General features: G+C 35.4%; 1 protein-coding gene across 1 annotated transcript; it reads right to left on the reverse strand.

The window, feature by feature from the left end:
• Positions 1 to 18,072: 18,072 nt before the first annotated feature.
• On the reverse strand, positions 18,073 to 50,898 carry LOC129237132 (innexin inx2). The gene is made up of 2 exons (XM_054871609.1): positions 48,849 to 50,898; positions 18,073 to 19,865 (listed from the first exon to the last, which is right to left on the reverse strand). The coding sequence occupies exon 1, from the start codon at positions 49,958 to 49,960 to the stop codon at positions 48,863 to 48,865; it is 1,098 nt and encodes a 365-aa protein (XP_054727584.1). The 5' UTR covers positions 49,961 to 50,898; the 3' UTR covers positions 18,073 to 19,865; positions 48,849 to 48,862.
• Between the last annotated feature and the right edge of the window lie 21,191 nt (positions 50,899 to 72,089).

Consider the following 72,089-nt stretch of genomic DNA (forward strand, 5'->3'; position numbering starts at 1 on the left):
ACTTCGACTCCAACCAACTGAGAAATATGTAATGGAACCAAAGCAAGCTTACTTCTTAACAAGGATTGAATGCGAAACCCTGTCAAAAGTCTTAGAAAAATCCGCATATACAACATCAACCAGAAAAGCTTTCTGAACCTTTCATTTTAATAAAGTGTAGATTTTCAAATTTATAAATTATAAAATAAGAAAAATATATAATATATTAATATTTAAATTTTTTACTTCGCTTAAAATTCGAATATGGGGGCTATTGAATGGTACGCCAATACTATACCGGGTAAAATCTACACTATTGACTGTTGGGACGCGAGCAAGTACACAGTTTTGCTTCCTAGGCATGCATAATGTTTGAGCTCTGCTCGATTGTCGCAAAAATTGCATGTCTAAGCAACAACACAGTTATCAAGCAAAATTATGGCGAACATATTTTAAAGGTGTGGTTAAGCTCAGCCGTTAACCGGCTCTCAGCAAATTGAAAGAATCAGCTGATTGGCTGACGTCTCATGGGTCATGACACCGGTTTGTTAACGAACAAAGCTGAGATTGCGTTAGTGACATACGAAAAAAAAACAACACAGCCAAAACTCGTGTTACTTCATTGCCGTCTGAACAACAACTATCATAATTGGACGAGAGAGAGAATACATGCGAAATGAGCGGCCAGAACTCTGCTGCCGAGGCTCATGTGAACTGCTAGCTGCAGTTACTCTCACAATTCAGTTTTTGCCTATAGCTGATGGCCAAACTTTGTAATCTATCATCCTTGGAGCAAGCGAGTATGGTTACACCTCATAAAGCTGGTTTATCTCACTCCATTCAATGCTGCTAATTCTCTTTTCTAATATTAGGCAAGACTCATTAGACTGTGTACAGACACGGCAATTTTCTTTTTTTTTGGTAACTTGTAACAAATAATTTTTATGCAAAATTATGAAGAAAATGCGCCGTAAATTTTTTATAATGAAAGTTGTTGTTGCAAGTTAAGCGGTAATTAGTGTTTTTAGTCGCAACACAGGATATTACAGGGTTTGCTTGAAAAGTAATGAGCCTTATTTTTTTAAGCTGTTTTATTAACCCTTTTGGCTTATACAACTAATATTCTTCAAAATAGGACACTTGAGCGTCAATACACCACTGGTAGCGGTCCTTCCACTGCAGGAAACATCTTTTAAAATCCTTCGCCGGTATCTCGTTCAATTCGGCTGTCACAGTTTTCTGGATCGCCTCGATGGAATCGAAACGTCTTCCCTTCAGCTTTCTTTTCAGGCGCGGGAACAAGAAGAAGTCCGGAGAGGACAGGTGATACAATTGTCTAAAGTATTATCCTGTTCGTCACTTTTCAATCTTCACGACTCTTTTCCACACGCAATTGCTTTTGTTCATCAGTCAAAACCTTTGGAACCAATTTGGCACACACTTTGCGCATTTCAAGTTTTCCGGTCACGATTTCCCGCACATTGTCATAAGTTAAATTTAACTCTTCACTGATCTCACGTAGACTAGCACGACGGTCAATGTTCAAAAATTCCCGAAACCGGTTCACGTCTTCGTCTGTTTGCGTCATCGAAGGCCTTCCAGATCGCTCTTCGTATTCGACGTCCTCCCGGCCTTCCTTGAACTACTTGTGCCACCCTTTTACCTGGGCACTGGATAGAGATTGGTCCCCGTAAGCCTCCTTGAGTAGCCCAATGGTTTCGGTACTCGTTTTGTTTAGCTTTGTGCAAAATTTGATCGAGTGAGGTTGCTCTAACGATCGCTGCATTTTCGCCACTGCAAAATCCTAACACATTTTTAAAACAGCTTTCACGCGCGGAGCGATGTTAACTGCACCGCTGTTGCCAGCGAACTGGGACCGGTTTCTAGTGGAAGGGGAAGGCCCAATTATCATTTTCCCCCACCAGCCGATTTGGTTGATCGCTTGGCAGACGCTCCGCTCGGGAAGGCTCATTACTTTTCAATCAAACCCTGTATTTACCATAATTAATTCCTATTGCTTCTGAAAAAGCAATGCCGTGGTGGCACTTACGCTTCCTATGAAATTTGCAAGTAAAAATTTAAAGAAAAATTGGTTCTATATTGACTAGAAGCCAACCAGTTGGGTACTACTCGATTTTCCTGCAGGGCATACAGAAACAAACAAACATAGCCACATACATACGTAGTATTTATGAGTACAAATACTTAGCAGCCAGTGTAGTTCATGGGGCATTCAGCGCCAACCAACCGTTTTGTGCAAATCGTCGTATTCGTATATCCGTCAAAATTAAGGCAATAAAATCGTCACTTTAATGGTTGAAATTGTTCCGTTGTTGGGTTCAGTTTAGCAGATTAGTTGATCAGAGGCAGTGGCTACGTGTGTTTGATTGCTAAAAAAGCACATATCCACATATCGTCGCTATGAATGCTGCCATTAATGTATTTTTTGTTTTTCTTTTTTTGCTTTGTTGCTTTGTTGCTGTTTGTGCCATTTGAATTTTTCTTAATGAATTTGTACTTTCGTTCGTTCGTACGCTGGAAATATTGAAAGGTGAATGGCGGTGTCATATATAAGTACATAAATACGAATTTAATAGACAGCTGCCAACATAACTGAAAGGTTTTTGGCGAGGCCATATCAGTAGTACGAAAATAAAATTTACGTGCATTTAGTTTTTGCAAACCAGTGGTTTCAATGTCATAGTCAACCCTTGGCGCAATAGAGGAGGTGGTAAGCAGCGCTCAAAGCAGACGCCACTACCCGCACCGCATGACCGTCCTGGCAACGCTTGATGTGCGAAACGCCTTTAACAGCCTACGATGGATAGACATTATAAAGGCACTAAGAGAAAGGTTTCGAATACCTGCATACCTGCTAAGGATTCTCCAGAGCTACCTGAGTGAGCGTGAACTGCTGTACGACACACCAGATGGCCAGAAAGCAAAAGCGATAACGTCTGGCGCAGCTCAAACATCTATTCTCTGCCCTAATCTCTGGAATCTGAGGTACGATGAGATATTGAGCATAGGAATGCCAGAAGATACATATCTAGTGGGATACGCCGACGATATAGCGGCGGTCATACCAGCTCGGGACACTGAGGACGCTAGAAAGAAGCTGAACGAAGTCATGATAAAGACGCAAATATGGCTTGAGGACCACGGCCTGGAACTCGCCAAACATAAAACGGAAGTCATCCTTATGACAAGAGGTCACATGCCACTCGAGATCAGCATGCGAATAAGCGACACGTCCTTAGTGACCCAAAAAGTAGTGAAATACTTAGGTATTCAACTTGACTACAGGCTTACTTTCTGGGCCCAGATACGGCATGCGGCTACCAAAGCAACAAAGTCACGGGTATGCTAAGTAGATTAATGGCAAACATCGGTGGGCCACCGCAGAGTAAAAGAAAGCTAATTCTGGCGACCACAAGCTCAATTCTCCTATACGGCAGCGAAGTATGGGGAATTGTGCTAAACTGCAAAGCGAGGCGCAAAGTACTGGAGGCTGTGCAATGAACAGCTGGTCTTAGAGTTGCTTCAGCCTACTGCACTGTCTCAGGCGCAGCAATTTTCGTGATCAGCGGGCAGATACCCGTCGACCGTCCAAAGGAACTTCTGGGAAGTGAACTACTTCTTAACTTAGTTGTTCTCGGGCCACGTATACTTCCGAAATAACCTATACCGCATGGGCACGGTAACCGATTCCAAGTGCATATACTGCGAAGCGCTGTGCGTTGACGCTGAATACAAATTTTTTAGTTGTAATAGATCGCTCGCGGAAAGAAATGTTCTGAGGGAGCAGATTGGCGACATCGCACCCAGCAACATAATCAGCAAAATGCTCGAACGCGAGGACAACTGGAACGCGGTAAAAAAATACATCGAGAACGTACTACGGGAAAAAAAGATCGACCTCGACACAGTGCTACAAAGTAAAGCCGCACAGATAGAGACACAAGAAGACGAGCCTATAGCATGAAAGCTGGCTACAAATATGGTGGACTCAGTCGTGGTTGAATAGAACTGGTCCTTTATGGATGCCGTTCTGGACCCTCCCGAAGTAATATAGAAGGCAGTTCCGGGAAGGGTGTCTCCCCAGAAGGAGAGGAGGCATCGTTTTCGTGGCCACACCACACGACGCAGTAGACGACGGTCGCTATAAGTGCGAAGGCACCCACCAAAAAAAAAATCAAAAAAAAAATGTCATAATCAGCTGATCACTTTCCACGGATTCCAGGAGATCCACGAATTTTCCATAAATACCACGAATTTCAATCAGGATGTAAGCAAAATAGATCACTTTGACACTTGAACTATCAAAGCGAAAAAAAATGCTAACATATCAGCTGCTCTAGTGACATCTAACTTCACATGAATGCGCCTTGGTTTCAAGTCTAAGTTTCTCTTCTGATTTGTCAAAACGAACATTCAAAAGTAGGTGGTTTTGCCATCTTCATGGCTCACATTTGGCACGTAATTTCCTCCAAATGGTATACAGAATCAGAATTTCGCAAATTATCGAAGTACAAAAATAGTCAAATTTTTTAAATTTTTAATAATTCCGCCTAGGCGAATTTGTAGCAGGTGATATTAATGCTACAAATGCATACAAAAATTTGTAATTTGTAATTTTCTTGCTAGAAATGCTCTAACTTTGACAATCAGCCACCACCTTGTATAGGCTCGCTTTGAGTTCCGTTAGAATGAGTACTTTAAATATCAGTAAAATTTGACGGAAACCAACGAAGCCGATAGAAAAATTAAAACATAGATTGAATTACTTAAGAATGAGGTAATTCGTCTATGACTTTAATTTGTATTCAATAAACTCAAAGGTTTTCTAAAAATTATAAAAAGGTTTCAAATGTTAAGAAGAGTTGAGAGAAGTAGAATCAATATTTGTGCATAACCTCAAAAGGAGCAAAACATGAAATTTGCACTTTCAAGGCATCAACTTTTATAAGAATCAACAAATTTTCAATTGCACTAAAATCGTCTCAGAGTGGCCTTTTTAGCCTTTTTTTAATTACACAATATTTTTTTTAACTTACGATTTTGGGAGCTTCAAATTGAAAAGGGAACAAAACACCAAACCCAAAAAATTTCTCATTTTGGGTATAAAAAGCAGTAAATTTATTGCGAAGAGCGAAGGGTTGACAACTACTTTTTTAGGTTAATGCAAACAAGGAAGGTAAAAGAAAGTTAAAAGTTGTTTGTAAACTCAAAAATGTGAACGAACCACTGCATCTGGATGTTTTTGCTCAAATGGAGTGACCTACAGTTTTATTTCTCCTCCGAACGGCGGATGGTTTTTATGAAAAGCCTTTTTGATGACAGAAAAACACACGAAAATTTGCCATTGCCTGCCGAGAGGCGACCACTATTAGAAAAATATATTTCTATCATTTGGTGTTTCATCCCAGTATGTAGAACACGGCTCTCCCGATCGGCTCTCTTTCACCGGTAATGTTATGTACAGGGTTCCTGGTAGCATAATTAGGATTTAAAGATAAACAAAAAAATAATAGGTAATGGTACTGGTTGTACGGGTTAGGCTATGGCCTTCATACACTGCGACCAGATTAATCTATTGTGCGACCCTAATTACTTAATTGTAATAATTTAGTATACCGAAGAAACGAACCAACTCCTTAGGAGGGAGCAATTGTAGTCATCATTAATCGTTTAACGCCTAAACAACGCTTGCGAAATGCAGAAATTTTCTTAATTTTCTTTTCTATGTGCCGTTTACACGCTGGTGTCATCATCAGTCCTTATTTCTTTTGAAGTTCACACAAAAACCCTGTAACTCAAAGATTCCAACTTTGTATTAATTTGCAAAAAAATCTACATTTCCTTAAAAATTGTAAACTTTTTTGTCAAAGGTTTTAACAAAAATTCTGGGCTTGTAGTTTATTAGCCCATCCAATTTAGTGCAAAATCGTGCCGCTTTAAAGTAGCTCAAACTTCACGTTGATTTTTGATAATTTTTTTTGTTGACTAGCATTTTCTTCAAAATAACGAATGCTCCACATTTTTTTATATGGATAAAATGCAACAGACGGAAAGCAATAGAAAAATTGTTAAAAATCATTTTTCTGCTAATTCGAGCTTGAATTTTATTATTCGAAAATTTAATGGGCTGCAACTCTGCTTGCTTGAAATTTTTCCAAAAATTCTGATGAAAAAATTTTAAATTCAAAATTTTTTTTTGTGTAAAGTTGTATTGTATGTATTGTAAAATTTTGACTATTTATTTATTTATATAATTTTTTTTTTACTTTTTATATTTATATTTTAATTTTTTTTTCTTTTTGTTTTTATTTTAGAAAAATATAGTTTATACTACAAAAACCATACAACTTAAAATTTTAAATTCTGCAGAAAATTAAAAAAATTCAGAAAATTCAAACACAAATTTTGAATTTAAAATATAAATTTTTTAAATTAGAAGATTTTGAATTTTAATCCGAATTTTACGATTTTTTTAAATTTTCTGTAAAATTTTTTTTTTTTGAATTTAAAATTTAAATTTTTTAAATTATTTTTTTAAATTAAAAGTTTTTGAATTTTAATCCGTATTTTATGAATTTTTTTAATTTTCTACAGACAATTTTTTTGTGAATTTAAAATTAAAATTTTTAAATTAATTTTTTAATTTAAAAAATTTTGAATTTTAACCGAATTTTATGAATTTTTTAAATTTTCAGCAGAATTTTTTTTTCATTTTAAAATTTAAATTTTTAAAATAATTCTTTAAACATCGAAAAAACATTAAATTAAAAAATTTGAATTTTGATCAGAATTTTATGAATTTTTTTAATTTTCAGCAGAATTTTAAATTTTAAGCTATATAATTTTTGTTGTTGTATAAATAGATATTATTTTTATAAAAAAAAAAATTAAATAAGATTAAAATATAAATAAAAAAAGTAAAAAAAAATATAAAAACAAATAAATAGTCAACACCTTACAATACATCGCGCTACTATTATTGCGAACACAAGTGTATGTTGTATGTCTACCTTCCTTTTCTGCTCCACCGCATACTTATTTATGCCAACATTACGTGACTTTTTCACTGCACGAAAAATTAGTTTTAAACCACTCCTTAACTTAAAAACTACTCCGTCCACGTCACAATAAATTCCTCCTAATATTTGTACAATTTTAAATTATACACAACTTTTATAAATAAACTCCAAGATTTGATTACCCGTTCTTGGAAATATTCTTCTTTTATCTTTGTGTACATTTTTGTAAAAAAAAAAATCTGTGCATGCGCATTCTCCTACAACTCAATCAAGCGACAGCCTATTAGACAATTTAAAGGGAAAGTTGAATGATAAATAAACAAATGATGGGATTTACAAAGTTCAACACACTTTACCGAAAAAAATATGAAATTATTTCTCTGTTTATGCTTTAGGGATGTACTCACATAAGATTGCAAGTATATTTGAAATTTTACTATCGGCTTTCTACTTCTAAAACTAGGAAGGAACTGCTAAAGGATCCTACGGTTTTTAAAGGGGCAAATTTCAAGATTATTATCGAAAAAGAAGTAGAAGAAATGGTGTAAGGGCTTCAGTTTTGACTATTTGCTTATTTATTTTGTAAGCTCCTATTTTTTTTTTTTTTAATTAAAATATGATTCATTCTAATAATAAATACCATAACAATCCGAGTTACAAACTTTGTACAAGATTTATAGAAAGTAGACAAATTTCTATCAAAACCTCAGTTTTTTCTTTTTTGCCCTTTTAGTTTTTTAGTTCATTAAATTTAATATAACAAAGTCCAATTTTTAAGTCATTTAAAATTTTCTTTGATTTTTCATCATGTTTTCCATTGAAGATGATTGCTCGACATTTCTTTTTTATAGGAATTTCGAGGAGTATGTTTTCTTTTCAAAGATCGATTTCGATACGTCAAGTCAATGTTACATTCCTAGTTATAAATGTTATGAAGATGCCCTTAATACCCATTTAACATTAAATATTAAATATTTACTTACACATTTGTTGATAATAATAAAAAAATAAATCACGATGTCGATGTGTTCACAAGCCAAAAAAAACATTCAGGTGAAGATAAGAATAAAGAGGATCAAAACTTCAACTTGTAAATGAACAAAAAGCATATTGTAATGAGCCAAATGCAGTTTTTTTACAACATCAGCGCACTGGAGCGTACATACATACATACATACATGTGTGTATGTGTAAACTCGTACATACTCGCGTGCACCTAACAGCAATGCGGAAAATGCCTGTGCAAATGCTTACGAGTTTTCGGTCACTAGGCGAGTCGAGTTTATGCCACGGACTGCGTTATGAATTTCGATATGGATTACGTGCCGCAGTCAGAAAGATGAAACGCCAAGTCAACGGACCCACAGACAAATAAATATTATAGTGATATGTAAATATGCGGCAATATGTACTTTAAACGAACACACGGAGATATGAACACGTAAAGTAGTATATGTGAATACTATGAGCGTCAAAAGTAAGTCGACGGCTTTGAAGTTTTTGTAAGTAAAAATCATAAAAATATAATAAAAATACTCAGCCGTTCAAATAATATAGACATTTTTTTCGTTTTTTGTATGCAAACCAAAATTGTTTCAACATTTTATTTATCTTCTGGATTGGTTTGAAAATACGTTAATTTGCGTTTTCCACAATAATGTCGATCTTCCATAAAAACACCAGCTGGGTATTCACGACAAAGCCGATGTATTTTTGCATTCCCATTGACCTTATAATAATTTAGAACCACCAATTTATCCGTCTTTCTCTTATGTTTTGTCTTCTTTGGGGTTGAGTAGTTCTTCTTTTTGCGTTTTTTCGCACCACCTCTAAGCGGAAGTACTGATTTTTTAAGAGCTATAGGAAAGTTTTTCAAAAAAACACACGTAAACTTCAGAAGAATGCATGAAATTTTTATTTAAATCGATAGTACAGTCCATATAATTTAATGCTTGAAGATTATTTCATGCAAATGTTGACCGCGACTGCGCTTCAAATCCACTTAATCCAATCCATCCGCTTAGTCCAATTTTGGCATACTCTTTCCAATGTTTCGACCGGTATCTCACATATAAATCCTTTAATGTTGTCTTCCAATGCGTTAATTGAAGCAGGCTTGTCTGAATAGACATGAGCCTTAACATAGCTCCACAAAAAATAATCTAAAGGCGTTATAACGAACGACCGAGAAAGCTTTACCAGGTGCTTAGTGAGATTGGAATTATCCACTTTGAGTTGCCATTTACTGAATTCTGACACTTGCGGTTAACCAGATTAAAACAGGTGATCAAATGAAAACAGCCAGTATTGGCGAATAAGAAGGGTGTGTGTTTCATCAAGGCCATCAATCAGGCCACTCACATCCTTAACGCCGCGCTAAAGTCTCTACAGTTTTTTCATTGAAAAAATAGGCTCGGAGATTTGCAATTGCCATCCGAGGAGCGAGCTGTATTAAAAACAAAAGTTTTCAATGAGTTTCGCAATCAATTCTACCGTATTGTTGTTGTTTTTGTTGTTATTATTGAAGTGGTTTCGTAATTCCATTTGTGGAACAACATCAAAACGCACTCCACAAATAGGAGGAGGAGCTCGGCCAAACACCTAACAGAAGTGTACGCGCCAATTATTTATTTATTTATTATTTTCGTAATTCCGTCCTAATTAGCGAATAGTGCCGTTTTACTGTCACTGTTCTCGTGTGAGGCGTTTGTTTTTGTTTGTTTGGTTTGTTTTTTTTTGAGTCAGATCCATTTCGTGCGATCCAAGTATAGCAGCAACCATTTTACATCTACGTCTGAGATTTCATTAATTTTCTGTAGGAAAGGCTTGGCGAAAAAGCGAAGTCCTACTGTAGGTAGACCTGGACATCCGCATAAATAGTGGAAAAGACCTTCTATCACCCCCTCCGCCTGATAGCTTCTGCAGATGGGATTGAAAGAAAGGTTAGGTCTGGCTTCATGATCCGCTATCTTACAGTGACCTGTAAGGGTTGCAGTGATATGTGCGGTGCTTGGACGAGAGCATCCTAATAGGTACTCTCTCTCTGCATGTTGGACGACGGCCTTGCTTTTCTTGTTGTGGTGCATGTAATTAATTTCTTACACCTTCTTTCAGCTAAAGCATAGTGTGAAGCAAAGGAATTTTTTTATTGTGTTGGTTGGGGTAGCACCGGCCACCGCCTGTTTTAAGTTTAGCCGAACCTTTTCTTGCTAGCTCATCTGCCATTTCATGACCCTCTATATTCCTATGATCTGGAACCCATATCAGAATAATTTGAAGCCAATAACAAAATAATTATAGTTCCTCTCTACACTGTAAGACTACTTTAAATGAAATAAAGGGTTTTCGAATGAGAGGTGTTATTTTGATATTCAATACTATGCAAATGCTATTTTTATGATATTTAAATGATCGGATGTTTATTTCATTATAAAGAGGAATAATAATAATAAAAGTGCCGTTAATAGTGCAAAATAAAATCAGGCAAATGACCACCACGACCACGCTTACAGGACAATATCCTTTTCATAAAATTTTCCATAACCGAATTGCAAAGTGGCTGCCCTATGTCCTCGATAGCCTCAGGAATTCCATCTTTGAGGTCTTGAATCGACCCTGAGCTGTTGGCGTAGACCTCCTCTTTCACGTGGCCCCAAAGAATAAAGTCACAAGGTGTTGTTAAATCACAAGATCTCGGTGGCCAATTGCAACCACCTCTTCGAGAGAAAACACGGTCCGGAGATTTTTCCCGTAAAAGATCAATGGTTTTGTTGCTTTTGTGGCACTTAGCGCCGTCTTGTTGAAAATAAACGTCAGATCAACACCATCCAATTTCGGCCATAAAAATCGTTAATCATCTCTCAACAGCGCAATCCATTCACCTGTAACACCTGTTATTGGAAAATCCTTTATATACGACAAAACTAATTTTGACCAAAAAAATAAAGGAATAATAAAATATTTTTCAATAATATTTTCTTTAATTTTTTTAAGTTAAAGAAATAATAAAATTTTTTTAATAAAATTTTCTTTAATTTTTTTAATTTTCATAAATTTTTCATAAAATATAAATCAGTCTACAACAAATATCACGCAAATCAAAGTTTTAAGCTTTGTACCAAATTTATCAGAATATCACAAAAACTCATGAAAATTTAACATTTTAACCAGAATTTACACACAAAAAAAAGTATTAGAGTCCACTAAATTTTTGTATCACAAAGTGTAAGGTTGAAAAGGCTCATAATTTTAGTTCAGTTTTGATAATTTGTTTCCCTACGCAAGCTCACACTGTGCGGAACAGAGTGGATAAGCTAGAAACAACACCAGAGAAAAACGCCCCCACAAGGAATTTGGAGGAACGAGAAAGTGGATATACTAGCCGAAGCAGACTGAAATCTTCCTGTAGCTTGCACGGCCGGTATACAACCACCTCTCCGCAAAAAACGACTAAATATAGATGCAGCAATGATTCAAGAGGCGAACTCAAGATGGGAAAGAACCAGCTCATGCTGGATCGCGAAAATTATGCTCTAAAGTCTACAAACTATGCATATTTTATCTCTTCCCCGGAAAGAGTGTAAACCTGTGGTGTGGGGAAAGTGACGGGACACTGTCTCACTCCATCGTAGCAGAATATGAAGCCAACGCGAGAGGAACTCTGGGGCAAATATTTTGCCGTTGCATTTGACAAAACACGAATAAACTGCTTAGGTTCTGCATCGTTTTCAGGCTTAGAAAGCGTGGCAGGTTAAAAAATTAGCAAACCTACTTAAATCATTCAAGCTGTGTGCTAAAGACAAAATATAAAGTTCTTGAACTTTCTCCATACAAACACTTCGCATCACTATGGATCAATTTCTAGTCTATGTGCGATCTACAGGATCAGCCAAGTCTGGCCTAACTTGAACTTCTCCATATAAAAAAAGTCGTGAGTTCCTTCATTCTCATAGCATTTCCGAAACACTTTACAGGTGTAGTCCAACTTCTGACGCTCATCGTCTGTATGTAAGTATGTAAGTGTACACTTGATAAGTGATATCAATGTTTTTAGCTCTTCTTTTTCCTACTATTGGTCTCATCTACACACTTTTGGGCTCATTCGTAAATATCAGATATCGCATTGTGCTGTTTGCGGTACGTTTTGGCAAGATAAAATCATGCGTTTGTATTTCAAATACTTTACTTGAGCCGCCTGAATGAATACCTTTTTGTGATTTTTCTTGTTTAGTCTGAATGGGTGACGGCGCATGCTTGCCGCCAATGGTGCACGATTTGTATTTGTTTTTGCTTTGAATGCGCATGAAGTTGTGTATGCATGAATTTATTGCAGTGCGTCTTCAGGCACAAGCCGTACAAATATAAACAAAATATTTAATTTCACTAAGCTCAGGCGCGAAGGGAACAAATAAGTATCCATCTATCGGTAAAAGTACACTTTAGGCTCAAATTAAACTTTTTGAAATCTGAAATGAACACGAAAAATTAAGATAAGCACAAAATTGTTAGTGGAGTAGCAGAAATGCTGCTAAATTTATAAAAAAATATGCACCTTAATGGAGGCAATTAAATGAAGTTTTAAATTGAGTTATCGACTTTGATGTTCACACTCGATTAAATTTACTCCATTAGCATTTGACAGCATTTGATGATATTTTCATTTTGTTTTTAAGTAAATGGTGGAAAATTTAACCTTAAAATAAACTTTGTATTCTTCCAGGTGACCTCGACCATTTCTGCGTAGATGTGCATATTTTCCATTGGCCGTGGAGATCCTCAACTTCTTCCTACTTCTTGATTGGCGCGATAAACACTTTAACAACCCGTGCCAGTTGTTTCTTTCTCATGTTAACTTGCGCCAGTTGGAAACCCCAAATGAAGACAATTCCTTCTCCACCTGATCTTTCCAACGCAGAGGAGGCCTTCCTCTTTCTCTGCTACTACCAGCTGGTCCCGCATCGAATACTTTCACAGCCGGAGCGTTTTGTATCCATTCGGCTGCCATGACCCGGCCAACGAAGCCGCTGGATCTTTCTTCGCTGCGCCATGTCTATGTCGTCGTAAAGCTCATTGTTCCATCGCTTGCAATGTTCGCCGTCACCAATGCTCAAAGGTACATACAAAACTCTTCCGCAAAATCTTTCTCTCGAACACTCCAAGCGTCGCTTCATCGGATGTTGTCATCGTCCAAGCTTCTGCGCCATACGTTAGGACGGGCATGATGAGAGTCTTGTAGAGTGTTAGTTTTGTTCGTCGAGAGAGGACTTTACTGCTCAATTGCCTACTTAGTCCAAAGTAGCACTTGTTGGCAAGTGAGATTCTACGTTGGATTTCAAGACTGACATTGTTATCGGTGTTAATTCTGGTTCCTAAATAAACGAAGTCTCTTACAACCTCGATATCACTACCGTCAACACGTGACGTGGGTGCCGATACGCGAGTGCGCCGACTGTTTGTTTTATGACTATATTTTTAAGATATTAAACTGTATGAAAATGCAAAAACAAAATATTTTTTTTTAATTCTGACTCCTAACCCCTTAAATAAACAGGAAACATAAAACAAAATGAAGTTTTGAAATGTGTGCAGTATTTGTAAGCCCTGCCGAGTGTCCTATGTGAGCGGAAAAGTAAATTTATAAAAAAAAATAAGTAAAAATCTGTAAAGTAGAAAAATGTTTTTTTTTACCCATTCGATCCAAGTACTCGTATGAGCACAAATCTACCAAGCACATTATTGGCTTAAGAATACATTTTTTCTCTTCTGTCGCTCAATATTTCGTTTCGCATTATTTAATTCCTCACTTCCAGCGACAATTCCTCCTCCCCAGCTTAATAAAAATCAGCTTGGTACTTATACCAGTTCTACCAGGTTCGCAGAAATGCCCTGGAAGCGACAGCAGAAACATTTTACCCCTATTTTAGCATCTTGCGCCTGAGCATAGGCTACATCTCCGTGGCAAAATTGTTCACATCAGGTACGCAGAAATGCACTGAAAGTTACAGCGGAAAAAAATTTCGGAGTAGGTTTGCACCCTGCGCCTGAGCATAGCACCCAATGAAGAAATTTTTTACGCATCCTCAGCTCAACAAAAATTGATTTCGGCCATTCGGCCAGTTCTATCAGGATAGCAGAGATGCTTTGAAAGTGACAGCGGAAAATGTTTCCCCAATATTTTTGCATCCTGCATCCTGACCATTGAACCAGATGTATCAGGTTCGCAGAAATGACCTGAAAGTAATAGCGGAAACATTTTCCCCTATTTTAGCATCTTGCGCCTGAGCATAGGCTACATCTCCATGATAAAATTTTTCACATCAGTTTCCCAATATTTTTGCATCCTGCGCCTGTGTATAGGTTACACTCCCAATGAAGACATTTTTCATATCCGACGACATTCTTTTCCTCAGCTCAAACAAAATTGATTTCGGTAGTCAACTTCGGCCAGTTCTACCAGGATAGCAGAAATACCCTGAATGTAACCGCGTACAATTTTTCACAATGTTTTACTTATCCTGCGCCTGAACATAGGCTACAGGGAATTTTTTTCACATCGCAAAAATGAATTTCAGTAGTAAACTTAGACCAGTTCTACGAGGCGCACAGAGATGTACAGTAGGGGGTGAGAAAAGTATTTCCTTCAATATTTTACAACAAATAAACAGACGTTATATTTCGTTCATATTTCAAGTATTTCCTCTGAGGATGGGCTATATTACCATGGATACACATTTTGCGTGGAGTAGTTCGCGGATCCGATAAAATTCGATTATTCAATTGAATTTTGGTTCCAACTGTTCCACCTTAGACAAATTTAAGAGGCTTGCAGAAATGGAACACTCAGGCACTGGTGGAAATAGTTTTTTCTATATATTCGAGTGGGCTTGACTTGAGCTTTCACTAAAATTTTGTGTTTTAGAACATCATCTGCAGCAGCTCAGCGGTTTGCCAACAATCGATTTTTGTACTCACCGCACATTCCTGCATGCACTTCCTGCTTTCGTTTGATATCCGTCTAACAGGCGGTTTGCCGAGATTTCCTATTATTTTTTCTGTTTCTATTATCACTATTTTTTGCTTACCAAATAAGATCCATAAGAAAAAAACACGTCATTTTTTTAGTACTGAAATTCAGTTGTTCTTCTTTATTCAAATGTTCGACTTTCATAATAATTAACTTAATAGTATTTAATTATAAATGTGTGTGTGTGTATATTTAAAATGTATTTACTCATTACTGCCATAAGTTCTGTTACAAGATTTCCAAAGCAATAGGCTCATTTTTAATTGAACGTTCACGTCATTCCATTCTTTGACACAAATTTTGCAAATAAATGTTAAAAAAACATCAATTCAGCTCAGTTTAAAAATTCTATGGCTGTAAAAATATGCTCTTTACCTTGGAAGGGGTCAAAAAATGGCAAAGTCTATGCAACAGTAAGGCATGAGGTTGTCATCCAGGATAGGCCATCGTATGTACGTCGTGGTTTGGTGGTTAGTATCCCATAAAGGCGTCACTTACTCAACTACATTTTTGAGAAAAGAAAATAAAAACTGCAGCAAAAGTGTACCCAGAAGATACCCTGAAAGGTGTGGTGCAGCATTTAACAGGAACCCTGCCATAATTGATAATTTTAGGTATTTCAGCAAACATCTAATCAAGCTAAAACATTCAAAGAACGGTTACAGCAGAGTATTTCAGCTGTCATTTCTGAGGAATTTTGGCCCTGGAAAATTTTGGACTTAAATTATCAGAACTACAAATTTCTGAGGAATATTCGCCCGGAATCATGGTGTATGGCCTGCCAATTTTGTCGCTGAAATTTGGAAAGGCTCAAGCGAGCACTAATAGCAACAACAGCGGCATGCTCGAACCCAGAACCAACGTTCCCGGATTTATATCCATCTAAGGACTGTCACTCCATCAGCGTTCCCCGTGCATGTATGCATCTATGCTACAACAACAACAACCCTTTAACTCTCCGTTGGACACAACAACCCTTTAACTCTCCGTTGGACACCTTTTTTAAAACCTTAGGTTGGGCACCTGGGTATGGCCCTTTTCGTCGTGCTCGAGGAACCTTTTTAAAAGGTTATATCCCTAAATCGATCGTTCCCACGGCTGTCGGTTCTACATTATTTCTGATACAAAAACAACAAAAACAACTATTTAAGTGCCTCTGCAAACGCCGTGTTCATACAGGAAAACTTTTATTGCTTCAACTTTGCGAATTCCCTCTTGGTGTTGTCCGTGCCGTTCACACGGGGCAACTCCATGGCTTGCAGTTGTTTTAGTTTTTCATCTACAGCCAACAGCAATGTTGAGAAAAATGAAAGCACAAAGCACAAGCACCTCAGTGCACCTCACCTTCCTTTATCTTCCCCTCCCCCACAGATTACGAGTTGCTTCAACAAAATTTGCCCTATGTGATTACGGTCTAAGGCAAAAGGTGAACATTTTGAATGATTTTGAATAATTTTTTATGGTGTCGCATTTTACATTGCATTGCCAAATTTTCATGTTCTTTTCTCAAGCCTTTCTTTTCTTATGTTCTTTTCTCAATCTGTTGCATTGTTTGGTCAGACGAATATGTAGCTTTGTCTAGCCTCTACAAAAGTGAGGTTGCGTCTGGTCCAGCTGAATTTAGGTTAGATTATGGTGGTAGTCGGTCTGTACGATCAACTCACTTAAACTTTACAGGTCCGTTGTGATGCCAGTGTCCGCCATGGGGCCCTCATTTATTTTGATTTATTTTTCTTTATTTTTTTATTCTTTACTTATTTTTTATTTGTTATTTACTTTTTATTTGCTATATATTTTTTCTTTTTACTTATTTTTTTTTTATTATTTTTTTAATTTTTTTGTTATTATTCTTTTATTTATTTTTTATTTATTTTTTCCTTTATTTTTTATTTATATTTGTTATTTTATTATTATTTTTTCTTTATTTTACATTTTTTTATTTGTTATTTATTTTTTCTTTTTCTTTTTATTTATATTTATTTTTTTATTATTATTTTTTTTATTTTCTTTTTTATTCTTTTTTTATTTTTATTTATTTTTTATTTGTTGTTATTTTTTCTTTTTACTTTTTTTATTATAATTTTTTTAATTTTTGTTTATTATGTTTTTATTTATTTTTTGTTTGTTATTTATTTTTTTCTTTTTACTTTTTTATTTATATTTATATTTATTATTATTATTTTTATTTTTTTTATTATTCTTTTTTTATTTTTTTTTTTTATTTCTTTTTTTTATTTATTTTTTTTTTTCCTTTTTTATTTATATTTATTTTTGTATCACTATATTTTTCTTTTTATTTTTTTTTTTATTATAATTTTTTATTTTTTTATTGATATTATTTCATTCTGGGTTGGTGTCTACTGGTTGGTATTACACTTTGATACGACGCGTGCCGAGCTTCAGCAACCTGGCTGGGTACCCAGATTTAAAAAAACGTCCAGCCGCACACGGAGTGCACCGGCCACCTGACCTCCTCCTATACTATCTACCCTTACTTGTACACACGAACCAGCTAAATTGAAGTTCATGAAAATAATTGTGCGTAAATTTCAATACTAACAAACAAATAAAAAATGAATGCAAGTCGTTCTAAGAGCGAACGCTCCTTAAATTTGAAAAATCGGTCCACTTCAATTTGCTGTGTTGTAACAAAACTTATGGCACTTCTAAGTATCTACCCTCCTTTTAACAACAAAATAGCAGATCTCATTTTCACGCACTCTGCCGTGAGTTCCCGACAGACAACCCATTTTTTTTTTCTTGTTATCTCCACGCTTTCCACTAAATTTAACTGTATTGCTTGCTTTTGAGTCTTCATTTTTATATATTTATTTGTATGTCAAATAATTAAAATTATAACTAGAAAAGTAAAATAAAAATTTAATTATAGTAAATATAATATTTAAAAAGCGCTTATAAACTATAGCGAAAAAACTTGTGCTTACATAGTATACAGTAAAGAATACATTGTAAATTTCTATAAAAAAATTAGTCGAATTCCTCGTTTCGTATTAACATTCTAGTACCGAATTGTTTTTTTGCATTGAAAAAAAAAAAATCAAAAAATTGTGCTAAAATTAAATATGTAACTAATTTTTTATTATTAAATTATCAAAAAAGGTATGCTAAATGAAATCGCTTACATTTACGAGCAAAAAAAATGTTTTTTTTTTTTTTCAAAACAAAAAATGCATTAAATTAAATTAAAAGTATAATTTTCGTGTAGTATACGCACTTTTGCATAAGCAGTATTTTTGTTTTTGTAGAAGCAGTATTCGTTTCTCTGTCAAAGTGTGTTTAAACGTTATTTGCGCTATTTAACCGTTATTGGCGCTGCTTGTTTAGATTTATTGTTGTTATTATTATTATTGTTTATTTTTCACTATCCTCTCTCAATGTCTTTAAAGTTTACGCTCTATACTTGAACTTCCCCTCATCAACATTCTTCCCGCCTGTGCGCCCGTCTGACATGCATTTTTGCATGCACCCATAAATTGCTAGCAGTATCAATTAAATTCATAAATTTCTTAAACAATGATCACAACTCTTATTAAATATTTGTATAAAAAAATTGAATTCTCATTTATGATAGTGCTTTCAACTTCTCGTTTGTTTGTTTGTTTGTTGTCTGTTTGATTTAAGTGTTTGTGTGTATATGAAAATATGTGTGGCTTTCTCTCACAAACAGTATACATATGTATGTGTTTTTACCTATGTATGTATTGTTGTTTCTACATTTTTACAAAAATACATTTTGTCATCACTTTTGTATTTATTTTCCGGTTTTTATCTTCATTAGCAAAAAACTAACAGATTCATAAGATTCTTTTCCTTTTACTCCTATAATTAATTTCTATTTATTATTATTATTATTTTGTTTTTTTGTGTAAAAATCTTTTCTTTTTTTGATAAAATTTTTTCATTGTAAAAATGCTTGAACTATTTGTATGATTTGTCTCTTTTACTTTAGAATGTTAACTTTACAATTTTTCGATTTGTAGGCAATTTGAATGGAGTGTTGTTGTTACATATTCATAGTCGATATTTTGTAGACTTTGCTGTTTCGTCTTTTTTTTTTTGCTTTTGTATAGAATTAAAATTATATAATTACTTCTTATTGCTTAAAATATTTATTTGTATACAAAAAGACAAATATCAGAAATTCGCAATTTCACAAAATTTAAACAAGAATTGGCGTGTCACAAAATCCGTTTCGTCTTCACTTCGTGCATAGCACTTAAAATGCATATTACTCAAATAAGACAACAAGTGTTTGCCAATAGCGGTCCTCTCTCAGCAGACAATGGCAAGCTGTTGAGAGTATTTGAGAGTGAGAGAAATCCTCACAAACAGAATGAACTGTTATTCGGAGGGGACATAAAACTGTTAGCCGCTCCACTTGTGCAAAACATCATTAGGCACACCACAAATAGGAGAAGGCTCTAAGCGCCAATTATACACCTACATATATATACATACATATATCATAAGGCGAAAAAAAAATTCGCAGATTTCTGTGACACGCCAATTTTTGTCTGGTTTGCGGTCCAGGAATCTCATTGTGCTTGTGTGTATACAAAAAACTCGAAATTGTTTGTGTGTCTGTATAGGCTATTTATTATTTTAAGTGTGCGCTTGTATATTTGTGTATCGTTTGTTGTTGTTGTTTTTTTCTTCTTTTTTTCTTGTTGTTGTAGATATGTATGTAGTTTGTATGTGGCATTCATGTATGTTTGTATGTATGTATAAGTGCTGGAGGATGCTGAAACATCTTAGTTTAGTATTCAGTGGCACTGACGTTGCGATTCGCAAGAGAAAAGTGGCTGTAATGAGAAGAAGGTAAATTGCAATTAGCTACGGAATTGAACAGTTACATATGAAGGATGCTTTGAAAAATAGTGTTTGTTTTCTTAATAATGTAATACTAATAATAATAATGTAATGGAAGAACATGAAACGTACAAATATCTTGGTCTCAAACAAAGTACAAAAATAGACCATTCCTCTTGTTGCGAAAGGTCACTTTGGCAACCCATTTCGCATTTTCTTATCTCTCCGTTTTTCTCTCATTCATCAATAAGCACCTGTCAAATAGTAGCAAATTTAGTTCCTTTCTATTTCGCCGTTGACGAAAGCGCATGGGCGCCGCCAAACAAAAGTGTAAGATAAAAAATGTCTATTAATTTTGATATTGAATTGTAAATTCATTGAGAAATTCATTGAGCTCAACAAAGTTTTCAGCTTTCGATTAACAAACGCAGCTTTACTTACTGCTTAGGAGCTTAGGAAAAAGATTTTAACTTCGCCTCACACTGCCGTCATCAACACCGCTATTAAAAACCAACTTTCACTGCAATACAAAAAATGCCTTGACCAGATACTTCAGACACAACTAAATTTCAAGAATCTCTATAAAGCAAGCAACACCTATGCCATACCAATGATCACACACTCCTTTGGAATAATAAACTGAACAAAAACTGATATTGACAACCTGGAAAGAACAACAAGAGAGCAGCTCACCAATTATAGAAAACTTCACCCCAACTCATGCACGCAAAGACCTAAAATACCAAGACTAGAAGGAGAAAGATAATTCATTGACATCCAAAGCTTTTACAATAACAAAATCTCAAAATTAAGACAATTTCTCTACACCCACATATCCGATCTACAAAACACTGAAATTACAATCACCTAAACAACAGTTGAAGAAAAGAGACCTGCGTGAGCACAGAAACAGTTCTATGGAAAACACTTACACCTTATGGAAGACCCAAATATTGACAAAATTAAAATTATTAAATATTAAATAATTAGGTTATTGGGTAAAGGTCGGTTCGAATCTCGGTGAAAGATCAAAAATTAAGAAAAAATTTTTTCTATAATAATAGCGGTCGGCCCTCGGCGGGCAATGGCAAACCTCCGAATGTATTTCTGCCATGGAAAAGCTCCTCATAAAAAATATCTGCCGTTCGGAGTCGGCTTGAAACTTTAGGTCGGTCACTCCATTTGTAGAACAACATCAAGACGCACACCACAAATAGGAGGAGGAGCTCGGCCAAACACCGAGAAAGGGTGTACGCGCCAATTATATATACACCCATATGTATATATATATATTTAGACTCTATTAATGTTTTTTAATAAAAGTTTAATTCGTTATACAACAAAAACCATATACATCGATTTTTCATACTTTCTGCAAAATTTTTATAATTTTCTACAAAATTTCAAATTTGTAGTCAGTTTTTTAGAATAATTTTTGCTATGCAGTTTTATAGACAATTAAAGTTTTGTGTAATAAAGTGTAAGTTGCAAGTGGCTATGAAAAACTCTTGATTTTTGACAATTTTTTTTGCTCAGAGTGCCGCGCATTTTCTTACACTCAAAGTAACAGGTGGCGCTAAAGTAATCCTCCTATCAGAAAATGCTATAAATTTTGCGATTGGCCCATAATGTCAGTTCTGTTTTGACACATGCGAAATACACGTTAATAAACAATGTTACGCTACACTGCTCCAGAGCGCGGAATATTGCTGACTATTTATTTGACCAATAATCGGTCGGTGACTTTGGCACAACGTGAATTTCGTCGCAGATTTCCTCGCCGTCCAACGCCTAGGCGCTCGCCTCGAAGAGACTGGCACAACACGAGATGCTGCCAGGCGTGGCAGACCCCGGAGTAGCCGTTCTGCAGAGAATATTGCTGCTGTAGCCGAGGATGTCATGGAAGCGCCGTCGACATCGACCAGACGACGTGCCACGCAAATGCGTATCAGCCGACGGTCTTTACAGCGAATTTTGGTACAAGATTTGAAGATGTTTCCGTACAAAGTCCAGACAGTGCATCAGCTGTTAGCTGCTGACTGCCAATTGCGTCTAACATACGCTCAAGCCATCCTTAATCACCACCAAGAGGAAGATGATTTTTCATCAAAAATAATCGTGAGTGATGAGGCCCATTTCCATCTTAGCGGGTACGTAAATAAGCAAAATTTACGCTTCTGGTGCACTGAAAATCCGCGTGTAACCCACGAAGAGCCACTACACCCGCTCAAAGTCACTGTATGGTGTGCTGTTTTCGCTGGAGGAGTCATCGAACCTTTTTTCTTCGAAGACGTCGCGGGCCAAACGGTTACTGTGAATGCTGAGCGCTACAGAGCAATGATCAACGAGTTCTTTTTGCCGCAACTTGATGAATTGGCATTGGAAAACATGTGGTTCCAACAGGATGGTACAACGGCACACACTGCACGTGCCACAACCGATATGCTGAAGGATGCATTTCCCGGGCGCCTAATCTCCCGTTTTGGCGATTTGCACTGGTCAACAAAATCGCCTGATTTGACCGCTCCAGACTTCTTTTTGTGGGGCTTTTTGAAGTCGCGGGTTTATGTCAACAAGCCACAGACTCTTGCAGCTCTTAAAGACAATATCCGTCAAGAATGTGAGGACCTATCGCCGGAAGTTTTGGTCAAATTGATGGAAAATGCCATGAAAAGGGCTCAAATGGCAATCAACTGTCGCGGCGACCGTTTACATGACATCATATTCTCGACTTGATGTAAAAACAATTAAAAGAGCAAATAAAAATAATCCACAAGAAGAATCAAAGTTTTTCATTTTTTTTTTTAATTACAGCAAAAAAACATCGCAAGGTTTCTTTTGCGCCACCTTGTAAGTTCGACAATTTTTTATATGGAAACTCGTTAAAATATCGCACACCTCCTTACTCCTTTGTTAGTGATCGAAATATCTCCAGAATAGGCAGACATCAAATTTTGATGATGTTGTTGTTGTAGTAGCATAAACATTCCCCGTACATATACGGGTAATGTTGCTGAAGTGACAGTCCTTGACCGGATATAAATCCGGGTCGTTCCGGTTACGTGAAACCGACTGTCGTGACAAATTATGATGTCTTTGTTATCGCTTCTCTTTAAACAAATGTTCAAATTGCTATTGAATCAGAAAAACTATTTATTTATGTACATATGTATGTTGGTACTCAACTGTTTTTGAGCGGCGAGAATTTAAAAAAATATTCCGCTTTATGTGGCACTATTACCCCCGCAACAGCCACAAATAGGCGATATTTGAGTTTAAATATATTAATTAAATATTCAAATATTAGCATTTGACATTTTTGTTTGCTATTAAGAAAACGAGAAAAAACAACAACATCAATTGCGTCACCATTCATTAATAACACTTTGATCGAGTAAGAAAGCGACACGCAGCGCACACTTCCCTCAAATATATTTAATAGAGTATTTGGGATAATTAATTTGTCTAGATTGGCTCAAATAAGAAAGAGTTTTGCCATGAGTTGCTGCCTTTAAATGAATATTTGATCTCATCATGGGACTCCATTTCATCATATCAAATATATTTCTTGATTTTATATTAAATTTATGGAAATCGATCGAAAATCTATGCTTTCGTAAACATTTTAGTCAATAGAAGATATAGCAGAAATGCGATGGAATCATGCAAATGGCGCAAAAACGCAAAAAACAACTACTTTTTCAAGCACAGTGTAACTATTTCCATATCTTGTCTTTTACCGTTTTTTTTTTTTTTTTGGTTTTGCAAAGTTGACAATTTATTGCTTTTGAATTCTTATATTTAAATTAGTCGTTCGTTGGTTGTGACTGGTTTATGTCAATTATTTGCAAAACGATTCGAGAAGAATTAATTATTAAAAAAAAACACACATCGTTAACCGGATGAGAGAAAATCGCACAAAAAGCAGTTAGTGTCAGAATGAAATTGTAGTAAACATTGTTAAGGGGGCATTCTGGTCTAGAAATTTGGAAAAATCGATTTTTGTTTGTTTGCGTATTTTCAAACTTTAGACCTTCAAAAATATGCCCTTCAACAGATTTTTCAAAATTCGAATTATTTTCGTAGATACAACGGATTTTGTGACGTGGCGTCTAAGCCGGCCGAGTGGCGCGAATCGCACAATGTACGGTAAATGTTACCGGACAACTTGAGGACTCGTTCTTTTCAGAAAATCTTTTGTATCCCACAGAACCTTCATTTATTTTATACAGGGTGGGCCATATAGCGTTTGCTTTTTGAACCACCTATTTTTTTTGAGAATGGTAACACAAATGACATGTCAAATGTGTTCATAATTTACTTAAACGTTTGACATTTACGAAATGGGACGCTATACGCTTGAACAAAATTGGGAAATATTGAAAACCTATTTCCAAAGAGGTGAGTCTTCTTCTTCTTTTCTGATTTTCACATCGGTGGCTACGTCAATAAGCAAAATTGTCGGATTTGGAGCTCAGAAAATCGACATGTTACTGTAGAGAAGCAAATGCATCCACAACGAGTCACTGTTTGGTGCGGTTTTTGGTCTGGCGGCATCATCGGGTCTTTTTTTCGAAAATGAGCGACGAGCCGCGGTTACAGTAAATGGCGAGCGTTACCGTGACATGCTCAACGAATTGTTTCCAAAAATTGAAGAGGATGACATGGACGACATTTGGTTTCAACAGGACGGTGCAACTTGTCACACTGCCAAAGTTACACTCGAACTTTTGGTTACCGTTTTTGAATTCCGATATCAATTGGCCGCCTCGGAGCTGTGATTTAAGCCCGTTGGACTATTTTTTGTGGGGAGCCGTTAAGGACAAATGCTATGCGAACCATCCAGAGACGATTGATGCTTTAAAACACGAAATCGAAGTTGCCATTCATGAAATTGGAGCCCAAACAATCGAAAATGTGCCTAAAAATTGGGTTGATCGAATGGCCTACTGTAAAGCCAGTCGTGGCAGTCATTTGAACGATATTATTTTTCATTCATAAATGGAAATGTTCAATCTTCAAAATAAAAAAAGAGTTGGAAAAAATATTGATCAGTTTTTTTTTATAGCCGATTCAAAAAGCAAATTTTACATGGCCCACCCTGTATTATGATCTAAGTTACTATATTGGAATTGTTGCTCAAACTTCAAACGCGATTTTCTCAAAACTATTGTACTTTTTTTTGAGATGGTCGTCATGATATCTCAAGTTCTACTTGACCAATCGCTTTGGGGTTTGTTTGATAAGAACTTTTTATTATACATCTGTCTATCGCGCCTGCCTCGGATTTTGAAAAATTTAAGTTTGGAGTATTTTTAAAAAATTTGAAAAGGTAAAACAGAGGGTAAAAACATTTTTTTTTTTAAGTTGACGCCATTTTGTGAATTTTTTTTCTTTGATTTGACGATATCCGATAGCGACATCCTAACTAATGAAGAATTTTTTTAATTTGCTTATTTTAGATCACTACAAGGGTTGGAATCATGTCAACCATGGAGCACCGTTTTTTATGTAGCCCCCACTCCGCCGGCTTGTAATTCCACGATTTTTTTATTTTTTATTAATTTTTTTTTTATACTTTTCCAAAATTAATGCAAACCAAAAAAAAAAAACGGATAGTAAAACTGGTTTTAATTTTTTTTTATCTTAGTTTTAAAAATACCTAAAATTAAGGCGTCTAGATCAGAAGGGGGTATATAACACTTTTACACCCATAATGGTAATGGTAATGGTTTTACGGGTTAAGCTAAGGCCTTTATGCACTCAAAATTCATTGACATTTCATCATGGAAAGACTTACGCCTCAAAAATGTTTACAAATCGTAAAAATTGTATCACGGAATTCGACGCTCTGTCAAAAGTTCAGCGATGAGGCCCATTTTTGGACCAACGGCTATCTCATAAAAGGAAGATTGCTGTATTTGGGCTGAACAGCAACCTGAACCGATTTAAGAACAACCCTTACACTCATTGAAAACAACCGTTTGGTGCGGTTTAAGGGCTGTAGGAATCATCGTCCCATATTTCTTCAAAGACGAGGCTGGCGCCAATGTTAGAGTGCTATCGCGGCATGGTAAACGACTTTTTGATGCCGAAAATTGAAGCCTGTGCTCTCTACAATACTTCAACACTTGGTTCCAATAAGACGGCGAACGGTGCTACTTGCCATACAGCTAGTGAAAGAATGGATTTACGGCCACGTAGGTTCGGTTAGAAATTTATCTCTCGTCTCGTACCAGTGGATTGGCCACCAAGATCGTGTGATGGCACACCTTTGGACTTTTATTTGTGAGAGTAGGTAAAATCTAAATGCGTTGTGAATAAACCAGCTTCGATTGAGGCTTTGGAAGCCACAATTACCAGAGTTAATCACGAGACACCGACCGAAGTCCTTCAGCAAGTCATGCAAAATTGTTGTTTGGGAATGACCAAATTAAATGGCAGTTGGGGCCAACATTTGAAAGTGATAATCTTTAAAAAATACATGTCAAGAATGGATCTACACAAAAATTATAAAGATTGTCCAAACAATTTGAATTTTCGTTACTTTATTTCAATTAAAAATCCGATACCTCTTAATTGGTCACTTTTTATATTTGCAACCATCAAACTCCAGATTTTCTAACGGCCGCACAATAAAACATGTCTATGTAGACACACCCTAATGTTCCTGCTGAGTCTAGCATAGTTAGACTAATAATTGGCACACGCTCTAGTCAAGCACTATTTGACTATAGTTACATATACACACATACACACACACATACATATAAAACAATTATTGCTCCAGTTAGTAATATTGATATTTAAGTATTCCCCACTGTAATTATTGCCCATAATCACTACTAACTGTGAATTGCTTCAAATTGCTTACATACTAACAAGCCATACAAGCATATGTGACTTCCACCTGGTGCTTGTATACCATATACACATATAAGTAGGTATGTACGTATGTATTCATGTGTGTTTGTACGTAAATTTGCCTACTCGTCCAACCGCCACGGCAGGCAGACACGTCGTATAATTAACGTTTAATTGATTAAATTAAAAACGGAGACGATCGCTGGCGAGTAGCAGCCTGGTGTGGCACTTTTGTCACTTGCGCTTTTGTTCATCATCCGCTTTGATTTTTGAATTCGCGGGAATATGATGCATTTTCGCTTTAAATTTATCTGTATGAGGGAGTGTATTCGGATGCTTTCTGGGCCTTCCGCTGATAATTTTTTCACATCATTTAATGACTTTTGCATTTCATTCATTAAACAGAACAAGCTGACCGTCTACAAATACACATATACATACACATACACATTCACATTCACATTAAACATATTTGCATGTATCTACATATATATGTACGTATGAATGTACACCTGTGTTCACAATAATGGCAGCGCGATATATTGGAAAGTTTTGACTATTTATTTTTTTTATAATTTTTTTATAATTTTTTTTTTAATTTTTTTTTATAATAATATAATTCATAATACACACCATATAACTAAAAATTTGAAATTTTCCTAACATTAAAAAGAAACAAGTATTCATCAATCCTTTACACTTTTTAATGAAAGTTAAAAAAAAAATCGAGAAGCATATTTATATATAATATTAAACGAAATAACTTCAGTTATGTCAACCCCCATTATTCCAATGAAAACCAGCTTAGCACCATTTCAGTGAGGAATAATTTTCACGTCTTTTATAGGTTTATACTGCTACGTTCAGCCAAAAAATTGGAAAGAATTTTAACAGACATTTGAACCAAGATGGTTTAGCACAGCTTTGGCGCCATGAGGTGTACAGGGTGTCTCAATGCCCACCCCAGCCGAATTGTACTTAAATGATTTTTAGAAATTAACGGAAGCACAATGACCAGTAAGAAAAAATGTATGTACTCTACTATTGGAAAAAAGCAACAATGTCACAAATGCCATAGATGTAGGAAGGTAATTTTTTAGGAGCAGAAAGAGGCACGTCGAACAGAAGGTCTCCCGAACACTGAACGCCTTCTGGCAGTGTAAGGCATCCTCTGGCAAAACATGGGGTTTAAGATAGGCGATACTTCACTCTGATTAGAGCCATTATTACAAAGACCTCTGTAGTGTGGTGGAAGGCTCCTACTTTATTTCCACAGTAAAACCCCTAACCAGAGATGTGTGTGCTTGAGCATCACAATTGCTAATGAGTACGACATCAGGGGATGCCCTTAATGCCATTCTGAACTTGCAACCTCTAGATTTTCAAATCCGAAAGGAAGCGAAGAAGACGACGTACAGGCTGACTGTTCACTAGACAGTAAACTAGGGCGGCAGCCCTTGGTCAGGAAGAACCCGAGTTATTCCGGTAACGTGTTTCCTGGGCCTACCTTTAGTTGAGCCTGACGAAGACGACCGGTGATATACTCTACACTGGCCGGGCTTCTCTTACTGCTACAACAACTAAAACGTACAGGCTCAAGTTAAACGGAGTCTGGGGAAATTAAGGAAGCACTGGCCACTGTCAGATATACCGTCGAAGCGGTAAACACTGTTCTCGATGCCAGCGGAGAATCGGATGCCTTACCTTAGCTATGACCTTCTGATCCCAGATAGAGATCAATGGTTAAGTTTAGAGAACCTATTAATAGGATTTCAGCACACTTTATTCACCGACGGATCCAAATGAATGGTACTTAGACGAAGGCACTAAGTGCTCCTACGCTACAGGAAGATGGCTACGGTATTCCTTACGGAAGTCCATGCCATCTTGAATGTTGTTGTAGGGAGGTGCTCTTCGAAATTACTCGGTGAATGTAAGACAAGCCTGAACAGTGTCGCAAAACACAAAAAAGTTTGTCTTATTTGGGTGCCCGGACATTGTGATATTACAAGGAACAAATTGGCTGATAAACCGGTTAATGAAGGCTCTGCAAGCATACCAATAGGCCCTAAACCGTTTCTATGTGTCAATTCTGCATCGGTTCAACTATGGGTTGACGACCCATAGAGGACGTTGGCCTGGGTTGAACTCGTGCAGAGTAACTAAGTGCTTTGTGAAAGAACTAAACAGGAAAATAGCGTCCTTTTTTCCCTAAAACTCAGCAGAAAGCACCTAAGAGTCCAGGTGGGTGTAATCAAAGGTCACAATGTCTGTTGTCTGCTACCCTGGTAATCTTTGGCGACCCAACATGCCTATCCTGTCGTGAGAATGAGGACACTGCAGAGCATTTGCTCTGGAGCTATCCAGCGTTTTCTAGAATCAGACTTCGGTTATTGGGATGCGATTTACTGAGTATGGATAAAGTTTATAATCTTCCGCTTCTGGACCTTTTATGGATCATCAATGAAGCGAAAAGATTCGCGATAGAGTGGCGTCTTACCATCAATATGGTATCTATCCTGTCTCTCTATTCCTTCCACTGTAATCGGGTGTAGTACAATGGTCTTCCCGACTGAGTGCTTGAACTTGTCCAACCCCCCACAAATCTAATCTAGAAACAGAATATTCGAAGCAAAAGCAAAACAAACAACAATACTATAAATAAAAGACTTTATAAAATAGCTGCGTAACAGTACGTGAGTTTTTATCAAACGTATTTTTTTATTTCATTTTCCAAAAATTTAATGGAAATTTCGTATAATATTCTTAGGTAATTTTACCCCAACACATACAAGTCACTTCACATACAATTGCAACCAGGCAGTCCGCATGGTAAAAGAATGGCTGCGGAAGAACGGTCTAACTCTTGCGAATCATAAGACGGAAGCAGTGCTCATTAACAGCAGGAATAAGGTGGAGACGGCCAATATAATGGTGGGCGATAATACTATAGAATCGAAGCCATTTATTAAATACCTGAGCGTAATAACTGTCCATAGGCTGAACTTCAGAAAACACCTATCATGCGCGAGCAGCAAAGCGGCAAAGGCAGTAACAGCGCTAACGCGCATAATGATGAATACTAGAGGACCTTGGCAAAACTGCAGGAGACTACTTAACACCGTGGTCTCATCGATTTTGTTGTATGCAGCCCCAGCGTGGGCGAACGCCACAAATTCCAAATCATATGTTAAGTGTATGAAATCAGTGTACCGATTGAGTACCCCCAGTGTGCTGCGCGTTTCGCACGATATCAGAGGACGTCATTATTGTTATTGCAGGACTAGTCCGAAATAATTTAATGGCAAAAGAGTATGCTGAAGTTTACAAAAACAAAACTACTTCAGAACGGCAGACAATACGCAAGGAAGCAAGAGAGCGTAGCATGCGTTCATGGCACGAAAAATGGACTTCGTCCCAGAACGGACACTGGACGTACCGTTTGATTCCCATAATAGCCAAATGGGTCAACCGTAAACATGGGCAGTTAGACTAATATCTGACCCAAGCACTGACGGGACATGGGTGTTTTAAATCCTATCTATTTAGGTTTAAGCACGAAGACGACCCGTACTGTTCTCATTGTGCACCAGCTGCAGAAGACGCAGAACATGTTTTGTTTGTCTGTCCGCGATTTGTGTTCGAAAGGGAGGAATTAAGCACTAGCTGATAATCTAGTGCATATTATGTTAGAGTCAGAAGAGCATTGGTCCGCTGTATGTAATATGGCAAAAATAGTAATCTTCAAACTGCGTCGCGCTGAACAACAGCGCAGATCTTCATAGGCCGCTCGCCTTCCCGTCAAGTGAACAACACGGCGCAATTTTTCAATAATTGGCAATAGGCAAGAATTGGCCCGCGAAGTCATGCTTAACGGTTGTCCCGCGGTGGGAGGCAAACGGAGTTGGAATGGGTTTTTAGTGGCGAATCGAAAGTCAAGTCCCACACTTTTCGGCTTTCGGCTTGTTTTTGGTGAGGTGGCACAAAGACCTCACCAACAAAACAAAAAAAAAACATGCAAATTGTCAAATAAGCAATGTGTCATTGGCTGGATCACTGTGTGCACTGTGTTTAAACCATATTTTAATAAAAAACAAAAATAAAAAAAGTTTTATAAACATTTGTTACATATATGTTTTAATTTTTGGTTTTGGTTGGGATTTTTGATTTTTAATATTTTCTGAAAAATCTTAAACGAAACATTCTTTTAAGTTTTATACATTTTTCTCATATTTTTTTGTAATTTTTTTTTATTTTTTTTTTAATTAAAAAAAACCAAACTTTTAAAATTTGCTTTTTAAATTGGGATGTCGATTTTGAATATTGTTTTTAAGTTTTAAACAAAAAACTCGTTCAAGTTTTATATTTTTTATAAAAAAAAAATAAAAATTAAAAAAAATTAAAAAAAAAAAAATAAAAAATAAAAAAATAAAAAATAAAGTAAAATAAAACAAATTAAAAAAAATAATAAATAATCAAAACTGTGCAATGCGTCGCGCTGCTCTTATTATGAACACAAGTGTATTTATGTATGTATGAAATGAAAACTATGAATGAATGCTTCTAGTTAAGTTCTACGCCAATTCTAATTAAGAAATATTTAACAAACAAAACAACATTCCATGCCATGCATGTACCAATGTATGTATGCATGTATGTATGTATGTCTGTATGTATTTATACACAAAAGTATGTAGGCAGTTATGCGCAATATTTATGTCACTTGGCTTAGCTGCTGCTCATTGAGCTAAATTTGCTGATAATTCATGAAAGGCACGCAAGCGCAACATTTGCCAAACACACACGCGTACACACACACACATGCATACGTACCGGCAAGCAAACACTGCGTTCACTTATTAATCACATATTAATCTGCACATAGCGCGTGTGATTCATATGTACATACAATCAGCACGAAAAGAAATCATACACTTACACACATACACACATACATACGTATATGAATTCCAGCAAACAAACATAAAAACCAATGAATTTCACATTCGCTCATTCATCGGGCTGGGCTTTGTTCGAAGAATCTGCCAGCCAAACAAGCAATTTGCCTACTGATCTAAATTTGTTTTTGGAGCAATCAAACAATGACATTCAGCAGGCTATAAATAAAGTACAAATGAAATAATTTCACTCTATAAAAATATTATCGAAAAATTGTGTAGTACAAATTTTTACAACCCACACAAGAAACACTTCCCTGCTCAGAGCAATTTTTTTTTTAATTATTAACCGATAGTGAAGCCTCGCTCTTGCTTCTATGTTACTAATTAAAAGTTTATACTTTTTAGCTGATAAGTAGTAAAGTATGCGGCGAATTTAGAGCATATTTCGAGAAGAAAACAAAAACATACGCACAAAATATTATTAATTTCGGCATTATCGCGAGAGGCTGTTTCGGCGACCATACCACAATTAACGCCATAAACATTTGCTGTGTATAAAAAAAAAATAAAAAAAAAAAAAAAAATAAAAATAAAAAAAAAAATAAAAAAAAAATAAAAATAAAAACACAACAACAACACAAGAAATATCGTACATTTGTTAGTCAAACCAGCCGTTGCTGATGCCGTTAGCGTCACACTAATAAATAGACTCTGCTACAGATGCGCAACCAAAAGGCAAGGCAATCAAAAAAACAAGCGGCAACGGCGGTCCATAAGTCATTTGGAAAGAATTTTGTCAAGTGTTTTGTAATTGAAATTGAAATGTCGGCGTCGACAATAAAATGATCTCAACGAAATGTTTCTTTTTTCTTGCTACACTATTCTAATTTGTTCCTTAGCGTGTGTGGCTTGTTAGTGCTGGCAAACGCGTGCAAATATACTAACAATTGAGATATTCGTAATGTGTGTTTGCAACATCATAAACTACTTGCGACAAGCACTTGTTCAACTAACGATAAGATAACGTCAATAAATATTTTGCTACATGGTGAGTGATAATATACACACAGTGCAAGGAAATCGTAGCGCTAAGTGCTTTTTTCGCAATGATTTCAATGCTTACTTTTTTGTTAATTTATTATGTAGATAAATTTACTTTAGTTTAATATTTTTTCGCAATTACGTTTTTGTTAATTTATTATATAAATATATGTATCTACTTTAGTTCTATAAATTTTTTTTGTTTTGTTTTTTTTTTTTTTTGTTTTGCAAATGTTACCTTTGCTTTCAAAATTTTTCTACAATAGTAAAAGAAAATTTTCGACGAATTTGATTAATGCAGAGTAATAACAAATATTTCATAGCTTTATAGCAAAAAAAAAAAACAGTAATCGAATCGGTTGACTCATTTTTGATTTGTGGCAGTTTGAAAATAAATTTTATGAATTTTTACCTCATTCTAGTTTATAGACTCGCGCCTTTTGTAAGTTTATGAAATTTATAGCAGAAAAGACCTTTCGGGGGAAATAAGCGTCGAAATACGAAAAATCCTATCCAAATCGAAGCATTCTGTGAAGAGTTTTTAGCTCACATTTGTACATATGTTCGAAATTTATCTTACAAAACGTAAATGTATTATCATTTATTAAATATAACAAAAATCCTTAAATCTAAATGCAAACAAAGAGTTTCAGAGATATTGCATACAACCAATTTTTTGGAAATTTTGTATACTTTTGTTAATCGAAAAAATAAAAAGAATTTTTGTTTAACTTTTTTAACAATAGGGACTTTGGTTTTTGACATTTTGTTGTTTGTCAAGTTGTTAAACAATAAATTCTTCGAAAGTTTTATTTTTTTTTTATATTTTGTAAAATTTGTTAAACAACAAATTCTTTCCAAGTTTTATATATAATATAAGGTTGGCCAAAAAGTCTTGCGGTATTTCCGCAAGCTTGTCTTTGCAAGCGCGTAGTTCTAGTTGTATTCGTCGCATCGGTTCACGCTAGAGCTTTTTGGAAAGCTCTTTTCACGTGCTAACACGTGTTTGATTAATTGTTGTTTGCTTTTAGTCGGTCGTGAGTTATAGCGTCGCAAACATGGAGCAAAAGAAAGAGAAAATACGGCATATTTTACAGTACTACTACGATTAAGACAAAAATGCATCTGATGCTGCCAATAAAATTTGTGCAGTTTATGGACCCGATACAGTTTCCATTTCCACCGCACAACGATGGTTTCAACGTTTTCGCTCTGGTGCAGAGGTGATCGAAGATGCGCCACGGTCCGGAAGGCCTGTCGTCGAAAATTGCGATAAAATCGCTGAATTGATCGAAAGAGACCGGCATAGTAGCAGCCGTAGCATCGGCCAAGAGCTGGGCATGAGTCATCAAACCGTTATAAACCATTTGAAGAAGCTGGGATTCAAAAAGAAGCTCGATGTATGGGTGCCACACGACTTGACGCAAAAAAACATTTTTGCCCGTATGGATGCATGCGAATCGCTTCTGAATCGCAACAAAATCGACCCGTTTTTGAAGCGGATGGTGACTGGCGATGAAAAGTGGGTCACTTACGACAACGTGAAGCGCAAACGGTCGTGGTCGAAAAGCGGTGAAGCTGCCCAGACGGTGGCCAAGCCTGGATTGACGGCCAAGAAGGTTCTTCTGTGTGTTTGGTGGGATTGGCAAGGAATCATCCACTATGAGCTGCTCCCCTATGGCCAAACGCTCAATTCGGACCTGTACTGCCAACAACTGGACCGCTTCAATGCAGCACTCATGCAGAAGAAGCCATCTTTGATCAACAGAGGCCGAATTGTCTTCCATCAGGACAACGCCAGGCCACACACATCTTTGGTGACGCGCCAGAAGCTCCGGGAGCTCGGATGGGAGGTTCTTTTGCATCCACCGTATAGTCCGGATCTCGCACCAAGTGATTACCACCTATTTCTGTCCATGGCGAACGAGCTTGGTAGTCGGAAGTTGTCCACAAGAGAGTCCTGTGAAAATTGGCTCTCCGAGTTTTTTGACAATAGGGAAGCGAGCTTCTATAAGAGGGGCATTATGAAGTTGGCATCTCCTTGGGAACTCGTCATCGAACAAAACGGCGCATGTTTGACTTAAATCGCATTATTAGAACCAATTTTATGAACAATTGAAAATTCAATAAAAATACCGCAGGACTTTTTTGACAACCTTATATATTTTTTTTTAATTATTATTTTTTTAATTTTTTAAAAATCGGGACTTTAGCTTTTGATATTTTGTAAAAGTTTTTAAACAAAAAATTCTTCAAAGTTTTTCCTTTTTCTTAATTTTTTTCTTATTTTAATGTTTTTATTTTTTTTATAAAAAAAAAAAAAAAAACAAATTAAAAAAATTTTTTTTTGTTGGGATGTTGATTTTGGATATTTTGCAAAAAATTTTAACCAAAAAATTCGTTCAAGTATTATGTTTTTTTTTTAATTAGGTTTAATTTTTGATATTTGCTACAATTTGTAAATTTTTTTTTAATTTTTTTTATTTATTTTTTTTTAATGTTTTTGTTTTTTTTTTAATTTTTATTTTTTTTATTTCTTTTTAATTTTTTAATTTTTTTTATTTTTTTTTTTTAATTTTTTAATTTTTTTTTAAATTTTGTTTTAACTTTTTTAAAAATTGGGACTTTGGTTTTTGGTACTTTGTAAGAGTTGTTAAACAACAAATTCTTTCCGAGGTTTATATTTTTTTGATATTTCGTTAAATTTGTTAAACAACTAATGTTTTTCACGTTTTAAATTTTTTTTAATTTTTTTTTCTTAATTTTTTTTTTTTTAATTTTTTTTCAGTTTTTCTTTTTTTAATTTATTTTTATTTTCTTATAAAGTTTTTTAAAAATCTGGTCTTTGACTTTTGATATTCTGTAAGAGTTGTTAAATAAAAGATTCTTTCAAGTTTTTCCTTTTTTCTTTTTTTGATTTTGGTTTTTAATTATTTTAATGTTTTCATTTTTTTATTTGAAAACAGAACAAATTCAATTTTTGTTTTTTTATTTGGATGTTGATTTTGGATACTTTGTAAAAAATTTTAATCAAAAAATTCGTTCAAGTTCTAAATTTTTTTTAAATTAGGTTTGATTTTTGATATTTTCTACACTTTGCAAATTTTTATTTTAATTTTTTTATTTTTTTTTATTTTTTTATTTATTTTATACTTTTTTTAAAGTTTTTTATTTTTTTTTTTAATTTTGTTTTAACTTTTTTAAAAAATGGGACTTTGGTTTTTGATATTTTGTAAGAGTCGTTAAACAACAAGTTCCTTCCAAGTTTTATATTTTTTTTTTTAATTCTTCTTTTTTTAATTTTTTTTTCCTTTTTTTATTTTTTTTTTAACTTTAAAAATCGAGACTGTGGCTTTTGATATTTTGTAAAAGTTTTTTTAATGTTTTCATTTTTCTTATTTAAAAAACAAATACATTTTTTATTTAAAAAACAAATAAATTTTTTTTTAATTTAAAATTTTTTTAAATTTTTTTTTAAATTAAATTTTTTTTTTTAGTTGGGATATTAATGTTTGATATTTTGTAACAAATTGTAAACGAAAATTTTTTTTCATTTGTTTTTATTAAAAAAAACCAAATTTTAATTTTTTGTAGTTCCAATGTTGGTTTTGGATATTTTGTAAAAAGATTCAAACAAAAAATTCTTTCATGTTTCATATTTTTTTATTTTTTTTTTTTATTTGGATTTTAGTTTTTTTATATTTTGTAAAATTTGTTACAAATTGTACATTTTGTTTTATTAAAACATTTTTTTTTAAATTTTTTTAAAACAATAGGATGTTGACCTTGAATACTTTATAAAAAAATTAAATAAGCAAGCAATTCTTTTAAGTTTAATATTTAAAAAAAAATTTTGTTTTTTAACCTTTTTTAAAAATTGGGATTTTTGATATTTTGTTAAATTTGTTAAACAAAAAAACTTTTCAAGTTTTATATATTTTTTTATTTTTTAAATTAGGATGATGAGTTCAGATATTTCGTAAAAAATCTTCAACAAAAATTTGTTTAAAGTTTTATATATTATATATATTTTTTTTTTTTATTTTTTTTTTCATTTTTGAAAATTCTTTACATTTCAAACTCTTTATATTCGAAGCATGAAATTATATTCGAAATTTTTTATATTCGAAACAAAATTATATTCGCCGCAAAAAATTATGAATAATTCAAATAATTAAAAATACAGTAAAGGCAGTTTTTGCCACAACTGCCGCCTGGTACTGAGTGGGCAATTGAGAAGTGAAACGGTCTCTTGACAAGAAAAAATTGCAACCTACAAATCTTTTATCGGGAGATCTTTCACTAACTGTATCAATAAATGAGTTTTCGTTGTACTTTAAACTGTTTAAAAAAATACTACAAGCCTTAAAAATTTAGAGTTTTTGGGTTGTTCTAAAATCGTTTGAACAACCGGCTTGAGTTTGATACAAAGTGAACATAAACCACTCAGCCAATGGCTTACTCATGTCGTATTCGGAGAAGCAATTTCTTTTAATCATATTTAAATAAATCAGTTTTGATCTAATTTTAGCCCTTCTTATTTACTTTCCTTCAAACAAAATAAAAAATCACTTTTTTTCACTACCTCAGTGTGGGACTTCAATGGATTGAATTTCTAAAGAAAAAAGGCATTTGAAGAGTGAGTCATATCGCACACTTCCGCTTGAATAATTGCTCTGAAACTGATTCGCTTCTCACGTACCAATACTAAAACGTGTTGAATGCCTCCTCAGTGTTCGATATGGTTGTTAAAGCTAGTAAAAATGGGTCAATCGCCCTTTGGCGAATTTTTATTTTTTTTCTTATTATATTTTTTTTTGCATTGATAAGATTTACTTTGCCACACGAAGGCTTTGACTTAGTTACATTACGAATTACACGTGTTTATAATAGAGGATCTCACGTACTGACTTATATGTACGTATGTATATGGTATGTAACTGTTAACTTATGTCTCAGCGCTTGAAGCGCTTGCACTAGACCCACACTTGCCTAGACCCGACTGACTGAAACTCCAATTTGGTCATAAAGTGTGATTCAAGTAAGCAATTCAAATAAATATGGAGTATAACTAGAAGTTTAAAACTTTGTATCAAATTTAAGAAATGCAACAGATTTCAACAAAATTTTAACCTTCCTAATTTTTTATTTTTTTATTTTGTTAACAAATGACCCACAGCTGATCCTTTGATACTTTTCATGAACTTGCCAGAAGAAAAACTCCTAACTAAATCTGTAACTTCTGACTAGGAAGAGTCTCTCAGTTTGTCCCTCAAAAGTGTTCCAAGGCACAGGTGTTTTGAGTAAAGGAGCGACTTTCTGCCAGTTCTAATTAAATACTGACAAAAATAACAGACTTAAATTAAACAAAATTATAATAATAATAATTTAAACATGACTGGTAGGCATATTGGTGAACTGCATGAGCAAATGCTGGGCCCTTCACAAGACTGTCTGTTCTTTGTTACCGGAACGGTATAAATACGGTTACCTGGCCAAGGACTGTCACTCCTCCAGCCAGACACTCAAGCATTAATGGGGAATATTTATACAGTTACAACAACAACAAGCAAATATTGAGTCATATGAAAGTGTCTTATCTTGTATGGGGGTAAAAGACTCTGAGCTTGACCGTCAGCGAGTGGTAGAGGACATAATCACGGAACCCAGTAGAAGGTGGTCTCTGACTACTAACTGCAGAGTCTCCAAAACGCTCTAGCCAAAACTGAATCTTAAAAGGACAAAATGTCTGCTTGGACTCAACAGATCAGCTACCTGCATCTCCTCATAGGTGTTGTAACGGGTCACTACACTATTGGCACCCTTAGCCAGTAGAATGGGTGTATCTCACAGTGACTTCTGCAGCAGCTGTGAAGATGAAAAAGATATTGTTTGGGTACAATATCTCGTCTGTGCATTTCCTGCACTTCAAAGAAGCCGTGGCAAATATCTTTGCGATTATTTTTTTGAAGGCCTGAAAAATTTGAAAAGTTTTCAATTTCAATCAATTAAAATCATCGCCTTTTATTTAGAAAAATAGCTATTTAAAAACATAGTGAGTGATTAATTTTGCGCCGCGAAAAAAAATTTCGCTATTTTTCTACTCTCTTCTTCGAAAGTTCTGTATTTAGGGAAGCTACAAAGCAATTTTTGATATTTTTAAGATGTTTGTATAAAGCGTAAACTTTATTAAAATGTATTTTAATTTTTCTTAGAATGAAATTACATACGAAATCACAAGATCTTTACGCAAGAGGTTAAATTTATGTTTAGCCATTTAATGTGGAATTATTATTATTGTTTAGTGCTTTTACGCCGTATCGAAGATGCTCGATTGCTCGCTAAAGACTTCAGCTGGTTCCATATTGGAGCGCAGTCAACTGATTCATTCTGATTCGCTGTCAATTTAGATCGAATACATATGCGCCAAGAACCTGTGGCTCTTTCTCGTTCGTGTCAGCTTGAGGATTTTACTCTAGTGACACCCAACTAAGAGAATATTTGGTCTTCTGGAGGGTATGTCCCAGCCATCTGAACTTTCCTGCTCTGATTTCAATGTTAATGGGTTTTTGCTTACTCTGCTTCATAAGTTATGCATTGGAGATCCAACTTTCCAGTTCGTAATCGTAATTTGATTTTAGTGCTTGTTTCGAACACTTTATCTTTGATTAAAATATGTGAATCGTGGAAAAAAAATACAACTCGAGCGATTCATTTTGTGCCACAATTTGCTTTTCAATAAAATCGTACTTTTATAAAAAATTGAATATTTCATATATTTAATGCCAGCACTCCTATTATTTTGTGAGCAACTGTATGTACATACATACATATGCAGGCAGGTACTCGCATTCGTATTTTTGTAAACCTGCCATAGGCGCCAAATTTTGTGACCAAAATAATATTTTTTTGCAAATATGACTTCAACTTCGTCATTTCAGATATGACTTTCAACTTCTTTTGAAAGCAAACTAATAAACTTAACGATTCAATTTTATTACGAAGAAACATTCAAACGCCTGGTCAACTAAACCACAGCTAAAAGTACCAAGAAGACCTGCTTCATGGGAGCATAAAACGTATGCAAGACCTGATTATAGCCAAATAAAAAAAGAGGAACAAAAGAAAAGGAATACAAAAACATAACTCGACACTTTCATTCCCACACCTTCGCATATTGATGACATTTGCAAAACGAAAATGAAAAAATATGTAAGTGGGATTTACAACCAGCTCAAGTCTGTCCATAAGACGTAAGTGATGGTGGTGGTGGTAAGAAGAATGCCACGGCTGCTGCTGCTGCTGCGGCTACCTGTAGACGAGCTGACTGCTAAATACAAGTAGCCGAACACTTGATACCCAACGAATCCTACTTATTGTGTAGTCTGACGCAAGAAAAAAAAAAAAAATACAAAAAAAGGAAAAATATGAAACAAAAAAGAAATAAAAAAAAATATAAAATATAAAAAAAATACAAATTCACATACATTACACACACACATGCGTACATAAGTGAGTGTGTGTGGTTAAGTATATACATTTGTATGATGTTTGTTGCTATTCCGACAGGTTAGTTTTGAGTACAGACTTTTACATGCGCATATGTACAAACATGCATACATAGGTGCATACATACATACATACATACATACATACATACATACATACATACATACACACATACACACATACATAAGCACAAGTAGACCCAATCTAGCGACTTAAGACCTGTCTGCTAAGTGTCGTTTGCATATTTTCCATGCCGAACCGAACCCTTCACAACCACTACTACTGAGCTTGGCATTTGCATATAAATTTTTATTGCTTGCCACTTGCTTTAATTTTTTCATTTATTTGTATGATTTTTTTCTTCGTTTTTTTTGTTTTGCATTTTTTATATAACCCGCTGCTGCACTAGCGTTACGGATCGGAACATCTTAAAGCCATGAACTTGTTGCTATAAAACATTTATTTTTATTTCCTTTTACCCCTTTTCTGGTCTGTGCCATGAACAAAAAAAATAAACTGTTCAAAAAATTTAAACGAGTCTGTCAAACCAGTTTCACAGCACAAACACATGCGCATATTTGTGTGTGTGTGTAGAAAAATGTACACTTCTAAAGGTGAAGAGCAGTGCGCGCACCTCAATAGTTGAGCCACGACGATGAATTTCACATGGAAACAGAATATTTCAGCAGTGGAAGGCAAAAGATTGAAGAAGAAGCCAGCGAACCAGCAAACCATCGAAGCACTGAAGCACTTCACTAACTACGCAAACAAATGTCCGGTGAAGACAAAATACCGTAGAGCAAGCAAAGAAGCCTACAAGCAAATGCACATACGCACATACCTACAGGCAGCTTATATGTATGTACGTGGGTATGTATATTTAAATGCTTCCAATAAAGCCAAATTGCTTGGTGTAATTTAGGCAGCGCGTGAGTGGTGGTAGTTTGAAAATAAAAGTTGCAATTGCACCAATCGGCACTACTGTCGCGCATCAAAATATTGCTGCTGGTAGTACGTACAGACATACGTGCACACATACATACATACATACATATGCACATTTAATGTATAGTAGTCAAGCGCACGGGTAAGTCGGTAGGTAATATTGATAGGGTTCACTGCTCCAAAGTGCAGGCAATGCAGCTGTAAAATGAAAAACCATCACTTTTATGCGCATGCGCGGCGGCGATTATTGCCGCGCATTAGTACTTGCAAGTTTTGTAATCAGCACTGGGATGGAAGATATGCCACGGAAGAGGCAAGCAGCTGATAGTTAACAGAGGTGCTGGCGGTGGTGGAAGAAGCACGTACAGCGTCGTGGCTGACGTGAGAGGCCAAAGTGCATGAGCGGCAGGAAAAACGCGTTGTATGGGTAAATGTAAAAAAACAAATAAAAAGAAGATAAAAAAAAAACAAAAAAAGAAAAATATGAAAATATAATAAAAAAGATAAAACAAAAGCAAAAACAAAAATTAAAAAAATAAAAAAAACCAAAAAAAGATGCAATAAACGTAAAAAAGCGCAACAAAGCAAAAAAGCTTCATCAAGCATAGTAAATCATATATTGTAAATAAAAATAAAATTCACAAAATATAATGAAAAACACCGAAAAACCAAAAAATAATTGCTATTTGAGTGAAGCATCTAAACGCCAACGTGCCATATCAAAGTGACTCGTTCGCTGTTCACAACTCCGCTAGCCAGAGCAAGCACACATTCACCTCCGCCAAGAAATTATCGCTCAACCAGTGAGCGCTGCCGCTGTGCGTAATACCAGGGGTGACTCTTTTGTCTCATTGCCATTATCGTTGTGTGCGTGCAGCATAACGCCTTGATTGTGTTTGTGTCACAAAACTTTGCGTTTGCATGTATTTTTAGCTGTACACTCTTGAAAGCAATTGAAAATAATTGAGCGCAACTTTTTTGAGTTTATTTATTTGTGAGAAAATGTTTGCTCGCTCGCTCGCTGTTTGGCCGAAATGGAATAGTACTAAAAATGCCCACTTGTGGAGAACTACTAAAGTGCGAATGTAGCGCTCCATTTCTGTGACAAGCAATGGCAGATTTGCCGGGACGCGGTACTTTAAATTCATATATAGTCGACGTCAAAAGAAACCATTTTATTATTTAATGATCTAGAAAACTAAAATAAAAAACAAAAAAAAAAATAAAACTGTATACCCGAAAATTTGCTAAAATTCTGAGTAAAAAGTTTGAAATTTTGTTGAAAATTTGCGGAGTTTTTACAAATTTTATAAAAAGTACGAAACTTTGCTTCATATGGTTTATGTTGTAGTACGACCTACCTTTTTATAAAAAATAATTGAAATTACAAAATAAAAAATATTAAATTGTCTAAATTTATCAAAATATGTGGTGTAAACTTTCTTTTGACGCTGACCGTACATATGTAACTACATGTATACATATCTTTATTCCAAATGTGTGAAAGAAAAAAAATAAAATACAATTTTTAATACGGAAAAATTTTAGTAAAAATTTTTAATAAAAAAATATGTTAATAAAAATTCAATTATTTTTATTTTTTCTTCAAAAAGTTTTTAATAATAGACTATAATAAAAATTTGAATACAAAGTAAAGAAATCGTTTTTTTTTTTTGTTTTTTTTTTTATTCCCCATTTATTTTATACATCTGTCCTTTGACATTAAGTATGTTGTTTAACAATTTGGTCAGGATTTATATTCATCGCTTAATGGCCAGTGTCAAAAGCGATAAAATTAAAATAAACGAAATAATAGCAAATAAATTAAATTAAAAAGAAATCTTTGATACAAAAAAAAATTTAATAAAAATACACTTTATTATATTTTAGTACAACAAAAAAATTATAAAATTGTAAAAAGAAAAAATAATAAAATAGTAAAAAAAGTTTAAAACACTTTTAATAATAAACTATAATAAAAATTTAAATACAAACTTTATTATATTTAAGTACAAAAAAATTATAAAATTGTATCAAAGAAAAGTTATGGTTAATATTTTATTAAAACAAAAAAAAAGTTTAACAAAAAAAAAAAATTTTTTTATTAAAATTAGAAATCTTTACTACAAAAAAAAAACAATCAAATAAAAACAAACTTTTTTATATTTTAGTACAAAAAAAAATTATAAATTTGTAGCAAGTAAAAATAGTAGTAAAAATTTTATTAAAAACCTAATGAAAATATTTTAATAATAAAAAGTATCAACACAAAAAAAAAGTTTAATAAAAAAAATAAAAAGCTTAATACAAATTTTTATTTTTAATTAGAACTTAAATTTTAATAACAGAATTTACTAAATTTTTATATAATTTTAATTACAACAAAAATTTCAATAATAGGAATTATTAAGGAGAATTCCAATTAAAAAAAAATAATAATAATTTTAAAAATAACTTAATAATTAAAAATTTTTTATCATCTATTTTTTTTTTTCATGAAAAACTGTTATACAAAATTCAATAAATTAAATTAAACTTTAACAAAATTATAATAAACTTTAACAATAAGAATTTTAACGAAGAAAGAAAATAATAAAAATCTTAATGGGAAAAAGCCATTCAGAATAATTAAAATTTTGTTTATCATGAAAATTTTAACAATAAAAAAACTACTACAAAAATTTCCACAACAAAAAACTGTTATAAAAAAATTTCAATAAAATTTTTTTATAAAATTTAACAAGAATAATTTTAGTGGTAATAAATATTGTCTGAACGAAAAAAGCCAAAATTGTTATAAAAATAAAAAATAAAAAAATAATTTTAGTGGTAATAAATATTGTCTGAACGAAAAAAAGCCAAGATTGTTATAAAAATTTCAATAAAAACATATAATAAACATTAGCAATAAGAATTTTAATGAAAAATTATAATAAAATAAATAATAATAAAATTTGAATAGAAAAACCTCATTAAATTTTAATTAATAAAGAATTGTCACAATGAAAAATTGTTATAAAAATTTCAATAAAAAAATTTTTATAAAATTTAACAACAAAAAAGCAATTAAAAATTAATTAATAATTAAACTTAAATAAAAAATAAAAAAAACAACAAAAACTTTAACAAAATTTTCAACAATGAGAAACTGTTATAAAAATTTCAATAAAAAAAATGTTAATAAAATGATTTAATGATAAAAAAAATAATACAAATCTGAATGAAAAAAAGCCAGACCTGTTATAAAAAACAATAATAACAATAACAATAAGAATTTTAATGATAAAAAAATATAAAAAAAATTCTGAATGGAAAAATCCATTAAAAATTAATTATTAACTTAAATTTTTTTATCATACAAATTTTAATACTAAAAAACTCTTACAAAAACTTCAACAATGAAAAATTGTTATACAAATTTCAATAAAAAAAAAATGTTTATAAAATTTAACAGCAATAATTTTAATGATAAAATATAATAATACAAGTCTCAATGAAAAAAGCCAAAATTTTTCTTTTAAAAACAATAATTTTAAAAATTTTAATAAAACTTTTAATAACAGAATAGAATAAGATGATATAATAATAAAAAAATGTAATAATTAAAATTAATAATAAATAATAATAATAAAATTAAAATTTAATAACTAAAATTTTTCATTGTAATTGTTTTAATAATAAAAAACTCAAGGCGCATTCATTAAGGGGTTACATGGGTTTCGTGGGTTCAAAAAATCGATTCAATCGAAAAATCGAAATCGAGATACAGCCTTTGGAAGGTGTGCGCTTCAAGCCACTTTTATTGTTACTCAAAACTTTAAACGCGTTTTTCTCGGAACCGTGTTTTCAAAGTCGGTTGTCAAATGATCTCGAAAACTACTCAACCGATCTTGATGAAATTTTACACAGATGTTCGAGATACAATTTACTCGTGCTTGAACGAAGGATTTTTTTTTTTCAATTACAACTATTTAAAAAAAAAACAAAATGTCAAGTAAATTTGACAGAAATTTTAATTTTTTTGGAAAAATGTCTGGCAAAAGTACAATTTTCACTTTTTTTCTTTCCTTCGTTCAAACACGAGTTTATAGCCTTAACTAAAACGCTTATGTTTGTTTATTCATTTTCAATAATCCTGTTAGGAGTTATGCTGACAACGCGGACGCACCTTTTTTTCGAGGGGTCACCGGAAATGACGTCACAATGGAGGAGTTTTAATTTTTTTTGTTGAAAATTTCAAAAATTGTTCTTTAAATATGTATCTATAAGACAGAAAAAAGTTTGAATTAAATAAATAATTTTTTACATAGAAAAAAAAATATTGAAAATAGGCCTTTTTTACCCGACGAAACCTATGTAACCCTTAAAGGTGATGGCACTTGACCAACAATAATGTTTTGTCAAAGCAAAGTATTGGCGAAGTAGAAAACAAAAATTAATTCGCCTTGTTTCATTCGGGGATGACAGCCACATGGACATGGCGAAAGGAAAAAAAAAACAAATCAGCTGATTTACCGATAACAGCTTTAATAGGTTCGCCTTGTAAAAAACTATTATATTCGAAAGTGACGCCTACATGTCAGTAGTGAATAATTCCCACACGGCAACTTTTTTTAAGTAATCTTTGACTTTTATCAAATAGACAGATGTACAATTTTGAGGGATAGAATAAAGCGTTAAAATTATTGCAACTTTATTAAGAAAATGGTCGATCTTTAAGGACAAATATCGCAAAATTCGTAATTTTATGGTGGAAATAATCGCCCGAATGGGTCGCCAATACAAAGGCTGTTGAAAACATTTCAAAGCAATGGCTTGAAAAGTGTTATGCGGACTCCACATCATTAGAAACAACAATAAAACGATGGTTTGCTGACTTCAAGCCTGGTCGTAGAGACACCGATGAAGCACCTCGAAAGAACAGTGGACGTCCAAATAAGACGGTAACACCAGAAAACATCAAAAATATCCACAAAAAAGTTTTGAATGATCAAAAAGTGAAGTTGCGTGAGTTAGCTGACATCGTAAAGATATCAAAAGAAGGTATTGTCTTTATATTATTGCATGAGCATTTGACTACGAGAAAGCTCTGTTCAAAGTGAGTGCCGCATTTGCTCGCTGTTGACCAAAACAGGAAGGTGTTCATGATTATGAGTAGTGTTTGGCCGCCATGTTTAAATGTAATAAACCGGAATTTTTGTGTCGATATGTAACAATAGATGAGACATGGATCCATAACTCCGGAATCGAAACGATCATCATCTGAGTGGACAGCAACTGGTGAATCTCGTCCAAAGCGCCGCCCGAAAGCACAACAATCGGTTGAAAAGGTTATGGCTTATGTATTTCGGGATGTGCGTGGTGTGATATTCGACGACTATTTTGCGTTGTTCTGGATGAAAATTATGTTGACGAGTCAAGCTAACTTTGAATAAAAAAAGTGTTTTCTTTGTTAAGCTCAATACTTTTCTAATCTAACCTAACCACCTTGGAAAGAAGATGTAGTCCAAAGTGGAACTTAATGCACACATAATCTAATCTTTATCTCGCTTTCCTCTTAAAGATTCACTGTATACTTTGCCACAGAAAACTCCAAAAAATTGCTTTAGCACGAATATACAGCGGAGGTCGTTACTTTAACACCACAGTAACCATCCATTTGGGTTCATAGCGGATTCGACATTTATGAAATGTTAAGAAAAATATTTTGACACTAGCTATCGCTCCGCCTCAAAATACGACGTCGCAAATGGAAGTGAATCAGCCATACATTGCGTACACCCACCCAAGGATGAAATAACAAAAGCTGCATTGGATTAGAATCCACGAGGGAGTCGCAGACGCGTGAGACCAGCCAACACCTGGATGCGACAGGTGGATGCAGAAACGCAAAAAAAAGGCTATTTGAGAAGATAAATAAAATTTCTAGGTTGAAATAGGTAAAAAGTTTGTTGAGGCCCTATGTTTCCTCTATGAACCACGGGAAATACATATATACCGATCCTCACCAGGCAATTGCAGGCCTTCGAGTGTATTTCTGCCATGAAAAAGCTTTTTATAAAAAATCGCCGGCTACTAGGAAGCCTTAAATTCTGCCTCTTGTGTAGTAACATAGAGGGTTTTTGAGGTATACAAATTGGAGAAGAAGCACGAGAGGAAATGGAACAAAGAATAACGCAAATTATGTGCATATATGGAGGACTTCTTCAACGTCTTAGCAACTTAGTACTGCGATTCGAAAACCATTGCTTTGTAATTTTTTAGAACCACTTCGTTCCTTTGCATCATAAAATTCTGAGATGAGCAATTTGGGTTTGTGAGAAAAAAGAAAAAAATGCATATCAATAACTTCATGCACACATTTGGGAACTTCAAATTTTCACGCGTCATAGACTTTATACTTACACAGCATAAGCGGCGTTTAGAAAGTCAGCCTATACCTTATAGATCACTAGATTTGTAAGACTTCTCCTTAGGGCTAAGAAAACGGCTTAGAAAACCACCAGATAGCATCACGAGAATGGCACTGGACTGAAACCCGCAAGCGAGCTGCAGTCACGGTTGGCCAAAGATTACTTGGCGAAGGTCGATTTTGCGCGAGTTAGCAGATGCCCACATCATATGGGACGTCGCTATGACAACAGCCCAAAACCGTCTGCGATGGAAGAATCTTTTTGAGGCTCTATGCTCCCGAGCGGAGTGAACAAAGATATAAACAAAAAATTTCACCGACATTAGTTGCAAGCTCATGCTTTCTGTATGGTTTGAGGTTAACCAACCCTCTTACATCATTCGACGGAATAATCCGCGAACAAAAGCCGTCTCTTATCACCTAGTATGGAGTAATCCGCAACAAATTATTTTTTTGTTAAAGTTTGAGGAATTTAAATAATTTGGTAATCCTCTAACATTTCTTATCATTAGAAGAAACAGCCGACGCAAGGTATTTTGAGTACATCGCGCATTTCGAGCGCTGATGCAAAAGGGTTAATTAATGTCATTTTACTCAAGCCAGTACTACCAGATTATTTAAAAAAAAAATTAATAACTAATTGGCGCGTACACTTTTGTTAGGTACTTGGCCGAGCTCCTCTTCTTATTTGTGGTGTGCGTCTTGATGTTGTTCTACAAATAGAGGGACCTACAGCTTTGAGCCGACTTCGAGCGGCAAGTGATTTTTTGCGAGGAGCTTTTTCATCGCACACTCGGAGGATTGTCATCGCCTGTCGACGGGCGATCGCTATTAGAAAAAATTATTTCTATTATTTAGTGTTCATGCAAGAAGATTCGCACCTATGCACTCCCGAATGGTAGTCATGCACCAAACTTTCGGCTATGGCGGTCGCCTATCAGATTATATACAATTAGTTTATATGACAAGCACTGCAAGCTAGTTTGACCCTCCGTTGGACACCTTTTTTGAAACCTTCGGTTGGTCACCCGGCTCTGACCTTTTTTCGTCCTCTTCGCAGATCCGTTTTAAAAGTTTATAGCGATAAATCGATAGAACATTGTATTTTAGCAAGCTACCTGGTAGCTTAAGTCGTTAGCTATAATAGAAATATGTTAAACTCACGTCCAAAGTGGAAGAAGTCAATCTGTCGAGACCCCAGTGCCCACTGGAGGGTTTATACACTTGCATACATATAAAATACATTCTGTGACTTATAATCTACTTTTCATTCCTATGTTATTTCTACTCGCTTGCTCACTTACCCATTTGCGGCCATTTAAGCTTCGAATGGTTGCTTGCTGCTCGGATGTTCGCCCATTTCACGCGCCAAATCCGCTATCACCTCCTTGTAGATCAACGGATCTATATTCTTGCCCAGCTGATACAGCAGGAACCAATCGCCAATATTACACTTATTTGCCACCGCCTCAACCTCTTCGCTCTCGGCCAAACGGGAACGGGCACGCAACAGCAAATGACGTAGTTTGGGTCCAATAATAACAGCCATGCGATAAACCAATGAAATGCCAGACAATATGCTCAAAATGATGAACCAGAACCACAAGAATACGTAGATTTTCTCATTGACAATATTCAATGGCAACACACAGAGACCGTCGAACTTCTGCACCGAACCGGATGGACCGTATTTGTGGAAGGTGCATTTGGTGACTTTCGGAAAGACACGTGCCATCGGATCGATACGTTCATCCGGTTCCATTTCGGTGAATTTCAGCACATCACTGCCGTATGTGGAGAATTCGCCATCCAAAAAGAAATCCACAAAGAATATTTGTCCAATAACATTGGCAAAATTCAAAGCCTCACAAACGAAAAAACGGAATGCATAGAAGTTGTGACGATTCAAATTGCCCATAAAATATTCGACGAGTATCTTCTTGCGATCATTCTTACAATCATCATTCACAATGGGACAATTCAAATCCATAACCAACATTTTGAGGCGTCCACCTTCCCATGATTTCCACAAATAGCGAGGCACATAGAAGAGTATGGCTTGGAAGAAGAGCACGAAACACACCCACTGATAGTATTTGTGATACTTTACATCGTCCTCACCCTCTATATGCGAACCAACACCCGGCTGGACAACATCACGTCCGGTGACGCCCGTCAAACGTTCCGGTACGGTAAAGGTGGAGTAAATCCAACAGTAAGTGTCCATCACACCGAGCGGAATCTCATCGACAATGCAATCGATGGGATCGCCAATGTATTGACGCGAGGTGACGAGCAGCGAGAAGGCAATCAATATGATCACCGTCGCCTTGTAGTGCATGCGGAAGACATTGTTGTCGATGCAGACCTGATCGATCTTCAGCAGCCCCTTGACGGAGCCGAATACATCAAACATTTTGGCGTGCTTTGTTGCGTGTTAAATAAAAGTCAACACAAATTTTTCGAGAAAATTTTAAAAAAAGGAACCGTCGTTACTACGGGAATGTTGGCGAATGTGATTTTGTTAATTCGAAAAAAGGCAGTGCTTGTAGCGACGCGCAATGGCAATACTTTCGTTTAGAAATTTAGTACTCGTTTGTTTGCGGTATGCGATATGCGGTTTGTTGTGTTTTACTTTGTTGTTTCTTTTTGATTTTGATTTTTTTTTTCCTTTTTTTCTCTTTCTCTTTCAACCAATTACACTTTCACACAGCTTTAGCGGTTGCACGGTGCTGTTGCTGTTGTTGCTGTAGTTTGTGATTACTTTCGCGTAACAAAAGTTGTTGTCGGTCAGTAGTAAATTTTGAAAATTAATCGCCACGCGCATAACACAACTTCACTTTCAGAGTTCATTCATCATTTTTGCTCTAAACAATTCTCAACAAATCATTTTTGCATATCGACAATTAAACACAACACAATATTGTTTACTTCATCATAAATCTCATCTGTTTTTATTTAGGTTGCGAATTTCGTTTGGACGCAGAGAACACACGCACGGCGTCGACCACTTCCCAATGCTTGACGTACGAGTCGCTATGGGTTTGTTTAGATTATTTACTTAATATAATTGTTGTTGTTGTTGCTTTATATGTGTATATATAAACAATCGCACTTGCACTGCATTCGGCGGGTGGAGGGTGGCTGTGTGTCTGCCTGCCCTTGTTCTTGCTTGGCTTTGTCCAAATATCTCTGTCCGCCTGAACACACTTTGTTCGGTGTGTTGTAATTATGCCGTTGCACCGCAGCACAAAGCGTACACTTCGAATTGAAAATTAAAACTGTTTAGTTGATTGCGAGCAACAGCGGACGCTGATACAAAAACACGACGACGAAAACGTTGTGTATGCGACAGGCGAATACGAGTAAACTGTGGTGGGCAGCATAGCGCGCCATTCCATGGAGTTTGAGTTGTTTGCCAGCCAGCAGTTGAGTGGCTTGAGTGGCGTGTGTGTTTGTATTGGTGTGGGCTTGTAGTTGTGTTGGCATTGATGTAGACTTATAGCTATGTTAGTATTGGTGTGAACTTATAGCTATGTTGGTATTGGTGTGCGCTTAAAGTTGTGTTAGTATTGGCGCTACTGCTTTAGTCGCGCTCACTAATACTTTAGCACGCAGCATTGTCGTGTTGGTGTGCGTGAGGGCATGCACGTTTTGCCATCGCACGCGCCATGGCACTGTGTCAAGCCAGTTTTGGAGTCAATGCGAGCTCAGCTTGAAGCGTTCCCCAATGCACTCTCATAAGTGTTTGCTACTTTTTACTCAGCGCACTCCAAGATGCTAAATTTTTGAGTTACACTCGTTGTGATGCGCGCTTAGAAATATATTTATCTCACAGTTGATAGCTCATTTTTATACCAGTTCTCGAGTTGAGTTGGCATAAAAAGGTTTATACGAATATTGAGTGGCTTTTGACATCCCTGTCATGCTGCTGCAGGCTATTTCTACGTGCAGCAGATGGGCAAAAGTACATAAATATGCAGCGCTATTGGTATGAATTTTTGTCTTGTACTGTTGTTGCTGTTGTATACACATGCATATCTACATACATATTAATATTAATACCTGCAAGACGGAGATGTTGCAAGAACAGGATTCAGTCGAAGCTGTGTAGAGATACATACATGCACGGTTTTTGAAAGACGCAGTGTTGTTGAATGCTGGAAAAAAGTTGGAAGCCTGAGTTCGTGAAAATGCTGCCAGATTAACAAAAATAATATTGAAGGTACGAACTATACAGTTCAAGGTGTATATCTATCTACACTTTCTCTCGATTTGGCTGAGTTTCACAAAGCGCGCCAGTCGTTTCTTTCTCACATTAAGGGGCACATTAAGTGAAGCCAAATCCTTCTCCACCTAATCGTTTCAACGCAGAGAAGGTCGTCCTCTTCCTCTGCTACCACCAACTGGTACCGCAACGAATACTTTCAGAGCCTAAGCGTTTGCATCCATTTGGACGGTATGACCCAGTTAACGTAGCCGCTGGATAATTATTCGATGTGCTATGTCTATGTCGTCGTAAAGCTCATACAGTTCACTGTCCCAGCGCCTACGCTACTCGCCGTCACCAATGTGCATAGGCCCAAAAATCTTCCGCTGAATCTTTCTCTCAAACACTGCAAGTGACGCCTCATCGGTTATTATCATCGTACAAGCTTCTACCCCAAACGTAGGGCGGGCATTACGAGAACCTTATAAAGTATGTATAAGAAGCTTTGTTTGTCGAGAGAGGACTTTACTACTCAATTGCCTACTTAGTCCAAAGTAGTACTTGCTGGTAAGAGTGATTCTCCATTGGATTTCAAGGCTGCATAGAACACTTAATAATTGCTTAAGGGTTCAGGTTTGAGTGATAATAACAACTGATGCTACGGCCCTTGGAGCGTTTGAGCAAAAGATTGTGCGAAGGATTTATTGATGTTTGCTCGTTGGCGACGGCGAATATCGAAGGCGTTGGAACGGTGAACTGTATGAGCTGTATGTAGACTTGGACATAGCCCAGCGAGTTAAGATCCAACGGCTCCGCTGGCTAGGTTGTGCCGTGCGAATGAGCACAAACGCTCCGGCTCTAAAGTATTCCATGCAATGACGAGTGTGGTAAGTTGACTTTACTTGGCATTTTTGGCGTCGGTTGGCGTGTGAATGAAACGACTGGCGCGCTTTTTGAACTAGGCCAAAATCATATAGTATTTTACTGCGCCGATAAGGAAAAAAAATAATGGAATCAACCCTTAACCCTCCGTTGGACACCCGCGCCTCTCCCTTTTTCGTCCTCTTCGAGGATCCTCATAACTTTTTAAATTTAATTGTAGAAAGCTACCTGGAAGCTCAAGTTGTTAGCTGCAATAGAAATATGTTAAATTCACGTCCAAAGTCGGAAAAACCAATCTGGCCAAACGAGGGTATCTAACGGAGCGTTAGTACATATTTTCTGTTATCATTTATTTGTAGCATTTAAGATGAATTTTTAATTTAGGTGTCTTGACAGAATTTATTGAAAATATGTTTGTGGAACATTTTAAACCGACCCACTTTAGTGAGTATTTTTTTCGCTTTCCCTCAAAAGAGAAAAAAGACTAAACTATGAGGGTCGTCTTGTAAAGTCCGTGCAAAAATAAAAACTATTGTACTTAATTGCATGGAGTAATCCTTTTTTATTTTTCGACATAGTCTCCTGTTCGAGTTTATAGATCCCTTTCGAATAATAGGATTTGTCCAAGTCTAAAAAATAGCTGTTCGTTTCTGCAATTACCTCCTCGTTTGAGTAAGATATTTTTCCCGCCAGCCATTTTTTCAAATATGGGAACAAATAGGAGATCCCAGGGATCCGAATTAGCCAAATCTGGAGAACAGAGTGGATGTGAAACGAGCTGGGATACTATTTCCATTCCGAGAGCTGGTGCGGTGTGGTGACTTCCTCGGTTCAAACACTGAAAAATAAACCGATCTGGCTCAAACATGGTGTGTGTTCTTCCAATCGATGCTACTAACTAAATATCGCCAAGTGATGCTACTAATTCGATACGCGTCAGTAGTGTAATCTCTCGTAATTTACGAAAGGGTTAAAAGAAAATTCAGACGTAAATTTTGAAATTACCCTCTCCATTGTCGGAACCTTGTTATTTTTTTTGGGTTGTACAGTGTTATCGGAGGAAGCTTTGCTATAGGATTTCATCGTAATTTCCTTAAAATATTGTAAACTGATATAATGAAATATCATACATAATCTCTAATTTTAAGTCCCGCTTGCAATGAGATTTATTCGGCTCTACAAATGTACTTGGGGGTTTGTTGTTGTCTGCCTATATTATTTCATTAGAAGGAGAGGAGGAATCGTTTTAGTGGCCGCACCACTCGACCCAGTAGGCGACGGTCGCTGTAAGTGGAAAAGATTTTGAACCCTACCTCACCCACCAAAAATAAGAAAAGTATCTGCAACTGTTACGTACGTAGAAATTTCATAACCGGGGCCAACATCAATTCGTCCCCTTAGTATAACAATAGCCTATGTGCTCATAGGCTATTATTTTTTTATTGAATTTTTGGATTCTCCATCGTTACAGACATAACGAGATTTGAGTGAGAGCTACTTTCGAAAAAAAGTTTGAAATTCATTTTCTCAAAACATCAAAAAATTTATAGGCTATTTTAATACTAAGGGCACGAATTGATCTTTCAAATGAATTTTTTTGAATCTCGAATCGAGTAGTTTTGATGCAGCTAGTAAAAATGTTTGTCGGATGGAGCCAAATCGACCTTCAAACTTTTTTAATGAGGTACCTCTTAACTTTCGAGTGGTTGACTGGTTTGGCTGTTATATGAACTCAGTTTGGCAAATCATTCCAGCATTTAGTACCTAGAATTTGTAGTTTTTATTGAAAAATTTCCCAACTTGGTTCCTTACTGGCGCCATTTCTTTTGAAAGAATTCAAAATAAATCGCTGTTCCCCTTAAATGTGTATGTTAGGTCAGGTTAAAATGATTGCCGAAGGAGCGGGCGCACTTGAACGAAAAAGGCGAATTCATCCTTTGTGATACCATTGCGAAGGAAGTAAGGTGTCCTCCACCTTACCTCCTTCGCAAGGATGGCACGAAAGGAGAGGGCGGAGACAGGAAGGGGGAAGAGTAGTTATGAGGATGGGTTTAGTGTATGTGGACTATGAACTATGACGGTGTTGCGGTTGCGTTAACCGCTTTATGCTGCTGATGAAGTTCATCAGATTTGTGATATTTAGACCCGCTATATCAGCAGGCGTAGTAAAAAAGTAAGAGCCAAGATGTGTAAATATTAGCTCCGCATGAGCTGGGCAGCTAAGGAGAAGGTGCTGAGAAGATTCCACCTCATTCTCCATACATCCGGTGCGAAAAGGATTTAAGGTGATTCAAAGTCTCACAGCATGCACACCTCGCGGATAGTGTCCTGAGAGAATACTCACGAAATTCGGGAGCTGAGATTTGGTCAACCTCGGAAGATCGCTCGAGCGCTCACAATCCACACGTGGCCAGAAGGATTTCGCGACCTGACAAGTTTGTGTACTTGCCCAGCACTCGCTGAGTGGGCGCGAAGCCCATCTTTCCAGGAGTAGAGCGCAGGTGGTCAAGTGTGTATGGAGTGCTGCCAAGCACTCAGTTATGTGCTACATTCACGTATTAGTAAACCGGTTTTACACTCAGATATGAAAAATTTCGCTTAGTTTTGAAATTTATTTTGCAATTATTTTACTTTCACTTGATTAATGATCGATTAAACAAAAAGAATGCAACGATGCAATTACATCGTAAAATGGATAAAAATAAGCGATTAATTGAATCAAATGATTAATCGTTCCGATCTCTAATCGGGTATGAAAAAATGTTTGAAAAAGCAAACCTTTCCCATTTAAATCTATTTTATTACATACTAGCAAACCCGGCCCCCTTCGCTGGGCACACTAAAATAGAATAGATATGGTTTAGAACAGAAAATATATGATTTTCATATTATTTATTTCTTTATTCTTTATTCAAGCGCTTTGGCATAAACAATATTTTTTGTTTTTCTATTTGTTTTTGAGTAAATATAAAATATAAATTGAAAATCAGGAAAAAAGAAGATTGTTTTTAAATTTCAAATCAACGCATATGAATAACTAAGAAACAATCGTCTTTTTTCCTGATCATCCATGAATTTTTCGTTTCAATTTATATGTTTTATTAAGCATGGACCTTTTTTAACCATTATCCATTAATATTTTTCAAAAAAAAACGAAAAAAAATTTTTTTTCCACGAACACATAATTTCATTCGGATTTCACATTAAATTCTCAAATTTCGTAAGAAATTATTCACTGTTCCAAAATCCACTCCAAAAAAAATCACAAACAATTTTTACATGTTGCACTTACGTTTTTTCCTTATGGCATCCAAATCAGAAAGAAATATTGACACACTGTCAATTTGACAGTTCAGTTCCGCCCCAAGCGTTAAAAAAGTAAGCGACATTATGGCTGGTTCAAAAGAACGCTGTACCCGTTGCTAGTGCTCCGAATTACAACCAAACTTTACGAAACCCATTTTCAATACTTACTTAACAATGTGCGTAAGTTTGGTTTAATTCGGTGTAAAGACACGGCGGGTCCACGTTTTGGCATATATTTCGAGACCCTAGTCACCAACAGCTTCAATTTGATACCCATATTGTACATACACATCCGAAGGTCACCCGGGTCCACGTTTTGACCTATATCTCGAGCCCTATTTCCAAAATAAAATATAATCCATGTTACTCGTGGATGATGTAGCTTTCGAATGGTGAAAGAATTTTTAAAATCGGTCCAGTAGTTTTTGAGCCTATTCATTACAAACAAACAAAGTTTTCCTCTTTATAATATTAGTATAGAAAAAGGAATTATTATTAGTTGCTATAGCGCCATCTTTAAGCGCAGAGTGCCGTGACAAAGGCTTTTCAATGTTATCTACTTTTCGCTTTCGTGTTAATTTGGATCCATTAGAGAGATTCGTCAATTTCTACAAATTCTTCATTAAGCCTACGCCGCCAAGCTCCGTTATGGGCATCCCTTGTGGGGCGATCCTTGTGGATTCCAGTCCAGTGTCATTCCACTTATGCCGGTCGCTGGCTTGCGCAACGTATGGCCGGCCAATCCAATTCCATTTGCGCTCTCGCATTTCAATGCGGAGTTGGTTTTGTTTGATTCGATGGAGAAGTTGTTTGTTTAAAATCCAATTGTCGGACCAGCAAATACGGATAAATGTTCTTAGACAAAAGAAAACTGATATTTGGGTTTAAAGAAACCTCTGTTGAAATTCCTCGAAATTCGTATTCAGTGCGTCGAAAACCTCAGGTAAAGTGTGAGTTTGAATCTTGGTTCAAAAAATGTATCGGCCTGTAAAATCTGTTGCGCAACTTTACCTGTAAGCAATAAACTTCTATCATTTGGAGACTATTTTATAAGTCAATCGGGATCAAAAATGCTGGTCTATGAAAAGGGAGTCTGGATAAAAATTGAGCGAAGTACTGTGCGTTTGCTGAATGAGATCAATGGTGAACGATGCATTAAGGTACCAACTTGAATTACAGTGACATTTATCAAATTTTTTTTTTTTTTTAAATTGAATTATTTTAATTCCTTTTTTTTCAAAAAGAGTGGCAACTATGCCACATATCATCTTTCTTATCTAAGACTCTATTTTTCTTTCCTTCTCGCTTGCAGCCTTACTACCTCAGCTAATGAAAGAGTTCGTCTCAAGAGTTATTTTGGTTCTTGAATACCTTTTTGTGTATGGCTGTGTGTGTGTGTATGTATGCATGTATAGATGTGTTTCTATACAGAAATTTATCATGTGGAAATACCTGTGGTGCATTGAGTTGAAGAAATTCCTGGAAGTGCGCTGCAACGGCAGCGGCAACAACAATACAGAAGATGCAGGAATGGAATCGCATTAACGCCTCATGCGCATAAGTATGGGATGTATGCATGTATGAATGTATGTATGTATATATATACAGCTACACACACATACATACATAAATACATTACTCGTTTACTTCAAGAACACCATAACACAAAATGTTTGTTTCGCCTTCACAGGTAAGTAGAAATAAATGCCTTTTAAATTCGCATAAGGACACCTTTTTACATTTCGTGTAGTACTAACAAAGGGCGCAAGTATTAGACACCCATGGAAGGAAATTTCAAGTTGGGTTTTGAACGTTTTGTGCTTGAGCGTTACATACGTACATACATACATCTGTATACAAACTAAGCAAATAAGGCCCTTGCCTATTTAAAAGTAGCAGAAAAGCAGTTTCCTAATAAGGACAGATCAATCTTGACAGATTGTGCCGGTCATGGCGTTTTTTGCAGCGTCTTTCCAATCAGTGATTAATTTTTCTTTTTGTAAATTCCAACTACAACCGATAGTCGGTCCTGTCCGCTACCAAAATATTGTGACAATCGTCTCTGCAATGCGCGCATTGACGCCAGTTAGAAACACCAAGGGCGGTCAGGTCGCCGTCGATTTGATCTTTCCAACGTAGATGAGGACGTCCTTTTTTGCGAATTCCACCAGCGAATTTCGAAAGATGCTCACCTTCTTAGCTGGAGCGTTATTGTCCATTCACTCAACGTGCCCTAGCCAGCGCAGATGCTGAATTTTAATGCGAAAAATTTTTCTCCCGAAAGCTGCTAATAACCGGCCATCGGTGTTTGTCGAAGTCCAGAACTCAGCGCCATACAGTAAGACCGGAAAGACGAGTAATTGATATAGCGTTTTTTCGCGTGTCGAGAGAGGGATCTGCTTTTCAATTGCTTACCCAGTCCAAAGTAGTAACTGTTGGCTAGAATTATTCTTCGCTGGATCTCTTGGCTGACGTTGTTGTTGGTGTTAATGCGGGATTCTAGGTAGACAAAGTCCTTGACTACGCCGCAACGTGCTGTCAAATACTCGTAAACTTTTTGATTGTTGACACAATGTACTTTGTCTTGCCTTCGTTTACCACAAGATCCACTCGACAGGATTGTTTTTCAAGACTAAAGAAAGTTCCACTGATTACCCGGTGACTAAACCCAAAAACGTCAATGATTCATATAATAATAAGTAATATAATTTAAGTCATTGATGTCTAGTCATCGTAGGAAGTTCCACGACTGAGCGTCGTTCTCTCAACAGGCAGTTCTGAATGACTGACGTTACTGACTGACTGCGCAACAAGCGGACTAGGGCTATTAGCAGCATTCAGATTCAGAATATCAAACATCAACGACATCCAAACTTATATATATTGATGTAGGTATAAATGGTGCCCTTTTTGGATGTTTGGCCGAGCTTCACTTCCAATTTGTGGCATGCGTCTTGATGCTGTTGCAAGACCTAGAATTTTAAGCCGACAGAAATCCACTCCAGCTTTCTTTCATTTCATTTGGTGTTTCATGCACGGAGTGCTGTTGGAGTATGGAATTCCTCTCTCTCTCTCTCTCTCTTTACTCCTCTATCTGTGTTGATTCTTATCTCTATTCTTACGATTGACAAACAGAATTAAACGTTTCAAAAACGCTGGTTTTTAATCCTTTAAAATATTTGTATGACTATAAAACACCAGAAAACGTTCCCGGAAGAAAAAACGGGCGAATTATTACTAGCCGTATGGATAGGATAAATCGTTAGATTGCCAAAACAGGTTCCCTGAGAGAATGGTGCTGGCATCCATTGAGAAATGTTCGTTTACCTGAAAAAGCCAATAACGAAAAGAACAGTTGCGCTTCGTTTGGTAGAAGCAAGACTTCAAGGAAAGAAACTATTGGTAACAGCATCCCAACGACAACACCAAATCCCAAAATTAGTGGTGGAAGAACGAGCGATGACCAAAACGTGCAGCAATCGACCCCAAGTTCATCCCACCAGGAGACGCTCAATAATGGTGTGGCGCTGCTTTTCTTTGAGTGATGTCGGGCCAATTCCGGTTATTGGTTCTGGATTGGGCATCTTCAAGTGCATACTTAAATACAATTGAACATCATTGGAACGACGTAGAAAATGCACTCAGTACGCATCACAAATTTAGATCAGTTATTTGAAAAGGTCAAGGTGGCATGGGGGTTCATTCCTGTTGAATGTTGTTGAAATTGAATAACGTAAATGCAAAGGCGCTGACAGCAGTAATAAAGCAAAAAGATTTTTATCAAAGTACTAATTTATACTTTTCCCTTTCGCCTCCTTCATTTATGATTTGACTATTATATTGGTTTGCTTTTAAGTATTTATTTTGGACATGAAATAAAAAAATGTAGGTTTTTCTTAGACAAAGAGACTGACACAGATTGAAAACATTTTATATGTACAATAGAAAATATAAGGTGCAAAAGATTTACGTGATTTTATTGAAAACAATTTCAAATGAATGAATGATGGGTATCGCTCTTAAGTGCTTTTCAGTGGCTGTATGTGCATATTTACGCACAGGCTAGCATGCGCAGTCGCGGCGGACATTTGAACGAAGTCATATCCAATATATACACACTTGCAGTTGAACTTCGATAACTCGAACTATGACATACCACAAAAAAAATCGAGCTATCAAGATTTCGAGCTATCAAATATAAAATACATATGTACATACATACATAAAAATCCATAAACAAAAAAAACCTGATGGAAAAATAAAACAATCCAGAAAACTCAAGGGTTAGCAAACAATTTTTTTGATAAAACAGTACATGCTTCAAATTATGTATAGTTGCTATATAATATTTTATGTGTATATTTTAAAATTATATAATATATACATAATTAAGAACATTGTATGAATAGATGTATAGCTTTTATTCGTTTAAAGTAAAAAAGTCAGTTATTTGGGATTGACGAGAGGATTTTTTATTATGATCTTCAAAAAAAAGCTTCAATATTATTTAAACCATTGTACAGAGAATCGGTTGTATGTTCATTGGTTTTTAAATATGACCGCAAAATCTTGAACGAATTTGCAACTAGCTCGTTTGAAACTGGTTGCAGCATATCATCTTGCAAATCATCTTCTATATCACTTTCGCTATCATGCTCAAATTCGGATTTAGATCCCAATAGCTCCACAAAATCTTCACCTGTGGGAATCTCTGAAGTAACAATATCGTCATCCACATGCATAAAATCGTTGAAGGTGGCACCTTCTGTACCTTTGAGATTTTGCCAAGCTTCATATTCATTCTGCAATTGAATTTCTTCCTTACTCCTTTCCTTTATGCGTTCGCTTATGAAAACCAAAGGAATGTTATCTTCTTCCTCCCATTTAGAATATTGACCGAAGCCGGCTTTTCTAAAACAATTAGAGATGGTTTCAGGCTTAACATCGATATTCCATGCATTAGTTATTTCATCAACACAGTCCATTAATGTAATGTTAAGATTTTTGTATACTTCAAAGCATTTTATAGTATTTTTTGAAATTCTGCGACGATCATGACATTTTAAATTTTGTATGACACCTTGATCGAGTGGTTATAATTTTGATGTCATATTCGGGGGGAAAAATGCAAGTTTGATAAACTTTAATCTCTGTTGGATGTCTTGAGGATGGGCTGGACAAATATCAATAAAAAGTAGAATATTTCTTCCGGCTTTTCCAAATTGTTTGTCTAAGTTAAGAAGCCATTCTTCAAAAAATGCTCCCGTCATCCACGCCTTTGAATTTGCTTTATAGTCGAGAGGTAACCATTTAACACCTCTAAAACAGCGGGGCTGATTACTTTTACCTATCAAGAGTAATTTCAATTTTTCTGTTCCATCCATGTTTGCGGCAATCATCAACGTAACTCTCTGTTTACTATGCTTTCTTCCATGGCATTTCTGGTTTTTAAAAGTTAAGGTGTTATCTGGGAGACATTTAAAGAATAAGCCCGTCTCGTCTGCATTGAATACGTCCCGTGCTTGATAACCTTCTAATAAATGAGGTAAAACATCACGTTGCCATTTCAAACAGTCTTCTTCGCTTACATCATTACTCTCACCACATGCCTTTTTATGACATATACCAGATCTTAGAAAAAAAAATAGCTTTAGGTGCCAGCTTGCACATTTATTTTATGAATGTAAATACCTTCGTTTCCAATTATCGAGCCAACCAGTGCTTGCCTTGAAATTCGGTTGTTCTATATTAATTTTTGACTAAATTTCAATATTTTTTCTTTAAGTAATCCTCCGGATATAGGCAAATTCCGTGTTCTTGCCGATTTAAACCATTCTAAAACTGCTTTGTCCACATTGACGTATGTTGCCTTTTTTAGTTTCTTTGAACTCCCACTTGCACCACCACTTTCGATTGCAGTAGTAGTTGACACTGTATTTGCCGGAATAGCATACTTTACAGCTACATCTTTTTTTCGCTCACCCATTTCTACTTCCTTTATTAGTTTAAATTTTTCATCAAAGATAAAGTTTTTAAACAACGTTTTGATGACATGTCAACAGAGTTTATTTTCGCGTAAGAACTGCTAATAAAATACCTGTGGACTTAAACAGTGCAGCGACCCAACTGCCCACTTAATATATTCGACTTATCAAAGCTGGCGCCAAATATTCTGTTCGAGTTATCAATATATTCGAGTAATAGAAGTTCGAGTTATCAAGTAAAAATTACACACAATTCTCACTCTAAACGCCATTGCCAAGCAATTTGATTCGAGATATCAAATATTCGAGATATCGAAATTCGACTTATTGAGGTTCGACTGTAGTTACATACATATATACATAATTGCCACCAAGGACCTTACATATGCACCTCACACAGTTAGTTTTATTATATTTTCATATTGCAAAACCCTATTTACCTCTACCACCACTTTGCTAGTAATGCACTTAGGCAGTTTTACATACATATGTACATACATATGTTTATAACATATATTTAGTAAAGTCATTACCAAACTCTTTATGAAGTGCAGCCAACAGTGATGCCAGTAGAAACTCGAAATTTCAATTAATATTCAGTTTTTCCAGAAATGCTTGTAGGTGTTATATATACTTGACATACATACACACATAACATATGTAGGCGCACAAACATATTCAAACATATGGTATGTACATATCTCGATTTTTGAAATTTTTTTAAATGCCATATGCATATGTTTGGGTGGCTAAGTGTACTGAGGAACATAAAACTTAACTGTTGTCAGAGCAAATCTTATCATACTAATTGGAGGTTCTTGCATTTACGAAACGAAACCACAACACTGGAAATTAAAAATAAATAAGAATTGCCTGTTTTTCCTACCACATATAAGTTATGTTTATTGCATGACCTTACAATATTCTTGTATGTATGTATGTATCTATGCATACATTTTTTGTAGCAAATGGTGTAGCAAGCAAAGACAAACTTTGTAGCATTTGTATCTACTTAAGGTATGATACATACATACATTGGTAAGTCCCAGCGCATATGTATATTTGGAAAAAATCTAAGTAGCATACATACATACAAACATATTTACATAGGTATCTCTTCTGCTGGCTAGCAAAACTTTCACCACCGGTATACCAACAACTAACAATCGTTATATGAGTAGAGGTATTGTGTACATACATAGGTACATATGTATGGTTTCTTTCGGTTTAGTTATATGCACATGCAGTGAGCGTCCAAAGAAAGTATGCACCACATATTGATAAGTTTGATTTGATAAGTGTTTTTGATTTTGTAATTTAAGGTGCCTCTGGTCTAGTATTTCGAAAAAATCGATCTTTTTTTTCATGTTATGATAGTTTACACTTTCAAAAATATAGTTGCAGGTTTTATATTGAAATTCAGTGTAGTTTAGATGTTACACTCCTTTAAAACGAGACCAGTTTGGAGTATGAGGCCCAAGTAGAAGCGCGCAGGGAAATTTGAATCGTGTTTTTCTCAAAACTTTTTTTTCCGAGTTGGCGTTGGTAATTTCTTAAAAAGCACTGAACCGATTGATTTGAACTTTTAATATATTATTGCGTAGACTTGTGGCTCTCGCGGGTAGCAGAATTATAATTTTATAAGAAATTTTTCTATTTTTTTTAAGAGGGGAAACGTGAAAAAAATCCTGTTTTTTCCAATAAACAGATAAAATATCTAGAAATTTTTTTTTTTGTAAATCTGCTACCCACCATAGCGACATATCTCCTAACGAATAATCGACCAATTTTGTTTTTTTTTCAGACGTACCTGAGCAACCCAATCAGTTACACCAGTGGCATGTGTTACGTCAGGGGAAGCAATACAGGGTGGGTCATATAGCGTTTGCTTTTTGAACCACCTATTTTTTTGAGAATGGTAACACAAATGACATGTCAAATGTGTTCATAATTTACTTAAAGGTTTGACATTTACGAAATGGGACGGTATACGCTTGAACAAAATTGGGAAATATTGAAAACCTATTTCCAAAGTGGTGAGTCTCTTCTTCTTCCGCGGTTACAGTAAATGGCGAGCGTTACCGTGACATGCTCAACGAGTTTTTGTTTCCAAAAATTGAAGAGGATGACATGGAAGACATTTGGTTTCAACAGGACGGTGCAACTTGTCACACTGCCAAAGTTACACTCAAACTTTTGGCTACCGTTTTTGAAAACCGAATAATCAGCCGAAATTCCGATATCAATTGGCCGCCCTGGAGCTGTGATTTAAGCCCGTTGGACTATTTTTTGTGGGGAGCCGTTAAGGACAAATGCTATGCGAACCATCCAGAGACGATTGATGCTTTAAAACACGAAATCGAAGTTGCCATTCATGAAATTGGAGCCCAAACAATCGAAAATGTGCTTAAAAATTGGGTTGATCGAATCGCCTACTGTAAAGCCAGTCGTGGCAGTCATTTGAACGATATTATTTTTCCTTCATAAATGACAATGTTCAATCTTCAAAAAAAAAAAACACAGTTTGAAAAAATATTGATTAGTTTTTTTTTTATAGCCGATTCAAAAAGCAAATTTTACATGGCCCAGCCTATATTTTTATTATTGTCATTGAAAAAAAATATGTTTTTTTTTTGTAAATAAAGAATTGATCTAATGAATAAAAACGATTTTAAATTGTTACTGATTATTTTTCTTCAATTTTCAACGCCTTCAATTTTCAACGCCTTCAATTTTCACGCCTCTGAACCAGAAAGGTGCCTTAAATTAATTTTTTATAAAGCTATAGCTTACACTACAGCAGGAACCATATACATGAAAGTTTCGAACTTCATATAAAAATTTAAAAAAATCGGCAAAATTTCAAATTTTTTACATAAAATTTTTAGAAAAATTTCTGGTATCCAGTTTAATAGATCACTGAGTTTTGGTAAAGTGCAAGTTTCAATTAGATCGAAAATCAGACTGATTTTTGAGAATTTTTTTCGGAAGTGATCTTGTGAGTTCTCTCCATTTAAGGGGTTAGGGGTAGTCAGAGGCTCGAAAAAATGATTATTTTAAATATTTTTTTTGCTAGCCAACTGCTTTATTTTACAAAAATAAAAACATTTAGAAAAATTTCAAAAAAAAAAATTTTAAATTGTAATTGTAAAAGTAGTCGCTGTTTTTGTGGAGCCCGTTTCTCCAGAAGTCCCTTGCGGTGATCATCACAAGTCCTTGGAGATTCATCTAAAATCAATCGGAGAAGAGAAATTAGTTTTATAAATAGATAATCTAAAGTCTTTTTTTCAAAATTAACAATATGACGGCCTCAGGAAATATTTTTCAGATTTTCGAGAAAAAAACCGACAATTAATTTTTTAACAAAATCGAAATTTTTGAAAAAAGAAATCCTTCGAACAGACACGAGTTTTCTAATATATGTTTTTCAGAAGCAGTAAACATTTTATTGAAATCTACCAAGCGGTTTTTAGGTTACAGTGATCACCAGATCAAAAAACATATATTAGTTTCGAGAAAAACGCATTTAAAGTTTTTGTTTTTGTTTGTTTTTGCCCGAACGCCCTTTGTTATTTGTTGAATAACTCGCGAAAAGTATTTGTCGGATTCACTTCAAACTTTGCAAATGCAAAAAAAAAATTAATTTTTTTAAAATTCTGACTACCCCCATACTGCGCAATTTTTTTTTGTTTTTTTGTATGGAAAAAATCACCCACCACCGTCAGCAGAAAAAATTGTTAAAAATCAACGCGATTTTTGTGTGACTTCAAACTTACACTTCATTTTCGTGAACTCAATGATCTAAAAAACTTCATACCCGATTGTTTGTTTTTAACATTCTGAGTAAAATTTTCAAATTTTTATGAAAAGTTTACGAACTTCTACAAATTTTGTACAAGGCCCGAAATGTTTCTTGATATGGTCTTGTTGTAACATGAACCACAGTTTTGTGAAACAATAATTGAAATTACAAAACGAAAAAGGAAAAATTCAAAACTTATCAATATGTGGTGTAGACTTTATTTTGACGCTGACGGTAGGTACATTCATATGTATGTATGTATGTATGTATGCACGTCTGGTTGGTGGTTTCTTCTCGACGATCTACCTGCAAGCAGTTGATAAAATTCACGTTTCACTACCAAAAAAAAGGCAAAAACAATAAAACTATTTCCGAGCGATATTTCTTGTTTCAAAGGTATGCACCCACCCATTCATATATCTATACTAATATTATAAAGAGGAAAACTTTGTTTGTTTGTTTGTTTGTTTGTTTGTAACGAGTAGGCTCAAAAACTACTGGACCGATTTTAAAAATTCTTTCACCATTCGAAAACTACATTATCCACGAGTAACATGGATTACATTTTATTTTGGAAAAAAATAGGGTTCCGTAAGATATTTGGATTTTTCGGACACAAACTGAAAAAAATCTTATATATAAAATAAAGTCAACTTTTTGTGTGTGTTCGCTAACCGACCGTGGCTGCACCGAATTAAACCAAACTTACACACATTGTTAAGAAGGTATTGAAGATGGTTTCCGTATAGTTTGGATACCTATTGGTGGATAGGGCTCGAGATATAGGTCAAAACGTGGACCCGGGTAACCTTCGGATATGTATGTACAATATGGGTATCAAATTGAAGCTGTTGATAAGTGCTTTAATACGGGGTAATTTTTATACCTATTGATGACTAGGGTCTCGAAATATATGCCAAAACATGGACCCGCCGTGTCTTTGCACCGAATTAAACCAAACTTACACACATTGTTAAGGAGGTATTGAAGATGGTTTCCGTATAGTTTGGATACCTATTGGTAGATAGGGTCTCGAGATATAGGTCAAAACGTGGACCCGGGTAACCTTCGGATGTATATGTACAATATGGGTATCAAATGGAAGCTGTTGGTGAATGCTTTAGTTCAGAGTATTTCCATCCGCTCCGTGACTAGGGTCTCGAGATAGAGACCAAAACGTGGACATTAGAATGTGTTTGTACAATATGGATTTCAAATGAAAGCTGTTGATAAGTGCTTTAATACGGGGTAATTTTCATACCTATTGATGACTAGGGTCTCGAAATATATGCCAAAACGTGGACCCGCCGTGTCTTTGAACCGAATTAAACCAAACTTACACACATTGTTAAGTAGGTATTGAATATGATTTCCGTATAGTTTGAATACCTATTGGTAGATAGGGTCTCGAGATATAGGTCAAAACGTGGACCCGGGTAACCTTCGGACGTGTATGTACAATATGGGTATCAAATTGAAGCTGTTGGTGAATGCCTTAGTACAGAGTATTTTTCATGCCGCTACGTGACTGGGGTCTCGAGATATAGGTCAAAACGTGGACCCGGGTAACCTTTGGTTGTGTATGTACAATATGGGTATCAAATGAAAGCTGTGTATAAGTGCTTTAATACGGGGTAATTTTCATACCTATTGATGACTAGGGTCTCGAAATATATGCCAAAACGTGGACCCGCCGTGTCTTTGCACCGAATTAAACCAAACTTACGCACATTGTTAAGTATGTATTGAAAATGGGTTTTGTAAAGTTTGGTTGTAATTCGGAGCAGTGGCAACGGGTACAGCGTTCTTTTGAGCCAGCCATAATGTCGCTTACTTTTTTAACGCTTGGGGCGGAACTGAACTGTCAAATTGACAGTGTGTCAATATTTCTTTCTGATTTGGATGCCATAAGGAAAACACGTAAGTGCAACATGTAAAAATTGTTTGTGAATTTTTTTGGAGTGGATTTTGGAACAGTGAATAATTTCTTACGAAATTTGAGAATTTAATGTGAAATCCGAATGAAATTATGTGTTCGTGGAAAAAACAATTTTTTTCGTTTTTTTTTTTTGAAAAATATAAATGGATAATGGTTAGAAAAGCTCCAATGCTTAATAAAACATATAAATTGAAACGAAAAATTCATGGGTGATCAGGAAAAAAGACGATTGTTTATTCATATGCGTTGATTTGAAATTTAAAAACAATCTTCTTTTTTCCTGATTTTCAATTTATATTTTATATTTACTCAAAAACAAATAGAAAAACAAAAAATATTGTTTATGCCAAAGCGCGTGAATAAAGAATAAAGAAATAAATAATATGAAAATCATATATTTTCTGTTCTAAACCATATCTATTCTATTTTAGTGTGCCCAGCGAAGGGGGCCGGGTTTGCTAGTATGTACTATATAACGCATACATAAGCGCAGTTAAGTAAGAATCTACGCACACAAGCACGTTTACTTGCATTGATGTAATATATTTTAATATGAATATACTCATACACATTTTCCAGGAAATTTTGAATAATCACAAAAAATTATTATTAATTACAATTAATTATTATTATAGAAATAATTATTATTAAAGGCTTACGTTTTATGTAATTTATAGTATATTTTGGTTAAACCCAATTTTCTAGGGGCAAACGAAAGATTTTTTTTGCACAAATCATGTTTAATTCGCTCCATGCATGTGTCTATAAAAGTATATTCTGTCAAAAAAGTACCGGGAAAACGCAAAATAATGGTTTAATCATCAAAATTTATTTTGTCACCTTCCAAATAGGCTTCATTAGAAGCAATACTCACATACCAACGATTAGTCCAGTCATCAAAGCACATTTTAAATGCATGAATGAAGAGATCTTCTTCAACTCCTACAGCGAATTCCCCTTAATTTAAGTTTTGAAAAAAGGAAAAAGTCACAGGGGGCTAAATCCGGTGAATACGGTGGTTGTTCAATGATATTTTTCGAATTTTTGAAAAAAAAAGTGTTCACAATATGAGCCTTGTGAGACCGTGCCTTATCTTTGTACAAGATCCATGAGTTTTTTACCACATATTGCGCCGTTTCCTACGCACATTCTCCCTCAAACGTCGCATAACTTCCAAATAATATTCTTTATTTGCGGTACAACCATTTGGAATGAATTCCGAGTACACAACACCACGACTTTTAACCGACTTTGATGTGTTTTTTTGAGTTTCGGCTTATATCGGTAACGCCATTTAGCCGCCTGTTAACTGGTTTGTATATCAAACTCATACACCTATATTATATCTCATCACCTGTTCTGATGCGCTGGATAAACGTTGGGTCGAAATTCACTTGCTCAAGCATGCCTTCAGCCAACTTCTTCCGATGAATTCTTTGACAGAAATTCTACTCTCTTGGAACGAGTCGAGCAGCCGCGTTTCATGCCCAATTGATGGCGTAAAATGTTGCGAATGGATTCGTGAGACACGCTAAGGTCACGAGCTATCTCCCTCCAACTTAAATGATGATTATCCAGCACCATTTCCTTGACTTTGTCGACATTTTCATCCGTTGAAGACGTTGATGAGCGACCAGATCGGCGCAAATCTTCCAGGACTTCTCGGCCCTCTTCAAAAGCGTTATACCACTCGTAGACCCGTGTTTTTAATAAAGCACACTCGCCATAGGCTTTCTGCAGCATTTTCAACGATTCGGCACACGAAATCCCGTTCCAAACTTAACGATTAAAAATTTAAGACAAATTCTTTGTTCGATATTCTTATCCATAGTGAAAATCGCAGAGCTCTTCTGCTGTGGACTGATAGAATTAAAATGCCAATAACAAGCTAATTGACATATCACGCTCAAACTCTGAGACACTACAGAGGACAGTTGCACCAACATTCCAGCAAAAAAATTTAGACCTATGTGTAACGCGCGCTTTTTAAATGAACAATTCCCGATATTTTTTTGACAGAATGTATGTTGAATTATTTACCAGTTTACAAAAATTGCAAAATTGACAACCAGCTGTCAAGACTGTTTTGAAAGATTTTTCTTCATAGAAATTACAGCTGAGGATAGCCTCAAGGCTTCACAATAGTGATATAAAGATCGCAGCAAAGTGGGAGGGGGCGCCTCTCTCCACTGGCAGGTTAGCAGAAGCACTCCGCAAGGCTCTCTCGCCACTACGTTGGGTTGTAGTGCTTAACGACTTAGTAGAGTAGCTGGAGAGCAGAGGCCGCACGGTTATTGCTTACGCGGATGATGTGCCACTTATCGTCAGAAGAAAGTTTTTAGATACTCTGATGGAACTGATGCGGGGTTATCTGAATCTAGTTGTGCAACGAACAGCAAATTGCGGTCTCTCGATAAATCCTCTGAAGACGTAGCTCGTCTTATTTACGCGGAAATATAAAATACGTAGAATCTTTCTAACCTCAATAGCGGGCGGTCCCTTGGTGCTCTCTGACAGGGTTAAGTACCTGGGACGTATTCTTGACAGAGAGCTTACGTGAAAGCACCGCATTAAGTAAAGAATTAGGAAGACAACAGTCGCCTTGAATGGTTGTACGGGCGGCAAAAGATGGAGCCTCTCGCCTAAAGTTACGTTTTGGCTTCATAACACAATTATATGGTGGAACTCGCTGGGAAGGATAACAAAAGTTAAAAAAATGGAGAGGGTTTAAAGGTCTGCCCTCAATGGAATCAGTGGGGCGCTTCGAACTACTCTTACTCTAGCGCTGAATGCTATGCTGAATGTGGCTCCCGTGGGTATTGCAGAAAAAACTGCCCAATATCAGATTGAGGTGTTCGGTCCATAAGTTAGGCTTAAGCTATGGATACTCTAGTATTCGTAAAAACTTTTAGTTCATCCCCATGGTGCTGGATTATTGTAGATCCTCGCTTGGTCTGAGCAGAACTTTTTCCGAATTTGGTAGGTATCCTTACCAGACATTGTCCGTTAGGTGTCCATGCGGTGAGACTTGGGATTGCTTGAAGTCCTTTCTGCAGAACTTGTTGGAGGATGAGGTGAAATCATCTCAGCACCTTCTTCTCAGCTCTCGTTCTGGTAAATATTTAACATCTCTGCTCTAAATTTTTCGACACACCTGCGGATATTGCGGGTTTAAATATCACATATCTGGTGAAATTCATCAGTAGCAGTAAGTGGATAATACGTCATCCTCTAATCCAAAGCCCCTTCTTCCTTTTTCCACCTGTTTGGTTATTTTTCTTCTGTTTCAAAAACTTGTATGTAAGCTAATAACTATACGCCGAATGCTTCGGTTTAGCAGGGTTTTTGTATTACGAGGTTTATCACTTCAGGAAAGTGCTTTGCGACATAGATTGCATAAACTACAGAAGAACCGCGTCTATGAGCCAAAATATGTTAGCAAATCATAAAATTAATTTTCCAGCTGCAACAAATCAAAAATGGATCAACCGATTGGTTTTTTTTTTGCTATAAAGCTTTGAAAAGCTTACTATCACTCTACATTAATAAATTCATAAATTATTTCTTGTAACTATAAAAGTTTTGGAAAAACGGAAAACATTTTTTTTTTTTTCAAAAAATAAAAATTACATGAAGTAAAAATTTATATTTGTGTGTCGGTTCGTTGTATACCAAACTCCATTATGCGAGATAAGCAAAAAAAAAATAGAACTCAAATCAGCTGACTTATAACATCACCTAGCGGTTGTTCCGGGAACTTTTTGAACAAGGTGCTATGTATAGCATAAAAAATTCTTAGTGCAAAATGCGATATATGGTCAAGAATCCACTCGCATCAGAGATTGCCCCAACGCTATGCACTCCAATTTATGGTGTCCATCTTGTAGCTTTCCTGAAAAACAGGAGCTCTTACAGTTTACTGGCGTATTCCAATGAGAGACGGTTCGCAAAAATTTGTTTTAAGACAGAAATGCACACCGGTCTTTACTTTCTCTCGTTTCTTATCATCATAGAGTCCCATGTCCGAGATTTTGGAATGCAATTTTTCGATTAAGAGCTAAAGTACCAGTCGTCGCAAGCCAACTGATTTCCTACGTGATGCGTACAGTTGCATGTATGTATGTATGTATTTGCTAAAATGCATGTTGGTGTTTAGCATGAACGTGCAACTGTGCACTTAATTCTGTGCTTAAGTATTACTACAGCGTATTTCATTATTTATTATTCCACAACGATTTATCTGTATCTTCAACTGAATGGCTCGCTATCTTTTGTAATAAATATATGTGCGTATGTGTGTAAGTATGTAAGTAAGTGGGTGCATGATCATTTGTGCGTGCGCCAATGCGATATGTCAATTTACAAACCTTCAATTGTGCTATCAGTCGCTGGCTTCATGCACTCACGTACACTCACACAAAA

This window comes from Anastrepha obliqua, chromosome 2 (assembly GCF_027943255.1).
Source record: "Anastrepha obliqua isolate idAnaObli1 chromosome 2, idAnaObli1_1.0, whole genome shotgun sequence".
Taxonomy (NCBI): domain Eukaryota; kingdom Metazoa; phylum Arthropoda; class Insecta; order Diptera; family Tephritidae; genus Anastrepha; species Anastrepha obliqua.

Excerpts from the sequence above, each read along its gene's own strand:
- LOC129237132 (XM_054871609.1), bottom strand. The coding sequence starts at position 49,960 with ATGTTTGATGTATTCGGCTCCGTCAAGGGGCTGCTGAAGATCGATCAG.